The 66,766-nt window shown below is 62.3% G+C and overlaps 4 protein-coding genes across 7 annotated transcripts in view; 2 read left to right on the top strand and 2 right to left on the bottom strand.

Moving 5' to 3' along the window:
* The window catches only part of RAPGEF3 (Rap guanine nucleotide exchange factor 3), a 10,397-nt gene extending 5,012 nt beyond the window's left edge, over positions 1 to 5,385 (bottom strand). For both annotated transcript variants that reach the window (XM_082298951.1, XM_082298952.1), the window contains exons 1-9: positions 5,093 to 5,385; positions 1,742 to 1,795; positions 1,417 to 1,523; positions 1,216 to 1,337; positions 967 to 1,141; positions 691 to 775; positions 377 to 437; positions 201 to 277; positions 1 to 112 (exon numbers count right to left, since the gene is read on the bottom strand). The exon at positions 1 to 112 is cut by the window's left edge and continues 35 nt beyond it. In XM_082298951.1, the coding sequence (XP_082155077.1) occupies positions 1 to 112; positions 201 to 277; positions 377 to 437; positions 691 to 775; positions 967 to 1,141; positions 1,216 to 1,337; positions 1,417 to 1,523; positions 1,742 to 1,795; positions 5,093 to 5,344 (1,045 nt within the window). In that variant the 5' untranslated portion in view covers positions 5,345 to 5,385. The remainder of the gene's footprint in view (positions 113 to 200; positions 278 to 376; positions 438 to 690; positions 776 to 966; positions 1,142 to 1,215; positions 1,338 to 1,416; positions 1,524 to 1,741; positions 1,796 to 5,092) is intronic.
* Positions 5,386 to 12,840: 7,455 nt separating this feature from the next.
* SLC48A1 (solute carrier family 48 member 1) lies at positions 12,841 to 19,579 on the top strand. The gene is made up of 3 exons (XM_082299205.1): positions 12,841 to 12,997; positions 16,933 to 17,100; positions 18,552 to 19,579. Exons 1-3 carry the CDS (start codon positions 12,859 to 12,861, stop codon positions 18,686 to 18,688), a joined length of 444 nt encoding a protein of 147 aa, XP_082155331.1. The 5' UTR covers positions 12,841 to 12,858; the 3' UTR covers positions 18,689 to 19,579.
* A 6,693-nt stretch (positions 19,580 to 26,272) lies between these two features.
* Positions 26,273 to 31,247, top strand: LOC309583497 (twist-related protein 2-like; the record flags this gene model as incomplete). The annotated part of the gene is made up of 2 exons (XM_082299200.1): positions 26,273 to 26,751; positions 30,679 to 31,247. One exon carries the CDS (start codon positions 26,273 to 26,275, stop codon positions 26,744 to 26,746), a length of 474 nt encoding a protein of 157 aa, XP_082155326.1. The 3' UTR covers positions 26,747 to 26,751; positions 30,679 to 31,247.
* Positions 31,248 to 32,303: 1,056 nt separating this feature from the next.
* Positions 32,304 to 65,574, bottom strand: HDAC7 (histone deacetylase 7). Of its 3 annotated transcripts, none has more exons than XM_082299108.1 (25): positions 65,159 to 65,574; positions 44,245 to 44,435; positions 42,994 to 43,084; positions 42,057 to 42,168; positions 41,852 to 41,967; positions 41,621 to 41,743; positions 41,129 to 41,238; positions 40,726 to 40,869; positions 40,368 to 40,566; positions 40,074 to 40,282; positions 39,639 to 39,848; positions 39,048 to 39,267; positions 38,502 to 38,635; positions 37,814 to 37,934; positions 37,616 to 37,665; positions 36,046 to 36,153; positions 35,882 to 35,937; positions 35,632 to 35,719; positions 35,291 to 35,410; positions 34,844 to 34,941; positions 34,642 to 34,760; positions 34,372 to 34,505; positions 34,201 to 34,285; positions 33,773 to 33,911; positions 32,304 to 33,469 (listed from the first exon to the last, which is right to left on the bottom strand). In XM_082299108.1, exons 1-25 carry the CDS (start codon positions 65,259 to 65,261, stop codon positions 33,424 to 33,426), a joined length of 3,126 nt encoding a protein of 1,041 aa, XP_082155234.1. In that variant the 5' UTR covers positions 65,262 to 65,574; the 3' UTR covers positions 32,304 to 33,423. The 3 variants fall into 3 exon arrangements, with proteins under 3 accessions (XP_082155234.1, XP_082155235.1, XP_082155236.1); XM_082299109.1 differs by having other exon boundaries at positions 40,726 to 40,842; XM_082299110.1 differs by lacking the exon at positions 40,726 to 40,869.
* Between the last annotated feature and the right edge of the window lie 1,192 nt (positions 65,575 to 66,766).

The following is a 66,766-nucleotide window of genomic DNA, read 5'->3' as shown; positions in this document are numbered from 1 at the left end:
GCAGGAAGTGACAATTGTCCTCGCGCAGGAGGATGGTGGCCGCCCGCGGGGCATCGTTCACCAGCGCCAGCTGCCCGAAGTCGTCCCCCTCGTGCAGGGTGGCCACCAAGCCCTGCGGACAGCACAGGGGCGTCAGGGGTGGTGACACTGAGGTGTCCCCGAGGTGTCCCCCCCCCCCCCCCGCGCGGCGGCAAACCCACCTTGCCGTGGGTGACCACGTTGACCGAGCCCTTCCAGATGATGTACCAGGAGGTGCCTTTGTCACCTTGGCTGAACACTGCGACGGAGCCCGGGAAAGAGGGGGGGTAAAGCCGCAGTTTTGGGAACGGCTCTGGTGTCCCCAGGCTGGGGACCCCGAGTGCCCCCGGTGACTCACGGACAGTGCCCGCGCGCTGGTGCCCCTCGAACATCAGCACGGCCGCCAGCTCCCGCTTCACCTGCGCCAGGGGACAGCCCTGTCACCCCCAGCTGGGCCAGGAGGGGACACAGGGGATCGGGGAATGGGGGGGCGGGGGCACAGAGAGGATGGGGAGAGGATGCTCAGATGGGAAGGGAAGGGGTGCAGGAGGATTTGGGGACCAGGGGAGGATGCCTGGACAGCAGTTGATGGGGTTCAGGAGGATTTGGGGCCCAGCAGCAGCCCAGGGGACATCCCCACCCCGCAAGATTTGGGGACGCGGCCTCACTCACCGAGTTGGAGAGATGAGCCACAGCTTTGATGTGCAGCAGCTCCTCGAAGATCAGCTCCAGCTCGTCCTGCGTGCGCTGGGCAGGCCTGGGGGGGGTGGGGGTCAGCGGCTCCCTGAGCGCCCCCCCCCCCCAGGGCACAGCCCCCCCTCTCCAGCCCCCTTCCATCCCCGGGTGATGTTCTCGGGTCAGCAGCCCCTTGGGTGCTCCAACCCCCCCCCCCCAAGCAGGGTCAAACAGAGTCCAGAAGGTCCAAAGGAGCCCCCCCGGGGCACTCACGGCTTGCGCAGGGCCATGGAGAGCAGCGCGTCGGGGCCCAGCTGCGCCAGGAACCCCAAAGCCTCCAGCAGCTCCTCGGGGTCCCGCGGCCCCGCGCCGGGCTCGGGGCTCAGCTCCAGCTCGGCAAAGCGGTAAAACTGCGTGTCCTTGTCCTGGAAGTGCCACTCCTGCCTCACTGCGGGGGCACAGCGGCCGTCAGCTCCACTCTGCACCCCGCCCGAGCCCCCCGGAGCCCCCCGGAGCCCTCACCGTGCGTCAGAACCCCTCCGTCCACCAGCACCTGCCCGATGCCCACGGCCTGGCTGCGCGTCTGGACGGCGACGCCGGCGCTCAGCAGCCAATCCACCAAGTCCTTCCCCGAGCAGCACTGCCTGGGGGGGACAGGGCATGAGAACCCCCCGGGACAGCACTCCCAGAGCCCCCTGTGAGCCCCCTGAGCCCCCGTCCCACCGGTGGTGCCGCAGGTGGTGTTTGTGGTCGCGGATGAGGCCGGGCCGGGAGCTGCTGAGGTGGGCGAAGAGGAGCTTCCCGGCCCTCCAGATCTTCTCCGTGGATGCCTGAGGGTGGGAGGGGGACAAGGGAGGTGGTGGGTGGGGGGCTGTGCTGTCACCGGTCCCCCCAGTGCCCTGGGATCGCCATCGCCCACCTCGGGAATGGCCAAGCCCAAGGACTGACCACCCCAGAGCCGATGGCCCCGGATGTGGGGGTGCTCCGGACCCCCACCCCCCCAGCCTCCCCAAATTCACGTTCCCGAGGGCTTCCCCGGCCCCCCCACCTGGGTGATGCTGTGTCCATAGTCCAGGCTGGATTCCGAGTCCAGGAGTGGGGTCTGGAAAACCAAAGGGGAGTTGGTGGCTGTGGGGGCTCTGCTGTGCCCCCCTCACCCCACACAGCCTGGGGAGGGGCTGGACACCCCCAGAGCAGCCCCAGCTCTTCCAGGTGAGGGGGCAGCTCCCCAGCACCCAGATCCTGAATCCAGAACCCAGATCCTGCACTCAGCACCGATTTCCTGAACCCAGCACCCAGAACCTGAATCCAGAACCCATTTCCTGCACCCAGATCCGGACCCCAGTCCCCCTCTCGAGCTCATTTTTCTCCCAGCTGTCCCCTCGGGGATGCTCCAGGTAAAAACAAACCCGCGGAGGGGCGAGCCCCGTCCTCCCCAGCCCCGCCCGGATCCCGGGGCAAAGGTGGCCGAGCTCCGGTGCAGGCGCTGCCCGCGGGGACCGAGGCACCCGGGCTCCGTCCTGGCCACGGCCCTGGATAAACAACCTCGGCCTCACCCGTCAGACCAGTTCCCGGCACCGGGAACGCGCCGGGAGCGTTCACCCGGCACGGGGGCACGGCCACCCCTCCGAGAGACATCCACCCACAGCGGGGGCACCCCCAGGGGGATTTGGGGGTCCCCTCCGGGTATTCCCGGCTGTGGAGGCTCCGCAGCTCCCCGGACGGGCACTCAAAAAGCGGCGTCTCCAGGGATCCTGCCAGGATCTGCGGGCTCCGGGCAGGGAAGGTTGGAGCAATCCCAGCCCAGGGGGACGGTCCGGATGGAAGGCACAATTAAGGGAGCCGATGGCAGGAGTTAATTAGTGCAGGATCCTCCAGGCTGAGCCTCCACCTGCTCCCAGCACTTTGCAACGGCTCGGGAGGAATTCGAGCGGCTCTTGAAACGCTGCAGGTGCCGGGGGACCTGTGCCACCTGTGCCACCTGTGCCACGGTGCCACCGAGGCTGCGACACTGCTCCTGACCCTGCGGTGCTGTCACCAAGGCTGGGACACAGTTCCTGGCACAGCCACAGTGTCACCAGTGCTGGGACACCGCTCCTGACCCGGCCACACTGTCCCCAAGGCAGGGACACGGTGACTCAGGCACTCCGCAAACTCTGCCGAGCCCCGTGACGGCCGCGGGGAGCAGGAACCGCTCCGAGCAAATGTTTGAGAATGGGAGCCGGGAGGCGGCTGCTCCGGGGGGACACGGAGGTGTCACCCCATGGGAGCCAGAGGTCCCTGTCACCCGTGGAAGCGGGAGATCTGTGTCACCCCATGGGAGCCAGAGGTCCCTGTCACCCGTGGAAGCGGGAGATCTGTGTCACCCCATGGGTGCAGGAGGTCCCTGTCACTCGTGGGTGCAGCAGGTCCGTGTCACCCCATGCGTCCAGGCGAGCGCTGCCCCGGTCCCCAAACGGCCTCTGCTGTCCCCCGGCAGTGAGCTCTGTCCTTGGGGCACAGAGCCAGGCTGTGCCCCGGGCCAGCTCCGGCCACGCTCCAAGGACACCGAAAGAAACACAAAAATCCCGCTCAAGGATCAGATTCCTCCTTTCCCGGGGGTTCCTCACTGCCAGAGCGGCTCTGGAACCACCCAAACCCTCCCGTTGTCCCCAAACCTCCTCCCTGGAGCATCCAGCCGCGGGTCGGGACCTGCAGGACGCTCCCCAACCCCCTCTCATTGTCACGGCGTCGCTCCAAGCGGCTTCCTAAGGAGTTGCCTTTTCCATCTTCCTGCCCACGGGACACGCCGGGATCCTGCCTTTCTCCAGGATTCCGGCAGCGCCAGGCGCCCGGCCAAGGCCGCCAGCGGCCGTTCCGCGCTCGCGGCCGCTTTTGTTTGGGATCCCGAGGAAAACAACCGGGGCTATTTCGGGCTTTACGGCTCCGGAGAAAGTCCTCGCCCATCCGCAGCCTCCGCAGGCGCGGCCGGCGACCGGGGCTCGGCATCTCCCGGGACACGGCTTGGCATCCCCCGGGACGGGGCTCCGGCACCCGCTCCGGCGCCGCTGTCCTCGCCAGGGACGCGGTGGGGGCTGGCAAGGTGGCACTTGTCGCTGGCACGGTGGCACTCGTCCCCTGGGAAGGACGGAGGACGGAGCCGCTTGGGGACACCGACGTCCTTTGGAGCCGGGAGGGATTTGCTGGCACTGGGATCAGGTCCCAGGAGGGATGAGACGGAGCCAGGACGCTGGGAGGAGTTTCCAGGAGCTTCCAGTGACGGGGACAAGGGACAATAGTGGTGCTCCAAGGCACAGCCAGGCGCTTCCCTGCCGCTCACCTGCCCCAGGAATGGCTGTGCTGGGACAAAAATTCCCCTTTCCCTGCTCAGATCGGCTCCGCTCCTCTCGGTCCCTGGGTGTCCCCCGGGGAGGGGACGCTCCTGCCGCGCCGCAGGTGCCACCGCTGCCAGGTCTGGTGGGATTTATCCCAGTTTATCCCAGAAACGCTCCAGGCCCGCTGCTGGCCCGGCTTCCCAGGCTGAGTGCCCCTCAAAAGCCCTCCCCAAAGTCCGTTCCTAAAAGTTCCAGAGGGAAAAAAATCGGGAAGGAAGGGGAAGGAGAGGAAAACTCCCATCTGGGAGGGAGCCCCCGTGCTGCGTGGAAATGCCCAAAGGGGGGGTTGTTCCCCTAAAATAATCCCACTTTTCCCCTTGAAAAGTCTCCCAGGTCAAGCAGTGAGGGAAGGGGAAGGACGCAAAGCCCCGGAAGCTCTGCCAGGGCTCCAGGGTCACCTCCCCGCCAGAGGGGACAACGAGGGGCCGAGAGCAGGGCCCGGGACCCCCAGGAGCCCCCCAGCTCCCGGGGCCAGGCGGGGAGGACGCGATGCCAAGGAACAAATCCCCGCTGCGGGAACGGGCGGGGGAGCGTCGGGAATGTCCTTCCCGCTGGCGGCCGGGCCGGGATGCGCTGCCGGGCACCTGGCACCGGGCTCGCTTCACGCCTGGCCGCGCGTTCCGCTCCGCTCCGCCCGGAGACGGGCCCGGGGCAGGCGGCTGGGGAAGCGTGCAGCCTGCACAGCTCACCTGCAGCCTCACCTGGCTCCTCGTGCCCTCACCTGGCTCCCTGCAGCCTCACCTGGCTCCCTGCACGCCTGGCTTCACTCCCTGTAGCCTCACCTGGCTCCTCGTACCCTCACCTGCACGCCTGGCTTCACTCCCCGCTCCTTCACCTGGCTCCCTGCATGCCTGGCTTCACTCCCTGTGCCCTCACCTGGCTCCTTCCATCCTCGCCTGGCTCCCTGCGCTCCTGGACTCCCTCCCCTCCTCTCATTCTGGGTTCCCGGTGCTGGGGAGACCCCCGGCCCCAATCCCCCAGCGGATTCCCTGGATTCGGGACGCGCGCCCCACGGCCCCACTCACCCAGCGGATTCCCTGGATGCGGGGCAGGCTCCCCCCGGCTCCCTCCAGCCGCACCTCGTAGCTGGAGCTCCGGAACAAGTGCATCCTCCTGAGCAGCCCCGAGAGCCGCGCTCCGTCCGCGCCGGGACCCCCGGGGGGCTGCGAGGGGGCGGCGCCGGCGCCGCTCCCCGGCTCCAGCCCCGCTCGCCCCGGCCCCGCGCCCCTCCGCGCCCCCCCGGCCGCTCCCCCCGGCCCGGCCCCGCGCACCTTCATGCGGCGGCGGCGGCGGGGGGGAGCGAGGCCATCGCGGCCACGGCCCGGGGCTGCTCCGCGGCTCCTCGGGACGGGGCCGGGCTCGGGAGCGGCTCCGCCGCCGCCGCCGCCGCCGCCGCCGCCGCCGCCGCCGCCGCGCCGGGCCCGCCCCGGGCACGGGAGCTCCGCCCGCGGCCCCTCCCCGGCTCCCACGGCCCCGCACCGGGACCCCGCGGCTGGAGGGGGCCCCTCGGGGATGGAGGGGTCCCCAGCGCCCCTCGCTCAGCCATGGAGGGGGAGGCACAGCCCCGACCCCACCCGCGGGAGCCCCCAGCCCCCCGGGACCCCCTGGGACCCCCGGGCCTGGATTTTGGGGGGGTCTCCCGGAGTCCCGGAGCACCTCAACGAGACCCTGGGGTTTGGGGGATCGCGGGGGACCCCTCTGCCCTGCCCAGCCCGGTGGGGGGAGAACAGGACCCAGAGGGGCTGAGAGGAGGGAGGGGGTTTGTACTGGGAATGGTTTATACTGGGGGATGGTTTGTACTGGGAATGGTTTATACTGGGGGATGGTTTGTACTGGGAAGCTGGTGTGTACTGGGGAGGTGGCCCCCAGTCCCCGGCTGGAGCAGCAAAGCTGGAGCAAGGCCCAGCGGTCCCGGGAGAGCTTTTGCTGCGGCTTTTGGCGAAAAAGGAAAGGGGGTTCTGCCAAAAGGAGCCTTTCCTCTTGAAATAAATCCCAATTTTTAAATTCAAATCTGCCTTTAAATCGGCCCCCACCCCAGCTAGAGCAGGGATGGGAAACATCAGCTGGATTCAAGGAATTTGGTGAAAGAGCCTTGAGCCTCCCCTGCTCCCCCTCCTGCCCAGGCACCCGAGGGGCTCTGGGGGTCACATCGGGGTCCCCAAATCTGTCCCTCCGAGACGGGGCCTCCCAGCATGGCCTTGGGCACATCCTTAAGCAGCGGGACACGATCCTGATCCTTCCTGCCCCCGATCCCTCCTCCCCCTCGCTGCCTCTGCGAGCGCCTGGAGGCCGAGGACGCTTTTCCCGGGATTCCTGGAGGCTCCGGGCGCTGCCGCAGCCGCTCCGGGATCACAACAACCTCCCCCGTGCTGGAGTCCCCCCACCCAGGAGCTGCCCCCAGGATTCCCTGGGACGGACCCCGGGTCCCCGGCACGGGCGGGGGATGCCGGCCGTGCACAGACACGTCCCCCCATGCAAATCAGAGCTCGTTAGGAGAAGGAGGAAGAGGCCTGAGGAAGGCAGCAGCTCTTGGAGCCCGAGCAGCCCCACCCCGGCAGCCGAGGGAGAGACACCTGCCCTGGGCCCCGCCGGGGACCGCGGGCGGTTCCTCTTTTGGCTGAGGCTTCCACCGCCTCATCCCATCCCATCCCAATCCCACCGCAGTCCAGACCCAGGAATGAGGGTCCCCCCAGCCCTTTCCCGAAGCTCCCTCCCTGCCCCTTTGTCTCCTCGCTTCCTCCCACCCCGCATTCCTGGGAACGGCTCCCAGTCCCGCTGGAGCTGAGAGCCCTTCCCGAGCCTGTGGGGGATGGCCTGGAGCAGCTCCGGGACGCGGGATGGGGTGTGCGAGGGCCGGGGGTCACCGACCCCGCTGCCCCTGGGGGCTGTGGGAGGTGTGGGGATCCCAATCCCTCGGGAAATCAGGCGGAGCATCCCAGTGCGGACCAGTGGCTCTGTCCAGCCCAGTGTCCCGGTGTTACCGGACCAGTGAAGTGCTTTCGGGGGGGCTTGAGGCCATCACACAGCAGTGATGGTGGCCCTGAGGTGTCCCTGGGGGTGTTCCTGAGCCCGGGGTGGTCCCTCATCCCATCCCTGGGCGATCCGGCTCCAGGCACGGAGAATCCCAACACCCCCAGTGCCCCCCGCACTTCCCCGCTGGCCTTCCCAGGCTCGGGAACGCCGGGGAATCGTGGCCGTGCCCCAGCCGGGTGCGGGGTCACCCATCCCGGCCGCTTCCAGAGACTGCTCCGGCCGCCCGGCTCTGGATCGCTGGGAGCAGCAGCTCCTGCCCCGCCACGGGCGGCAGCTCTGCCTTATCAAACTCTTATCGCCCGTTTAACTCCGCACTTGAGCAATCATTAATCTCCCGGCCCCTGCCGAGCTCCGGGTGGCTTTGGGGGAGTTCTGGCCTCACCACCCTCCCGGGGATGGATCTCTTCCCAATATCCCGAGTCCTAAACAGGACACGCGGATCCACAGGGCAGCAAACGCTGTCCCTGCTCCCCGTCCTTCGCACCCCAAAGGCAGAATGGAGTGAAATCGGAGTTAAATCCCAATATTTCTGTTCCATCCTTTTTTTTGGCTCCATTTCCTGGAAACGAGTGGTTGGGTCTCATCCCCTGGCATGGGGGAAATTCCAGGAGAAACCTGGGACCTCTCAGTGCCCCCCAAGAGGCTTTGGCTGGCAGGTGGGGGGGAGGAAATCTTCCATATTTATCATCTCCCCGGTTCGCCGGGACGTGGCCACAAATCAGCCCCGAAAATCCAATCCTGGGGAAAACGGCTGGGAATTTACTGCGCTCCAAACGCCGTGGGTTTATCCTTTAATGCTGCTGCTTTATGTATTTCTCTCCCTCCAACCCTATTTATTTCCTGTTTATTGGCCCAGCCTCCCCTAATTTATGTTTTCATTACTTTGATTAACGCTCCTGCTCCCCTGACATCGTTATTCCGGCGCAGTTTTCTGAGTGTCTTCCCGAAACCCTCGGTGTTAAATAATCCTCGGATTTAGCCGGGATGATTTGTAATTTAATAAGCGGCTCCACCGCTGTGTTTTATCTCCTAATTGGCCCGGAATTAGCAGCAATTCCGGAATTAACACAAATTATGTGATACCCCTTGTTATTACCCAGGGCTTTATTGGGTTGGAACAAGAGCTTTAGGAATTGTCTGAGCTGCGTTCCCCAATTCTGGGTGTGATCCATTTCTGGATCATCCACGGGTGATCGCTCAGGCAGGAATTGCTGCCGTGGAGGGGATGCAGCTCTTGGGGAAGGAAGGAAGGAAGGAAGGAAGGAGGGTTTTGGTCTCGCAGGCAGTTTCATTTCATTCCCTCATTATCATCTGGGGAACGTGATGTGTCTTGTTCTCCCGGTCTTTCCGTGCCCACTCGGCTTCTTCCTGAAACAATTCCCAGATTTGCGTCTCCGAGGAGCTGCAAGCACCTCAGATCTGAGTCCAGCAAGAGCTGATCATCTAGAAAACCGTGGAAAAGTGGAATTGTTCAGGTTGGAAAGGCCCTCTAAGGTCATCGAGTCCCACCAGTAACCCGGAGAGAGGAGAAGGAAAACCAATGTTTTTCCCAAAGGTGGGATTTGCAGCCATTCCTTGCACCAGGAAGAGCTGGGACCTCCCCATTTCCTCAACCTGTCCTTCTTCTTTTTGCATTTGGGTCTTTAACATTCCTGGGGTCTAAATCCCAGTTATTCCCATCGGTGAAATGTTTCTTTAAAAGAGGGAAAACACAAAGGCCTCAAGGACAAACTCTCAGGATAAAACTCCAGGCTGTTCCCAGCTCTCGGGAAACAAACAGGGCTGCTCCATCCCGGATGATTTTCCTCCTTTTGTTCCCAGATCCAGCCCCCACGGAGCTGTCCCCGCTCCGGGGCGGAGGGAGGAGGAGGAAGGATCCCTCATCCGGTAAATCCGGCTGTTTCCCAGCTGTTCCCGGGGCTCTCCGGGCAGGAGCAATAACCAGGAAAACGACTCCGCTCTGGGCAACCTGGGCACCAGGTGCTGGGGAACAGGGCCAAGGTCCACAGCTCTGGAAAATCCAGGTGTTACCCTGAGCTGCTCCCTGGGGTGGGCGGCTCTGAGGGGCTGGGAAGCCAATTTTGGGTCAAAAGGTGAAAATCCCTCAGCAGGGTGGGAGCTGCGGGTGGGCAGGGCTGGGGTGGGGGAATGGGAACGTCGCTGTTCCCACCTGGAGCGGTTCCTCCTCTCTCCATCCTCATTTCCATCCCATCCACCTTCGCCTGCTGGGGGTTCCCTCAGAGCAGGGCCACCCACGGCCGATCAGGCTGAGGGTTTGGGATGGAATTCCACCCCCGTGAGGGTGGTGAGGGCCTGGAATGGAATTCCCAGGGAAGCTGTGGCTGCCCCATCCCTGGAAGGGTCTCAGGCCAGGCTGGACGGGCCTCGGAGCACCCTGGGATCGCAGAAGGTGTCCCTGGGGTGGCACGGGATGGGCTTTAAGGTCCCTCCAGCCAAACCAGTCTGGAGTTCTGGGATGTCCCGGGGTGGGATATCCCACACTGGCACTGCCTTTCCTGCTGGCAATCCCCATTTGCAGCACAAACTGATCAAAAAGCCGATTCCTGCCTCAGAGCCGGCTCCAGGCGCCGGTGCCTCCCCTGGCCTCCCGGGGCTGGTGGAATTCCAGCTGCAGTCACCTCTTGGGTGAGATTCTCCTGAGCTGGCAGAGCTCTTCCCCTGGGGCGAGGTGACCCAGGCCCTGAAGTGCCACCGGCCGGGACACGCCAGGTGATGTCACCTCAGATGCCACCTCAGCCGCCCGGGCGATGTCACCTCAGCCGGTGACATCGGCATCGCCCTCCTGTCCCTCACTTTGGGCTCAGGGTAGGAACAGCTCCCGGTGTGGGTTCTGTCCCCGGGACCCATCCGAGCCCCCAGACAGAGCCAACCCCAGCCCTCTCCCCTTATTTTATCTCCCCAAAATCCTGCTGGATGAATTTCTGCTGATCTTCCCTAAATTTGAACTTTGATCGAACAAAAAACCAAACCAAACCAAAACAAAAAAAAACCCCAAAACCCCAACCCCAAGACTTTGCTTCTCCTCAGCTCGGAGCCGTTTTCCACCCGTAAGAAAATCATCCCACAGCATTTCCGTGGCCCTGGCAGAGTCAGCAGAGCCGGGATGACACAAATCGGCTCCAAATCCCCGCGGGGGAATTGGGCGTGAGGGGAATCGGGGCGAGGAGGAGCCGATTTCACCTGTCTGGGCTCCGCGGAGCTGCCGGGCGCCTGCTGACGCCGCTCGTTCCGCTCCAGGGACGTGCCCAGGGAGCCGAATTCCTGCAGGAACAACAGGAAATGAGATTTTGTTTTGCTGCTCTCGAGGTTTTTACGCTTAAAAACCCACGGCGGTCACGCCCCTCCCCGGGCAGGCAGGACCTGCAGGTCCTTGCAGGGCCCTTCCAAGGACACGCGGAGTTTTAGGGATGTCGCCGGGGTTTTAGGGATGTCGCTGGGGTTTTGGGGATGTCGCCGGGGTTTTAGGGATGTCACCGAGGCTTTGGGGACCGGGATGAGCTCCGGGATGAGTCAGGCTGCGATTCAGCGTCGCTGACCCCGAAGGAACCACAGGATAGAGGCAGAGCTCAGCGTGAGGTGTGAGGGGCAGAACAGCTCCAGGGAAGCTCCCCCGGGGATTTTTTGCGGTCTCCAGCCAGGAATGTGAGGAGGCTCTAGGGTCGGCGGTGCTGCACGAACCTTTCCCCGTGAGCTGCTCCCGACCCGGCGGAGCCGAGGCCTCGTCCCTCAATCCCAGCGGCTCAGTCCCGGCGTGTCCTCCAAAACCAGGGATCCTCCGCGTCCTCCCAGGGTTTGTCGCTCGTCCCCACCCCACAGCCGGGATCTGTGCCGGGTTTGGGGACACCAGGGAGGGCGAGACTTGGGATCAAGGAATGGTTTGGGTTGGAGGGGACCTTAAAGCCCGTCCCGTGCCAAGGGCAGGGACATTTCCACCATCCCAGGGTGCTCCAAGCCCCGTCCAGCTCCTCCAAAGGCCTGAATTCCATGGGGGGACAGCAAGGAGGGGTGGAGGGATGGATGAAGAGCAGGGAAAGGGAGATGGATGAGGAGGAGGAGGGATGGGGAGGTGGATGAAGAGCAGGGAATGTGGTGTCAGGGAAAGGGAAGGAGGCTGCTGCCATCTAGAGCAGGCGTCCGACAGCCCAGCGGAGCTTCCCCACTCCGGGGAAGATCTTCTGGGAAGAGACGGAGCCCGGGAAATTCAGGAAAAGCCATTGTGGGCTGGGATAGACCAGGGAGCGCGTTCCCTGAGGCTCTGGGAGTGCCTCTGTCCCCACGTCACTCGCAGGACAATTAATTAATTAACGATGAGAAATAAGGTGGGAAACCCCCATTCTCATCCCAATCCCCACTGGAAGCTTCTGTCCCCGTGGATGAAGCAGAGCCACATCCAGCCAAGGGCTTGGAAAGGGGAAAAGTGTTAAAAAAAAGATTAAATAAAAAAGGGGAAGGGAAAAAAGGGAACAGCAAAGCCCCAAAAAGTCTTCGAGGGCTTTGATGAGGTGTCCCCAGACCGCAATCCCACAGGATGGGCCGGGGGGAAGGAAAACTCCCCCGGGAGGAAGCGAAAGCCACTCGGAGATGTCCCCAACGCCACGCGCTCCCCACGTCCCGGTGTCCCCGGGTGCCGCCCCTGTCCCCCACCTGAGCCCTGTGTCCCGCGGGATCGCGGTGACCCCACGCCCCCCGTGCTCTCCGTGTCCCCTCCGTGTCCCCTCCGTGTCCCCCCCGCGGTGTCCCGGTCCCTCCGTGCCCCCTCCTCAGTCCGCCCGTCCGCCAGGGGGCGCGCTGGGGCAGGGCGGGGCCGGGGGCGTGTCCCAGTATTGATGGGCGTGTCCCGGTATCGATGGGCGTGTCCCGGTGTCTGTGGGCGTGTCCCGGTATCTGTGGGCGTGTCCCGGTATCGATGGGCGTGTCCCGGTGTCTGTGGGCGTGTCCCGGTGTCTGTGGGCGTGTCCCGGTGCCGTGTCGCGGTCCCGGTGTGCGTGTCCCGGTGGCCGGGAGCGTGCCCGAGGGCGTGTCCCGGTGGCTGAGGGGGAGTGTCCCGGTCCCGGGGCCAGTCCCGGTGCCGTGGGCGTATCCCTGTCCCGGGGCGTGTCCCGCTGCCGTGGGCGTGTCCCTGTCCCGTTCCCGGGGCGTGTCCCGGTGCCGTGGGCAGGTCCCAGTGCCAGTCCCGGGGCGTGTCCCTGTCCCGTTCCCTTGGGCGTGTCCCTGTCCCGTTCCCGTGGGCGTGTCCCGGTGCCGGTCCCGGGGCGTGTCCCGGTTCCTGGGGCGTGTCCCTGTCCCGCTCCCGGGGCGTGTCCCGTTCCCGGGGCGTGTCCCTGTCCCGGGGCGGGTCCCGGTGCCGAGGGCGTGTCCCGCTCCCGTTCCCGGGGCGAGTCCCGGTGCCGGGGGCGGGTCCCTGTCCCTGTCCCGGGGCGTGTCCCCGGGCGTGTCCCTGTCCCGGTCCCGGGGCGGGTCCCGTTCCCGGGGCGTGTCCCTGTCCCGTGGGCGTGTCCCTGTCCCGTGGGCGGGTCCTGTCCCGTTCCCGGGGCGTGTCCCGGGGCGTGTCCCGGTCCCGGGGCGTGTCCCTGTCCCGTGGGCGTGTCCCTGTCCCGTGGGCGGGTCCTGTCCCGTTCCCGGGGCGTGTCCCGGGGCGTGTCCCTGTCCCGTGGGCGTGTCCCTGTCCCGTGGGCGTGTCCCTGTCCCGGTCCCGGGGCGTGTCCCGGTGCCGGGGGCGGGCCGCGCCGAGGCCGCCATGGCGCTGCGCGGGGCCCTGGCGCTCCGTGTCGCCTACGCGTCCTTCGGCGCCCTGAGCGGCCTCTCGGCCTTCTGCGCCTGGAGCGCCGTGCCCGCGCTGCGCCAGCCCGGCACGGCCGCGGCCGGGGGGCTCTCGGGTACGGGGCCGGGGGGCGAGGGGGCGCCGGGCCGGGGCTGTGAGGGCTGAGGGGGCTCAGGGTGAGGGAGGGCATCGGGGCCGGCGGCGTGAGGGGGCTGAGCCTGAGGGAGCGGGTGGGGGCAGCGATGGGGCCGAGGAGCCCCTTCCTGAGCCCTGAGGGAGCTGGGGGGGCGTGAGGGCTGAGGGGGGAGTGAGGAGCCCCTTCCCCGGAGCTGAGGGGGCTGTGAGGGGTGTGAGCGGGTCCAGGGCGATGGTGGGGCCGAGGAGCCCCTTCCCCAGGGCTGAGGGGAGGTTTGAGGGGGGATCTCAGGGCTGAGGGGGGTTTGGGAGGGGTGTCAGGGCAGCAATGGGGCCGAGGAGCCCCTTCCCCAGGGCTGAGGGGAGGTTTGAGGTGGGGTTGAGAGGGGTGTCAGAGCTATGGGGGTGTCAGGCAGCAATGGGGCCGAGGAGCCCCTTCCCCAGGGCTGAGGGGAGGTTTGAGGGGGGATCTCAGGGCTGAGGGGGGTTTGGGAGGGGTGTCAGGGCTTTGGGGGTGTCAGGACAGAAATGGGGCCGAGGAGCCCCTTCCCCAGGGCTGAGGGGAGGTTTGAGGGGGGTGTCAGGGCTGTGGGGGTGTCAGGACAGAAATGGAACTGAGGAGCCCCTTTCCTGGGACTGAGGTTTTTAGGGAAGCAAAGAAATCCTCCTGATTTCCCCAAATGCTGGAAGCAGCTGTGCCAGACCGCTCTGGAAGAGGGATTTGGATCACAGGGGTAAAACTGTACCTTAATGTGCCCAGAAATCTGGGAGATTCGGGTGTCTGTGGCTCTGGGTTAATGATTGGGTCGGAGCAGGACAGAGTCCTGCAGCTCCAGGGCTTCCTTGGCTGAACTCCTGGAGGAAGAGTAGAAAGAAAAGTTAAAATTTAGAAAGCATCCAGGGATGAGGTGCAGGACTGGGCTCATCTCTGCTTCCTCTCCCTCCAAAAAAAAGCTTTTAATTCCAGCTGGAACTGGGATTCAGCAGTGAATTCCCACACTTTGCTGGGTGGCACAAAGCTGGGGGGTCTTGAACCAGAAACGCAGGAGAAAGAGCACATGAAGGGTTTCTCTGCTGTGTTTTGTGTTCAGGGAGGAATTCTGACAGTGGAATTTTGACAGCGAAATTTGCAGATCCTCGTTAAGGTGCCCTGATTAAGCCAAGCTCTGCCTGTTGGTCCATGTTTATCTCATTTTTAATGCCTCCGCTGTGCCTTTGGATCTGTGTTTGGGGATGTTTATCCACACACTTCCTGGCTGGAAGAATTCCTCCTGATCCCGAGGAATCTCCAGCTTTGTCTCTGCAATCAGTTTGTTGATCCTTCCCTTATCTCCCAGAGAACCTTTCCTGCTTGGGAATCAGCCGTCCAGTGCTGCCTGCGCTAAATTTCACTCATTCCCTGTTATTTACAGTCAAAACTTTATTAAACCCAAGTCTAATGTTAAAGTTCCACGGAGGGAAACCGAGGCTGGGACTGGAGCCTTCAGTTCCCTGTAATTATGGAATTCCAGGTGCTGAGCAGCCCTTCCAGTCCTTCCAGTCGGCTTTGGGAGTGAGAATCCCCCACTGCTGCCTGGAAAGAGCAGCTCCCTAATCCCCAGGATCTCCGCGGTGCAGACCTGGGACTTTTGGGATCATCCCAAATCCCAGCCCGGCCCCGTGGCCCTGTTGGAGGCAGAAACTCCCGGCGGGGGCTGTAGCTCCATCCCAGACCCCAGAAAGTCCTTCCCTGGCTCTCCCCAGGGGTTTCGTTCCATTTCCACCCAGTCGTGGGGGCTTTGGAGACTCTTGGAATTTTAAGAACACCTGAGAAACGGAAGGAGTGGAAGCTGAACTCGGGGTCAGCTGCAACACCAGAATATTCCAAAGGTTCCTCTCGTTCCGGAGCTGTTTCCCTAAAATATTTCAGTGTGGATCCCCAGCAGTTTTGGCAGGAAAACCCCCCCGTTTCTGACCTATTCCAAACCCAGCTGAGGCTCCTGGGATCCCCCAGGAGAGGCAAAGTTTGGAAAACATGGAAATGGCAACATTTCAGTTGGCAAAGCTCCGGCTCCTGTTGGAGTGGGGATTTCAGCTCATTCCAGCTGATGCTGCAGCTGGAGTGGATAAAAGGGACTTGTTTAGCTGGAAAAGGACTGAAGGCTTTGTAAACACACGGGGAAAAAAATGTCTTGGAATTGATCACCATTTTCTGGGACTTTGCAGGGAGTTTTTAATGTCATTTTTCATTTTTACCCTCATTTCCTTTGCCATCACCACCCGTTTGGAGCTGGAATCAGGATGCTCCTTGCAGGAGTGCTGGAATCAGGGGGCTCCTTGTGGAATAACTCCGTGGTTTTTTGTGTTTGTTTGGGGATTTTTTTTTGGCCTCTGCTGCAGATTTGTTGTTTTTCCCCGGGATCTCCGTGTGGGACATGGGGCCCTGCCGTGAGCACGTGGAGCTGAGCTCGTTCCCAGCAAATATCCCTGCTTTCCCTGGGATTGAAGGATCTCCTCGGGGAGGAGCAGGCGACTCACAAAACCTGGTGTTTGTCCCAGTTTTTGTTTGGATGTTTGCAGAGAGGGAAAGTTTGTTTCCCTTGAGCTCAAACAACCCAGATATTATCCAAATATTTGGGTCTGCTTGTTGGGGGGGGGGGGAATTGTGCCCCGGCTTCCAGGCCTGCTTTGAACTTCTGGGATTTATTCCAGCTCCTCCCAGGGGCACTGGGAGGGTTTTGTGTTTTAACCAGGAATTGATCTAGTCCCGATACCTGCGAGCTCCTCTCTCCTTGCCTCAGCCGGGGCTCTTTGGGGTCGTTTCCTTTTCCTGGGGCTTTGTGTCCCTGGGATAATTGGGGTTGGATTCAGAGGGAGCTTCCCTGTGGGAAATCCTTGTGGATTGTGTCTGATGGAGGAGCTCCTGCTCCAGGGCCACTGCAGCCCTCGGGTGTGGGGTGAATCCACAGGGATTTTTTTGTGTTTTTATGGAGGCGTTTGGGTGTTGTTTTAACCCAGGGTGGGACTGGAGCTGTCCAGGCTCTGCTGCTGCTCCGGGGTTTTGTCCCGTGGCTCAGGGTTTAGGGACAAAGTGCTTTAGGGAAGGAGGAGGGGATCTGGGGGGAATCCCTGAGGTGCAAACCTGCAGCTCCTGCAGTCAGTCACCCCAAGCTTTCAATAAGTTACAACTTTTATTTCATTTCCCTGGAAAAGTCGTTTGAAACCCTCAGTTTTTGAGGAGGTGTTTTGGCCCAGAGCTGCCCCTGGGGAGCTGGGCCGGGGCTTGGATCGGGGTCAGGGGAACTCGAGGGGCTCAGGTGCTGCCCTCCCCACCCAGAGCTCGGGGTGGCAGCGGCGATTTTGGGGTGGGAACACCAAACCTTGACTCAGCATTTGGGTCCATTCTGCTGAGTCATCGGGGCTGGCTCAGCAGGGAGCAGCTTTTTGCTGACTCAAAACCCCAAGTTCCCTATTTCTGTCGGAAATGTGGGTTGGAAGCGCTGGAGCCCGGGGCATGAGGAAGTGGGGGAGGTGGATTTTGGGGAAGCTGAGGGCTCAGCTCTGTCACCAGACCCTGGGACAGCGTTTGGGGAGCGATGACTCTGCAGTTGTGGCCGTGGCATCTGCCCTGCTCCCAAATCCCAGCACGGGGGGATTGGTCATGGAGGGTCTGGTGGGGGTCCCAGGGTGGGAATCCGGCCTGTCCTGAGCAAGGAATGTGGCCACGGGGGGCTGAGGGGCAGCAGGTCCTGGCAGCCACAGGGATGGGTTGGGCAGGAGGGGCTGAGGGGCCGTTCTGATGTCCCTGCTGTCACCTGGACAGGTGTCCTGCTGTTGCCAGGTGCTCCCTGGAGCTCCCAGGTGTTTTGAGGGGGTTGGGCTGTGTTTTACCTGTCCATGGGTGCCGTTCTGATGTCCCTGCTGTCACCTGGACAGGTGTGCTGGCGCTCTGGGCCCTAATCACGCATGTGATGTACCTGCAGGATTACTGGAGGACCTGGTTAAAAGGGCTGAGGTTCTTCCTCTGCGTCGGGATCCTCTTCTCCGCCCTCTCCGGGCTGGGCTTCTGCGCCTTCCTGGCTCTGGCCATCACCCAGCACCAGTGTGAGTACTGGGAGGGACTGGGAATACTGGGAGGGGATTCAGGGGACAGAGCAGGGCTGGGGGTGCTCCTGCCACCACCTCGTGTGGGGCCAGGCTGCAGGGATGTCACCGCATTTCCCTGCCCTGCTGAGATATTGCTGCCACAGAAGCCATCCCGAGGCCACCCTGCCATCCAAAAAACCTGGAATTGCCTCATTTTCATGACAAAGTCCCCAAAAAACCTGAGAATTTCCTCCTTTCCATGACTAAGGTCAAGTCCATCCCTCCTGGAGCAGCTCCAAGCCCGAGGCCTCGGCGCTGACTCAGCATTCCCTGCTCCAAACCCCTGAACGTTCCCTAAGGAACGGCTCCAAATCCCTCCCGCGATCTCCTTGGCCCCAGACCAAAGGGAGAACGTTTGGGGGTTGTTTTCTTGGAGGTTTTCTGTGTTTGTTGTTTGTTGAGAAGCCCCACGGGGTTGTCCTGGGGGGGGATGGAGAAGCTGTGTGGGGTCACAACCCCAAAAACACCCCTTGGCTCAGCCTAAAGAAACTCCCCGTGGAGTTTTCCTGGTGCAAAGGGATGAAAATCCATGTGTGAAAACCTTAAAAATACAGATATGAAAGGAAAACCAAATATTTGCCTTCCCCTCCTTTCTTGGAGACGGGAGGAAAAACTGTTTGGGGAGAAAATTGGGGTTTTTTAGGGAAGGTCCTAATCTGGGGCAAGGTAGAACCCCTGCATGAGGGAATGATTTTAGGGCTAGGACATGGAATGACTGGAATTTACCAGGAAAATGCTGCTTTGTGCGTTCCTCAAACCAATCCTCTTCATTTTTGGTGACCTTCCCCCAGGCAGCTCAAGCTGGGATTGTTTTCCCCACCTGGTTCTGGAAGCGTCCCTCAAATTTGGTGACAAAACAACCCCAACGTTGACAGGGGATGTGGCACCGCTGAGGTGCCCTCAAAAAGCAGAGCCAGCCCCCCCTGGCTTCAAAGGAAGAGGCAGCTTTAGGATAAACAAAGAGGAAATGGGCAGATTTCTCCCAAAAGAGGCTGTTCCTGGCGTTCCCCGAGGGGGGCTGGTCCCACCTGCACAAGGGATCAGTGAATATTTATGGAAGTTAAATATTGATCCCACCAAGCAAGAAAAGCATCTCTAGAAGGAGGAATTGGTTTTTTCCCTCTTTTTTCCCTGCGATGTGAAGTTTTGGAAGAGGAGGGAGAGAGGGGTGCGAACCGAGCTGCAGCTCGGGGTGGTTTCCTTGAGCCAAATCCAAGAATTCCCGCAAATCCCATCCCTGAACCGGGCGAGTTTAGGGGGGGTGGCAGAGTGGCAGAGCTGAGGAAATCACCCCATGCCAGTGGAATTCCAGGGAATACGGCGCCGTGCTGCCCAGGGGGGCTGTGCAGAGCTCCCAGGGGCTGGAATTTTCACCGAATCCCTGGTTTTTTGGGTTTTTTTTTTCCCAGCCCTGACTGACCCCAAGAGCTACTACCTGTCGTGCGTGTGGAGCTTCATGGCTCTCAAGTGGGCGCTGCTGCTGAGCCTCTACTCGCACCGGTACCGCGCCGAGTTCGCCGACATCAGCATCCTCAGCGACTTCTGAGCTCCCGGGAGAGGCGCGGAGCAGGGAGGAGAGGCAGACACGGAGCAGGAGCCCCGGTCCCGGCGCCGCGGGGGTGTCCGTCCGTCCGTCTGTCTTGTCTGTCTGTCCGCACAGGGGCTTTTTCCTGCTGGCTTTTCCTCACCCATCGCTGCTCGTTCCGGGGGGGAGGGAGGGAAGGGAAGGACTCGGTGCCCGGAGCTCGGAGCTCTCCGTGCCGCCCCAGGGCAGCTCCCAGGGGTGGCAGTCCCCGCCTGTGTCACCGCCCTGCTGCTTTGTCACCTCTGTGCTCCTGCCGGGAGCTCCCAGCCGGGCCCTGCCTCTCCGTGGTTTTGGGGTTTGGGCTTCCCCGAGGTCTGGGGGAGGAGCACAGCTCATCCTAAAGCTCGCAGGGCTGGGAATGCTGCTCCCGGCTGCTCTCCGGGGTCGTTTGAAAAAGGAATGGGATCCCATGTTTAACCATAAATGCCGTATTTAACGCTTGAAGTTGCAGCAGCGGGTGCGTGGGGAGAGGGGTGGTTGGGGGAAAGGGGTGCAGGGCCAAGGCCTGGCCTGCCCGAGCCTCAGGGAGAGGGTTCCCGGGGAAAAATAGGGAAAAGTTTTAGTGGAAGCAGGAGGAGAGGGGAGGGGACAGGGGCTCCTCAGGTGACCCCATGGATCGAGGAGCACCTTTGGGGTGAGGCTGTGACCTGCTGGAGTCCCTAAACCCAGCCCCTGGGCCGTGTTCTAGCCCTGGAGTTTCCACTCCACATCTCGGCTTTTTAAAGGATCCTGTGTGTAAATATTCCCTCTATTTTTACATGGATTCCTCCTGGTTCGCTCCTCGGGGGTGCCGGGGTCGGTGCCACCCTCGCTGTCACCCTGTGCCACCACAAATACAGCGCTCCCTCACCAGCCTGGCTGCACTGGAATTCCCTGGGATCCCGGGACGCCGCGGGAGCTGGGAAGGACGGGTGGGAATGGCACCTTTGGCTTTTTGGGGTGATGGGGAGCGTTCAGCTGCTCACTTCCTCATCCACAGGGGGTTCTGAGGTGGCTTTCCCCCCTCACAAATCCCTTGGCATTCGGGGATCTCGGCCCAAAGGAATTTTTGGGGAAGCGGTGGTGTTTCCATCCCTTTTCCCTGGAAACGGGCGAGGGGCAGAGGGGGCTTCAGGGGGGCTTTGGGGTCAGCCCTGAGTGAGTTCCCATTCCCAGCCCCATCCCAATCCCATCACTGACCGTGAGATGGGATCCAGGGGAGGGGACGCAGCGGGGACCCCGGCACCCCTCGGGTGCAGGACCCGCAGGAGCCGCCAGAGGGCGGCAGTGGCACAGCCCGGGCCGGGGCGCGAGCGAGACCCCAAAACCACCTGGGACACCCCAAAAACGGGGACGTCTCCAAAACAGGGACATCCCTGTGCCCAGGGGCCACCGAGGAGCTCAGCGTGGCCCTGCAGGGGGGACCCGAGTCCCCACAGTGACCCAGCCCTGGGGTGAGGTCTCGCACCGAGGGAAGGAATTCTCGGCTGGAATTCCCTGCCCGTTCCCTGGCACTGGGGCAGGAGGGGACAGAAGTTCTAGTGGCTCCAAAGACTTCCCAGGAGTCTCAAATCTGTCCCCTCGCCCTGACCCCTTCTCTCCCCACAGGCCCCACAGGTTCCCAGCCACCCTGCCCCGTTCTCCAGCTGCACCAGCCTTTCCCAGCCCCATTTTTCATGGAATTGCCCAGTTTTCCCTTTGCAGCGTTCCTTACTCCCTGGCGCTGGACAGTGTGAGGAATCTTCAGGAACTGAGGAGCCTCTGCTGGATTTTAGGGGGTATTTGGGCTCGTGGAGAGCCCTCGTGGCTCCCACTGTCACCAGCACCTCACTGGGACCCACTGGGGGGGTCTCGTCACCTCCCGAGGGTCCGGCGGTGGCCCCGATCCCCCTTTTCCTGCCCGGGGAGGGATTCAAAGGCACCCGAAGGAAAACAACAGATTTTTTGCATTTTCCCAATCTGCTCTCAAGATGTGGCGAGGGCGGAAGCGGCGCCTCAAAGGCTCCGGATGAGCCTCGTGGGGCTGGGGGGACCCTCCAGGAGGCTCTGGGGGAGGGAGGTGCTGGGGACACCGTCCTCGTGTGCAGGGACACAAATCCCGGCTGGGTGTCCCCAGCGTGGCTCTGGGGGTGTCCCTCAGCTCCGGGAGCTGCAGCAGAGGGGTCCTGGGGCTTCCAGAGGGGCCCAGGGGTGCTGCTGGCCTTGGGGACAGGCTGAGCTTGGGGACGGGCCTGGAGGGACCTGCAGGAGGGTCACGGGTCCCTGTTCCCAGGGGAATCCTGATGGAGCCACAGCGGGTCCCATCCTTCCTCTGGAAGTCTGCGCCGTTCCCTGGGAACGGGGGCTGGAAGCAGGAATGTGCCAGGCACAGCCAGGGACAGGGAGTGTGCCCCAAGCCTTCCAGGACACGGCGATGCCACCATGGTGTCCCTGCTCCCTGGATCCGCCTGGACACAGCGCTGGCTCAGCCTGGATTTGCCCTTTGTTCCCTGGCTGGGAAAAAGCAGAAAATCCCCCAAATTCCACCTCACTCACGGCATCCCGAGGGTCTGGAAGGGAGACAGAGGATGGGACAAGGGAGACGGTGAGGAAGAGTCCCTGAGGAAGAGCTTGGGGCTGGAGCCAGGAATCCCAGCGGAGTCTCCTGGCTCCCAGGGGCTGTGGCCAGCTGGGAGGGCACCGGACACACGGACACGAGCCCAGTCCTGCCGCCGTTCCCGAGGGAATCCGTGCTCCAGCCAGGGGGTTGGGTAGGAAGTGGCAGCGGGATTAAAGGTCCCCAACAGAGCAGTTTTGGTGTCGGGATGAACTCACCGGAGCTGGGGGAGCTGGGACGGAGCCAGGGCTGGGAGAGGGGGGCGAACATCACACACAGAACTGGGAATGGTTATTTTTAGGACAATTCTCAGCTTGGAGAGCAACCAAGGGAATAAAACGGTTCAATATGGGCCCGGTGCTTAACGAGGAGGCTGAAAATCCCTGGGCTAGGATATCTGGGAAGAGCCTTCGGGATGGGGTTTGTGGAGAGCCTGAGGGGGCCAAGGCACAGCTCGGCTGAGGGGTCATCGGGGGGTCCCTCTGCTCCTTCGCAGCCTGGAGCTGGGCTGGAGCCACTTCCCATGGAAGGGTCAATGCTCCTCTTCCTCCTCAACTGGGAACGGGAGAGATGGGGGGAAAGAGCTGGAAAGCCGGGAATGGGCTGGAATAACGACCAGAGGGAAATAGCAGCCCCCTCCTCCCGCCTTTCCTTTGTGGTGGCTCTGCCTCACTTTTAAGTGGCTTTTACCCCTTTTTTAGGCCAATAACCCCCAACCAAATCCATCCCCTCCAGCCCTCAGGAAATCCCAAATCCCATGAGACCCCCGGGATCCCCCTGAGGACCCCAAACTCCCACGACACCAGGACGTTTCCCTTCTCCAGCCTGGAAAAAACCCTTTTATTCTTAACGATGGAGAAGATGTGGAGCTGGAGGGTTCCCCTTCCCTGATGGAGAGGGATCAACCTTTTGGAAAACCGGGAGAGGGGGGACCCCGGGGTGTTCGTGGCTCCGTCCCTTCCTCCTCCACCTTTTCATAAACCCCAAAATTCAACTCCACATTTTGCAGCCCCAAAATCCTGGGAGCTTTGAGCTGATCCATGAGCCCCATAAAGCCCAACAATCGGAGAGAAACCCAACCCCACCCCGCCCCCCCCCCCCCGCCTGCTCCGTGGAGATCAAACGCCTTTTAATCGGAATAGAATTTCCTGGGATGAAATGAGGAAAATCTGTCGCTAGCATCCGCCCGGCAGCCGCTCCCCAGCCCCGGGCTCGTCCTCAAGGAGTTTTCCCTCCCCGTCCCTTTGCCCCTCAGCCCCCCCAACCCACGGAGCATCGCGGGAGCCCCGTGGGGAGCCCGGAGCCCACTCGGGCCACGGCCACCCCGGGAATCTGCCCCGGAATCCCTCTGGAAAGGCAGCGCAGGGAATGGGCCCCGGCAGCCCCGCTCCGAAGCACCGGGAACTCGTTCCAGCCGCCGAGGGAGAGTTTTCCTTTCATCTCCGGCCAGGAGTTGAGCCGGGCCTTTCGTCTCTCCCCAGACACGGCTTTGAAGGCTCCGGGGGTGTCCCAGATGTGCTGCGGGGCTGGGAGGGGGTGGGGCAGCTCCGGGATCGGGGGAGCTCTGGGAGAGAGGGGTCCTTCCCTCCGGGGCAGCTGAGGGGCTCCTGCCAGACACCCCCACCCTGGATGGTCTGAGGGGCTGGGGACACCCAGGCCTTGGGGACATCCGGGGGTGGTGGCTCCAGGTGTGGTTTGCAGCTCCAGGGGCTTTTCTGAGTTTGGCCCAGGAGAGAGGCAGGAACCTGAGTCAGCTCCGAGGGATCCCAGAGCTGCTCCCACAAAAATAACTCAGCATTCCCTGGGATGTGGTTCCAGCCGTCCGTCCGTCCATCCATCCATCCATCTGTCCATCCCTCCATCCGTCCATCCATCCATCCATCCATCCATCCATCCATCCATCCCTCCATCCGTCCATCCATCCATCCATCCATCCATCCATCCATCCATCCATCCATCCATCCATCCCTCCATCCGTCCATCCATCCATCCATCCATCCGTCTGTCCATCCCTCCATCCGTCCATCCCTCCATCCATCCATCCATCCATCCATCCATCCATCCATCCATCCATCCATCCATCCATCCCAGAGCTGCTCCCACAAAAATAACTCAACATTCCCTGGGACGTGGTTCCAGCCATCCGTCCGTCCATCCATCCGTCTGTCCATCCCTCCATCTGTCCATCCATCCGTCCATCCATCCATCCATCCATCCATCCATCCATCCATCCATCCCAGAGCTGCTCCCACAAAAATAACTCAACATTCCCTGGGATGTGGTTCCAGCTATCTGTCCGTCCATCCATCCGTCCGTCCATCCCTCCATCCATCCATCCATCCATCCCTCCATCCATCTGTCCATCCGGGGCTGATCCCGACATTCCCAACATTCCCAGCTCCATGCTGGGAGAACTCAGGACAGCTCCTGGCAGTGAGACCCCGCTCCTGGTGCTTCACCCCTTTGATGGCCAGATGGGAGCAGATGGGGAAGAAAAAGGGGAATTTTCCGTGTTGGAATTAAGTGGAACAGGATGGGCCCGGCCTGGGAGGGGCAGCACCCGTGGGCTCCCTCCCTCGCCTCATCCCGCAGCTCATCCCGACCCCATCCTTGGGGAAAACACCGGGATCGCTCCCAGTCCCCCAGGGACCCCCTGCACCCCCTCAGCCCCCCTGACCCCGCAGGGGCAGCGCGGAGCGGCCGCGTTTCGCCGACATCTCTGAGTTCTGACGGATCCCGGCGCGTTCCGGGAGCGTGAGGTCACTGGGCTGGGAAAAAGGATCCTGGGGCCATCCATCAGCCCGGGATCAAAGCACCCCGCGGGTTCCCGTTCCCAGCCCGATCCCCGCGCCCCAAATTCCCCGCGGTTGCCACGGCAACCACACGCGGCGCGGATGCTCCGTTTTTGGCCGCCCCGCAGCTGTTTCCACTCGAGGCCGCCGTAACTGGAAAAACCTGCGGGTCCCAAGGCGCTTCCCGGCCTCCAGGGGCAGCGGCTATTCCCGGCTCCCTTTCATGTTCCCCATTTATCAGCGTTATCCTCATTTTTTTTTTGGTTTTATTTTCACGCGGGATGAAACGGGGATTATTTTTGTCCTCTGGAACAAAGAAAAGGAGCTTGGAGGAAAAAAAAAACCCAAACAAAGCAAAACCAAACCAAACCCGCTGAGGGCACCAAACACTTCCCTGGCACTGCCAAGGCCACCCCGAGCATGTCCCCAAGTGCCACCTCCACTTTTAAATCCCCCCAGGGATGGGGACTCCTCCCCTGCCCTGGGCTGGACAGCCTTTCCCAGGAGGAATTTTCCCCATATCCAACCTAAACCTTTGGTGGCACCACTCGGGGCTGTTTCCTGCTGTCCTGTCCCTTGTCCCCTGGGAGGAGATCCCCCTGAAGACCCCCCCAAAAGCTTCCTGAGGGGTGATGGATGTGAGGGGCTGGGGGAAAACCAGGAGGGGACGTGTCCAGAGGGGCCGGGAATTGGTGGGAATTGGGAATTCAAATCTCCCATCTGGTGACTTCTCCCTGAGTCAAGTGAGCTGGCCTTGGCTGAGTTGGTTTTTTTCCTTTAAGGCCTGAAATTTTCCCTGATGTGTCAAAAGCAGCACCAGAAAAACCCCCAGCGAGCTGGAGGAGTTATTGAAACCACTTTGGTGCCTCGTGACCTTTCCATGAGAAGTTTGGATGAACATCCTCCCGAAAAAACACTCACTGAAAGAACAAATTGAAATGTTTGAGGGAGAAGCTGCAAACCCTCCAAATGTGGGGACAAAAGCCTCTTGGGGTGTGGGGCTGCTCCTTCCTGCACTTCAAAGCTCATTGTGTTCCTCCCTTTGCTCCGGGATCCCAGCCCCGATCCCAAACCTCCCCTCCCCCGACCAGAACCGCTCTCCCGGCGAAATTCAATACAATTTTATTTTCTTTTAAAAGGAAAACAATAAAAAAAGAATTAATTAAGGAATAAAGGCCAGGCACAGCCTGAGCCTCAGCTGGAGCTGGTGGCAGCTCCCCAGCCCTCGGCAGCACTGCTGGAGCCCCAGATCCGGCCCCAATCCCACCCTCCCAGGGGATTCTCAGCCCCAGAGAGCAGAGAGGGTCCTGCCCTTCCCCTTCCTCTTCCCCTTCCCCGTCCCCTTCCCCTTCCATCCAGGAGCTGCTGGATTTATTTGACAGGGATTTGGTGATGGGTGAGGGTGATGAGGGTGATGTGGGATGTTGGGAATGGAGGCAGGGGAGGGAGGGAGGGATGGATGGATAGATGGATGAAGGGATGGACAGATGGATGGATGGATGGACGGATGGATGGATGGATGAAGGGATGGCCTGGTGGATGGACAAATGGACACAAACTCAAGCTCATTTTGGCTGAAGCCGCTCCTCAAGAGCCCTACGGATGCCGATCTCCCTTTGGTTGCTTCTTCCTTTGGATTTTGGGAGTTCCTGAATCGCTCATTGCAGGCCCTGTGGCTCCACATCCCTCACAGGTGAAAGTCTCCTCCTCCACCCCAGACAAGGGGATATTTCTTTGTGGGGTCAACTGGGTTGAAAAATAATCTAAAAAAAGGCCCAAACCCCCCCCAAAAGGCACCGCTGAGCTCCATGGCTGGGGCTCCCTTGGCACCGGGAACGTCTCCCGACATCCGGGCGGCAGCCGGAGCATCTGTGCCTGAGGGCTCGGGGTGGCGGTGGGGAGGGAGAGAGGAAATCTGGAACCCATAAGCTCCAGAGCCGCTGGCGTTCCCCTGCATTGGTCTGCGCCTGGTCCGCCCCCGCCCCGCTCGCCCTATCAGCAGGAGCCATTCCCGAAGTCATCCCAGCGCCCTCCTCTCCTGGCCCAAAGGAAAAGCCAAGGAGCTCCTTGGAAGGGCTCTGCGGGGCTTGGGGCGCCCGGGGAGCCCCGAGGGCGAATGCTCCGGGCCGTGCCTCGGGAGCCACCGCCGGCTCCTCCGCAGCCCAGGGAGCCGAGGAGATGAAGGAGGAAAACCTTTCCCCGGAGTCCCCCGAGGGCAGCGCGGCCACCAGCGAGGACGAGGCCGAGCGGCTGCCCAAGAAGAGCGGCCGCAAGCGCGGGCAGGGCCCCGGCGGAGCCCCCTCGCCGCAGGGCAAGCGCAGCCGGCGCAGCCCGGCCCCGCAGCCCCCCGAGGACGCCCACGCCCAGCGCGTCATCGCCAACGTGCGCGAGCGCCAGCGCACCCAGTCCCTCAACGACGCCTTCGCCGAGCTGCGCAAGATCATCCCCACGCTGCCCTCGGACAAGCTCAGCAAGATCCAGACGCTCAAGTTGGCCGCCCGCTACATCGACTTCCTGTGCCAGGTGCTGCAGAGCGACGAGCTGGACCACAAGGTCGCCACCAGCTGCAACTTCCTGGCCCACGAGCGGCTCAGCTACGCCTTCTCCGTGTGGAGGATGGAGGGCGCCTGGTCCATGTCGGCGTCCCACTGAGCCGGGTACGTATGGCCGGGACAGCGCCGTGTCCCCGCGGCTCGATCGCCGCCCGGTGCTCCAGGGATGAGGGATTTGTCCTACCGGACCCCGGAGCGGGAGGAGGTGGTGGTTTCCGAGCTGATCCCACTCAGCAGGGTCTGCTCCAGAGCAGCGGCAGGAAGGGTTTAAAAGGGGGTTTTAAAAATCTGATTTATTCCCAAACTCCGTCCTGGCCGTGCTGGGGCTGCTGAGGAGTCAAACCCACCCTGCCCTGGGGTGGCCTCATGTCCTCCAGCCTGCCCGGCTGCCCCCTGTTCCTCTCCTGGAGCGCTGCAGACAGGATGGGATCCGTGATCGTGTTGGATCCGCGGGAATTCTGCACTGCATGAGGAAGTCTGATGGACTCAGCTCCATCCAGCCACCCCCCGAGTGTCCTTCAGGACGCTGAGAGGGGAATAATCCAAATTTCAGGGGTTTAGGGCCGGGAGGAGTCAGGAACAGGAGGAGAGGAGTCGGCGACGCGCTGGCACTTCCCGCAGAGCAGGAGCAGAAAATTCCAGAGGACATTCCCAAGCTGGGAGCTCCAGGGACACCTCATGGGAGCCCAGCTCCCGAGAGGCCCCGCTGTCCCCCAGACAGCACCAGGGCTCCTCCTGGCTCTCCTCGAGCACTGAACTGCCCCGAATTCGAGGCCGTGGAGGTGCCAGAGCTGGCTCAGGGGTTGAGCATCTCCCAGGGGATTTCGTTTGAGGATGGGCCACCTTGAAACTCCCTTTCCCAGCCCGATCCCTCCTAACCAGCAGGAAATCTGGCACTTTGCTAAATTCGTGTATAGATCTCAATATTTGGGGGCTGTTTCAGACATTTAATCCTGTCCTTGCCGGGAGCTGCCCTGCGCTGGCTGACACCAGGGTCACCTCCCCTTGGGGCCGGCCAGAGGAGGAGCGTGTGGCCCCTTGTCCTCGCTTTGGGATGCCCAAAATCCTCCAGGACCAGTGGAGATGCTGAGCTCCCCGTGACTCCCTGGACCCCTCACCCTCTTCTGGGCACCCCCTTTTGGGTTTGGCAGTTTGGGGCTGGATTCTCCAGTTTTGGGGGTGTTCTGGAGGTGCTCCCAAAGGAGAGGGAAGCTGCTTGGCATGGCTTCATCCCGAATTTTGCAAAGCCTGACTGAAATCCCTTTGCCCTGGGGAGGTGGGGGAGGCTGAGCCCCCTCCCCGGCACCCCCAGACCCATTTTTGCTCCCTCTGCGTGCAGAACCCGACGCGGCTCCGCGGCCGTCACTGACTCCCAGAGCTGTTTATTTAAGCCGAGTTCTTGGCAGGAGCTGTGCTCCCGAGATAAACAGAGGGATTAAAGACCCTTCAGTCACTCTGGAGAGCTCCCGTGAGCGCAGCGGGATCATCATTCCCGTTAAAATTGATCCCGAGTGGCTCCGTGCTTCCATCCTCCAGCTGGGGAGGGAATTCCCCTCCCTGGGCCAACCTGCAGCGTTTTCGGGTCCCGGTGAACAATCGCAGCTGGGCCGGGAGGGGAAGGGACGGGGATTCTCCCAGCAAAGCCCCAAAACCAGGGAAGGGCCGTGGGGGAAGCGGTGCCGGGCTGGGAAGGCTCCCGGGAGGGAACGAACCCGGCGCTCGCAACGGGGCTGGGATTTCCTAATGGAAAGCAGCCCCTGGATAGTGGAACTCGGCCTCTTAAATATCAAAGGGGGCTGGAATAGCTGGATGTGGATGTGCCCTCGTTAACCGGGAGACATCAGCCGGGGAAAGAGGGATGGAGCCCTCAGGCAACAGAAATCACGTTTGAAGTCCCCCCCAGCTCAGCTTTTCTCGGCAGAGTCTTGAGCACATTAAAATGGTTTCTTTCCCCGCTGGAGGAGAAAATGAGGCTGGAAGCTGGAACTGCCGGGGGGAGCGGCTGGCGGAGCCGCGAGGGCTGATGTTCCTTGCCCTTCATTTGTCTCCCTGGATTTATCGCCTCTCTCGAGTTGCCCTCACTTAATTGTCTCTCCTGAAAGACCTTGGATAAATCTTCCCTTTGGGGACTGTTGCTCTCGCCTGGAATCGGCTTTGTCTGGCGGCTGCTTCATTTGCTTTTATTTATAAACACCCCTCGCTGCTCCGGGGCACTGGGGGAGCTCGGGAACAGCTCCCATCCCTGTTCCCTGTTCCCTACTCCCTGTTCCCTATTTCCCAGCTCAGGAAATCCATCTCGAGCTGCTTTAAAAGCTGCTCCCAGATCCCTCTGCAGCCGGCAGGAAAGCAGGGATCCCTTCCCGCCCCGGATCAGTCCCTTAGAACTGGATCCAGCCCCTGGTTAAACTGGCCAGGGTGGTCCGGGACCCCCACTTTGGGGCTGAGTTCCCAGGAGAGGTGAGGAGCTGCCCAAATCCCAGTAAATCTGTTCCCAGGTGAGTCGGTGCTCCTGGGATTGGCTCCTGGCACGGAGCAGGTTTGGAGGCCAGAGGGTTCCCCCAAAGCTGCTCTTCCCAGAGCTGCCGTTTCCACTCGGGATGGACGAGGAGATGTTGGAGGGGCAGGAGGAGCCGCCCTGAGTGAGGGATGTGGGACATTCCCAAAATCCCGGGCTGCTCGCAGGGAATTGTCAAAGGCACAACCGGAGCTGCTGGATTCATTTTTCCAGCAAAAACCTCCATGTTTTCATTAAAAAGAGAAAAAACCACCCAGGGAGAGCGAGCTGCTCTCCACGGTAGGGTCCCTGCACTGCTCAGGATTAGTTAAAATTAACCCAGACATAAAATCACGGATCTGGCCCTTGGGAACGTGGAAATGTCTCCGGGTTTATGGCCCCTGCAAGGAGCCGGAGCTCGCTGGAGCTGCCTCGGCCCCGGGAATGCCTCTGGAACGAGCCCGTTTTTCATCCCGGCTGTCAGGGAAGGCACCCGGGAGCTGAGGGGGAGCGGGAGCTGCGGGAATGCTCGGGAGCGCCCGTGCCCGGCATCAATTCCCGTTCCTGGGGACAGAGGTGGGGATGCTGCAGGGAGGGGGAGGATGGGCTCGGGGAGCTCCGTAGGCTTCTCCATCCCAAATCCTGCAGGGCTGGGCTCCTCCGGAGGCTCCCGTAGCCCTCGGGCAGCCCTGAAATCCCCCCCTGAGGGTTTTTTGGTGTTAAATCTTGTCCAACCCTCCGGAGGCTCCCGCAGCCCTCGGCAGCCGCTGAAATCCCGCCGGGAGTGCGTTTTTTGGGATCAGACCTCGCTGGGCGAGGGGAGCGAGGGGAGCTGATCCATTTTTCCATGGGCTGGGCTGAGATGGTGCTGCCTGGCCATTTTGGCTGCCCCTGGATGTGCCCATCGTCGATCCCACGGGCTCAGCCTTGGGACACATCAGCCTTTGGGGCATTTTCCCCTCTGTCCCCCATCCCCGGCATTGCCTCAGCCCTTCCCGGGGGTGAATTCCTGGAGAGTTCGATTTATCCCTCTCCAGAGGGAAAGGTCTCGGCGACTGCGCGAGGAAATGGCCGGGGACAAAGCGGGAGGGGATGGGATGAGCCCGGAGCGCCGGGGGCGCCGGGAGCACCAAGGCTGGGAAGGCGAGGCCGTTGTCCCGCAGGGATCGATCCCCTCGTGCCCCCTGGGCTGCTGGAGCCGTTCCTGAGCTCTCCCAGGAGCCGATTCCCTGCTCCATCCTCCAGCCTGGCTCCCGATCCGCCATCCCTGCACGGCCCCGGCTCCGGGAGGGCTCTCAAGGGGCTCCCAGAGATCAGATCTGCAGGAAAAACTGGGATTTTGGGTTTTTTAATTCCTGGGCTCAGGTGTGGGGGTGTTTCCCGGCACATCCCTTGCGGCTCCAGGGAAATCCGGGAAGGCGAAGCTCTGGAGGCAGTGGCCGAGGGCGGCTCTTCCCCGCTGGCTCCACAGGGGATGGGTTTGCAGGATTTTGGGAAGCTGGGCTGAGCCCAACCTGACCCTGCTGTCTCCCCCCCAGGTCTCCGCCTCGGTGGAAGCGGCTCCGGCACCCGAAAAACCCCAGGAGCCTCCCCGGAGAGAGGAGGGAACGACCCCCAAAGCCCCTGACAGCCCTTGAACGTTGGGAATGGGCCCGAGGGAGCCGCAGCAGGAGCTGGTTTGGGTTGGGAGGAGCTGGTTCGGAGCTGCCGGAGGAACTCTGGGGGCTGTAATTTATTGTGGGCTCACAGGTAAGGAATGATCCCGGTTTCCTCCTCTGGGACTGCCGGGAAGCCGAGTCCTTCCCGGAGCCTCCTGGAGCTGCCTCTGGCTGGGACCGGGCAGGACAATTCCTCCGGGACGAGGGAAGGGCTGGAGCCCCCCGCGCTGGCTCCAAGGACCTCGGGGGTCCCTGTGCTTTTATCCCGCTCCGAAGGGTCTGCGCCGGGACGTTCCCATGGATTGTGTTCCCATGGAGGAGCATGGCAAGGATTTGGGGGCATCTGGGGGCTCATGACCCCCCTGAGGCACCCCCCAGCCACTCCTGCCCCACGGATGGGCCTCGAAAACGCCCTGGTGGAACCACGCAATTCCTCTGAATTTATCAGAAGTGGAGGCTGGACACGGACCCGGCGGGAAATGGGGGATTTTGGGGCCGTCTTGGGAACTCTGAGGGGGTTTGGACTGTTTTGGGAGCACGGAGAGGGCAGGGAGGGGACAATGGAGGTGCCCAAAACAACCCCAATAAAGCTCGGGGGACTTTTCCAGGGTTCAATCCTTGTGTTTCCTACGGAAATGGCGCTGCCGGGTCCCCCCTGCACCTCCCTCGGCTGCGCCGCTTTTATTGGAATCAGGCAAAAGAAAATCAGGGTTTGGGGGATTTTTTGCCTGTTATGGCAGAAAAAGGGGGAAAAATCCCTCTCAGGGAGGCTGCAATGGGCCTGAGCCCCCAAATACTCCATGGGAGAGGAGTTCAGTTGTGATCAGAGAATCCACGGAGCCACAGGAAGGCCCAGAGTGACTCTTTTCAGCCAATTCCCAATTTTTACATGCAGTAGGAGTGGATTCCCTGCTCCGGGCAGTTGACCGCAGCCTTCCAGAAAATCTGGAGGTGCTTAAAAAAATCAGAAACTCCGTTAAAAACGGGGCTGTGGCGGCTTCGTTCAGCGCCTCACGGGAGGGATTTTACAGCTGAGAAATGAAATCACCTTCAGAACTTAAAATCTTCTTTCAAAAAATAATAATTAAAGGGCAAAGACCCATCTGTGGAGTGAGACTCCGGTTTCAAACCAAAAACAATTTTTTAAAAAGGTAAAATATATTAAAAAAATATTTTCAAATATTTTGCTGCATCTTGGTTTTTTTTTTTTTTAAGTCCCTGTATTGACTTAAAATGGGCAAAAAACCCTTAAAATGAGCGAAACATCCTAACAACTCTTCTGACCCCCTTTTTTGGGGAGGAAAAAGCCCCCAGAAAGTCCGTGCGTGGTGGATTCCTCTTGCTAAAATCCAGCAGGTGGGAGTTCGGGGGGTCCCTCCATCCCCTGCCCCATCCCTTGCCAGGACCCCCACCCCGGGACCCCCCATGGGACCCCCGGCCCGGGACACACAAAGGCTTTGATTCCTCCGGAGGCTTTTTTTCTTTTTCAATTTCTCGTTTTTGTTTTTGTTTTGTTTTGTTTTTTTTACAAAATCTCCTCCCGCTGCCGCAGCCGGAGCTGTCCCCACCCCCAGCTCAGCCAGGCCCGTGTCCCCTCCGTCCCCAGAGCCCAGCCCAGCCCCGGGACACCCCGGCAGGGCCCGCTCCTTGTGGGAACACCCTCGGGAAGCAGGGAAGGCTCTCGGGGCGGGGCCCTGGGGCTGCGGGAAACAGGGAAAGGCGAATGGGGATGGAGCCCTCGGTTCGGAGGCTCTGGCTCTGCCCCTGTCACCCCAGGACAGGGACGGGGACGGGACCGAGGGGCTTCGGGCATCCCTGGGGGAGCCAGCAGAGCCCAGCGGGGACTGTGGAACCTCGGCTGGGGAGGGGGCTCAGGGGGCGACAGGAACGCGGAGGGGCTGGGACTGCAGGGACCGACACCCAGGCAGCGCCTCAGGGCGCTGGAAAGGGCTCAAGGCAAGGGGGGATTGTTCCCGGAATTCCCCCGGGAAGAGGAGTCGCGTTCACATTAGCGCTGCCAGGGTCCATAGTGCAAATGAGAGCCCCGGGCCCGGGGGCCGCGCTGGGGGCAGTGGGCAGGGAGGGCCGGAGGGGCCCCCCCGGGCACTGCCCGCGCTCCGGCCGCGCTCTTCCTTCGCCGGGGATGCTCCCAACTTTCCTCGGGATGCTCCGAACCCTCCCGTGCCCAACGAGCCCCCGGCCCCTGTGGCTGCCGCTCCGTCCCTGGGCCCCAGCAGGGCAAGGGGAGCCAGGGGCACGGAGATCCCAAACCCCCGAGCAAACCCCGGGATGCTCCTCCCAGGCATGGGGGGGGGGCTCTGGGAGCCATCCCATGAGTGGTCCGAGCGTCCATCCCAATGTCCATCCCTTCCTGGGAGCAGGGGGTCTGTGCCGCAGGGCTGGGGGATTTCACCCCCTCCCCCAAGGGGTTCCGGGTCCCAAAATTGGGTGGGGGGGCTGTGGGCACGGTCCGGGCTCGGGGCTCTCCATGGTCCCGCACCGCTGGATGCAGGAATGTCCCTTCCAGGAGTCCAGGCCCGTCCAGGGCCGCGCCTCGGGAGCGAGGGGGACAAACGGGAACCGGGATCCTCGCGGGGCTCCGGCCACGCCCGGGGACCGTCCCTGTCACTGGTTCATGGGCTCCTCCTGCTCCATCGGCTCCTCCTGTGCCCTGCGACGGGAACGGGACCCGTGAGAGGCCCGTAGGACACATCCCACTCCTGAGGGGACCCAGGGACGGTGACAGAAGGGAGAGGACAGGAGGGGACCCTGCTGGCAGGAGCTGACACCCCCCCAGCCCCCAGGCAGGAGGATTTGGTCTGGTTTTCATTTGGGAAGAGCCCAGCACGGGTTTCCCAGGAGCCCATCCAGGACCTGAGCTCCAGAACCTCACCCAGGGCAGGGGGACACTGCCCTGCCCTGCTGCCAGCCCCCAACAGCGACCCCCGGCACGGGAGAACCCCGGGAATGTCACCTCTTCTCCACCATCACGGCCACCGAGAGGGACGCCAGGGCCGTGACCGTCTCCACCTCGTCGGCCTCGTGGTGCTGAGCCTCGAGGAAGGAGCAGCTCAGCTTGGAGGCGAAGCGCTGCACGGCCACCCAGTATTTACCTGCGGGAGGGACATCGGGGGCTGCGGGACACCAGGATGGGGGTGGCCCAGGACAGGAATGGCCCAGGACAGGAATGGCCCAGGACAGGAATGGCCCAGGACAGGGATGGCCCAGGACAGGGATGGCCCAGGTTTCTGGGCTCCCCTTGCAGTGAATGCACACCTGGGCCCCCCTTGCTGTGAGGAGGAGGATGATGGGGACCCGTCCCCCCCAGGACCTTTGATGCCCAGTGAGGACGTTTAAGGTCCCTTTCAATGCGCCCCCAGCCCCCGTTCCCAGGACACTCACTCTGGACCTGGATCACGGCTTCCAGGGAGCGCACGGCGTTGGCGTTGGGCTTCTGCCTCATGCTCTCCTCCGGGAGTGGCTCCGGCTGTGGGGGACAGGGGGGTCATGGGGGGCTGTGCCTGGGCTGCGGTGGTGGCACCGGGTCAGTGCCAGTCCAGCCCCGGCTCTCACCTCGTGGCCCAGCAGGGCGGACACGCAGGCCTCGGACGCATCACAAATGGCCGTGAGGTCGTGGCCCCCCTCCAGCGCCAGCACCACGGCCCCCCCCGCCAGGCTCATCAGCTGCTTGGTCATGTAGCCAAAACCTGCGGGACAACCCCAGCAACGTCACCTCCCCCTGCCCAAATCCAGCCCCCAAAATCTCCTGTGGTTCCCCCTGGAGTGGCCACCCACGAGGGTCGTCCCCAACGGGGGACATCCCACCCCGAGCCACCTCCTTACACTTGGCAGAGACTTTGTAGCCACCCAGGGGGGGCGGGTGGCCCTCGGCCGCGTCGAACCCGGCCGACACCAGCACCACGTCAGGGCAGAACTCGTGGGCGATTGGCATCACCACGGTCCTGAGGGGGAAAAGGGGGATTAGGAGTGGGGTCAGCCCCACCTGGAGCACAGGATACGGGCAGGGGGGATGTGGGGACAATACCTGAAGGCAGCCAGGTACTCGGGGTCCCCCATGGGGGGGTCGAGCCCTCCAGCCCAGGCCACGTTGACATTGAAGCCCTCGCCGGGGCCAGCGCCCACCTGTGAGGGAGCAAGGACAGGGGTGAGGCCGGGATGTGTCCACAGGGATGGAGGGAAGGGCCTGGCTCCGGCATTGCCAGGCCTGGGGGAGGCAGGTGGGGGTGCCAGCCCCTGTCCCATGCCACGGGAAGCAGGCTGGGGGTCCTGGCCCCCTGCCCAGTGCCCAGCAGTGCCAGAACCAGTGGAATTTCCCTGCCATTTCCATCAGTCTCCATCCCTGTGCTGGGATCCGCAGCCGGAGCCGGGTGGCCCAGGCAGGGTGAGGGATGAGAAGCGAGCCCCCAGGGCGCTGCCCCTGCTCAGCCCCCCGTGTCCTGCTGTCCCCTTGGTCCCCAGAGCCCCTTCTCACCTCGTCGGCGGCTCCGCTGCCCGGGAAGAAATTCCCGTCGTCGTGGCGGTGCAGGGAGATGTAGAGAACCTCGGGGTCCCTGTAGAAAATCTGCTGGGTCCCATTGCCGTGGTGGACGTCCTGCAGGGAGGGCGTTGGGACAGGATTTTGGCAGCTGCAGGGTGGCCCCAGAGCCTCACGTGGCCAAAACCAGGCGGGTCTGGGTCCCCCAGCCCAGGATCTGCTCCTGCTCCCCCAGCCCCACAAGGGCTGCCACGTTCCCACAAGGAGCAGGAGCAGGCACAGCTCCTGGGGATGTCCTGGGGAGGGCAGGGATGTGCTGGGGACGGGACAGGACTCACCCAGTCCACGATGAGGATCTTGCTGAGTTTCCCCTTCTGCTGCAGCTGCCTGGCAGCGATGGCCACCGAGTTGAAGAAGCAGAATCCCCTGGGAAGAGGGGTGGGAGTCACCTCCAGGGCCCTTCCCGAGCCCCCTTCCCTTCCCCCGGGGCCTGGGCAGGGATGGCTCTCGGGGGGGTTATTTGGGGGCTGGTTTTGAGCCAAGGAGCTGCTTTTGGGGCTGCCCAGGTGCCTCGGGGAGGGGCCTTACATGGCTGTGGAAGGATCGGCGTGGTGTCCGGGCGGCCGCACCACGGCGAAGCCGTTCTGGGGACAGAGCAAAGGTCAGGGGTCAGAGCTGCCACCGCCAGGGTCACACACGCACCGCATCCCCAGCGGCACTCAGCCCTGGGACCCCCCCAAGCCACCACCTACCTTCAGCTCCCTGGTGGCCACCTTGAAGGCCAGCTCAGTGACACTGCCAGCGGCCCAGCGGGCAGCGTTGGACGAGTGCAGCTCGTTCCAGATGGTGTCACTGTCCACCTGGAAGGGAGGACACTGCTCAGCTGGGGCCACAGCACCAGGGGACATCTCAGTCGCAGCCTCACCCGTCAGGGGTTGGTGTCCTGTGCCATTGGGTGCCACTGGGCCACCCCACATCCTCCTCCTGCCACAGCCCCAGCCCAGCCCCCTCCTTTACCTTCTTTATCTTATTTTAGTGTTTAACCAAACATCTTGGTTTGATCAGCACCACGTCAGAGCCGGAAAACTCAAAGTCTCTTCTGATCGGGGCCATGTGTGAGCTCCCCGTGCCCAGAGGGGGCAGCTCCAGCCCCGGGAATGGGCGGGGGCAGAGCAGGGAAGGGGAGGCAGAGCAGGGAAAGCAGAGCTGGTGCCCAGCACGGGGGGCAAGGAGAGGAGCAGAACCAGAAGAGGCAGCAGGAAGGCACCGAGGGAGCCCCTTCCTGAAAGAGAGAGAGAGAGAGAGGACAGGGACAGGGAGAGGAAGAGAGGAGAAGGCAGTGAATGCAGAGAAACCAGGAGGGAAAGCTGGGAATGGAGAGGCCTCGGAAGCGCTGGGGAGAAGGGAAGAGCTCCTGTCCCCACATCACCGCTGCCCTCCCTCAGTGGGGACCCCCGTCCTGCCAGCCCCTCCTGATGCCCTGGGAACGGTGCAGGGAGCTCTGGACCAAGGATCCCCTTCCAGAGTGGGATGCTCAGACCTTCCAAGCACCGGGAGCAGCTCTGATCCAACACCTCCATCAACCCCCCCACCTGGGCAGCCTGGAGGCTTCGGGAGCTGCTCTGAGACCCCCCGAGGGGCCAAAAAGGAACAGCCCTGCCCCAAAACCCAGAGCAGGGATGGAGCCCTGACCCCCACCCTTCCCAAAACCCGGGGCAGGGATGGAGCCCTGACCCCCACCCTTCCCAAAACCCACGGCAGGGATGGAGCCCTGACCCCCACCCTTCCCAAAACCCACGGCAGGGATGGAGCCCTGACCCCCACCCTTCCCAAAACCCACGGCAGGGATGGAGCCCTGACCTCCACCCCTCCCAAAACCCAGAGCAGGGATGGAGCCCTGACCCTCACCCCTCCCAAAACCCGGGGCAGGGATGGAGCCCTGACCCCCACCCCTCCCAAAACCCGGGGCAGGGATGGAGCCCTGACCCTCACCCCTCCCAAAACCCGGGGCAGGGATGGAGCCCTGACCCCCACCCCTCCCAAAACCCACGGCAGGGATGGAGCCCTGACCCCCACCCCTCCCAAAACCCGGGGCAGGGATGGAGCCCTGACCCTCACCCCTCCCAAAACCCGGGGCAGGGATGGAGCCCTGACCCCCACCCCTCCCAAAACCCACGGCAGGGATGGAGCCCTGACCCTCACCCCTCCCAAAACCCGGGGCAGGGATGAAGCCCTGACCCCGACCCCTCCCAAAACCCATGGCAGGGATGGAGCCCTGACCCTCACCCCTCCCAAAACCCGGGGCAGGGATGGAGCACTCACCCCCACCCCTCCGCAGGGCAGCATCACGAATGTCCTCTGGGACAAGATCCCTGCAGAGAGAGGGGACAGTGGGGACCTCAGGGCTGGGAAAATGGGGCTGGGGATGCCAGGCTGGGCCCAGCGTCCAGAGGAGCTGCTGGGAGCCGTTCCCAGGGCTGGGGGTGAGCAGGGCCAGGGGACGGCGGGATGGGGACCCACCTGCCAGCTTCCCGTTGTCCAGTTTGAGGCGGTTGAGGGGGTTGGTGCCGTAGAGGAGCACGTGGCGCTCGCTGTGGACGCACTGCAGCTCCTCCAAGGTGGCCTTGCGGCCCCGCAGGCACTGTGGGACACGGCTGTGACCGGGGGGGACACGCAGGGGCTTCCCCCCGGTGTGTGCCAGTCCCCGGGGGTGAGGGTGGCCCGTCCTGCTGTCCCCGTGCAGCCGCAGCTCGTGTGGGGGGCAGCTGCAAAGGGTCAGGACCCCTCGGATTGGAAGTTGAGCACCCCCAAATTATGGTCAGGGACCAGGAAGGAGCTGCCAGCGCCCCCTCCCCGCAGCCAGCCAGCCCAGTCGGACCAGGGCAGGGTTTTACCAGACTGGAACTGGCACTGAGCTGGCAAAAGGCCCTGGTTTGGGGGGGATCAGCCTCTGCCTGCACCCAGCTTCCAGCAGGGCCGGCACTGCTGCCGTCCCAGGTGGAGATGGTGAGACCAGGACGCTCCAACCAGGCACGGGAATCACCAAGGAAATGGTGAAAAACGGGGAGAGGAGAGGTGGGGGCAGCAGGGATGGGGTGGGGTCGGGAGCGATGAGGGGTGGGGTCGGGAGCGATGAGGGGTGGGGTCGGGAGCGATGAGGGGTGGGGTCGGGAGCGATGCAGGCGGGGCCAGCCCCCTCCCAGCTCACCTCGCAGCGGCTGCGCAGGCCCCGCTCCTGCAGCCGGGACCAGATGCTCTGGATCCTCCCGGCGTGCTCGGGGTGGTTGCTGTTGTCCCCGCAGGAGCATTGGTGCTTCAGCATCACCGAGTCGTAAACCAGCCCTGCCAGGCACCGCCAGAGCTGCAGAGCTGCTCCCTCAGCTCCTCGGCAGGGGCTCCAAGACCCCAAACACCCCCAAATATTGACTGAAACCTCCCTCAAACCATGGGAGGTTCTGCCCCAGACCTGGGAGATTCTGCCCTAAATCCCTGTGGCCTCTCTCCCCAAGCTGCTGCAAGCACATCCTGCCTTGCATTCCCAGGAGAGGTGGCCCAGGGATGCAGCCACGGGGCCAGGCGGGCAAACCCTGCCTGGAAAAGCCACCCGAGGTCAGGAGAAGGGGCCCCCCTGGCTCTCTCCTGGTGCTCCCAAGAGTCCGGGAATGACCAGAATCGATGTGGAGCTGCCTTGGGACATTCCCACGACCCCTCCTGTCCCCAGCCCAGCTGTGACAGCCCCCAGGCCCGGCTGTACCTGTGGTGAAGTGTGGCTTGGGCGGCTGCTCCTGCACGGGCAGGGACAGCGCCTTGGTGTCCTGGGCAGGGAGGGACACGGTGGCCGTGGCCGGGGACGACTGGGCCCTGGAGAGCGGCCGGTGCCCGGTGTGGCCGGGAGGGACCACGGGGGGGTCGGCCAAGGTCTGGCGCTTGAGGAGCTGCTGCTGCACCCGCTGGAAGGAGTCCCACAGAAAGGCCTGGGGACACAGGACACCGTGAGGGGCCGGGACAGGGGACAGGGGACAGAGCCCTGCTCGGCGTGTCCAGAGCTGGATCCAGCGGCTGCTCGGAGCTGGGCAGGGCAGGGCAGGGCAGGGCAGGGCAGGACTGTCCCAGCATCTGCTGCTCCCTGCCGGCTCAGCCCTGCAGTGACAGCAGCGATGTCAGGGACAAAGTCCGGGAATTTGGGGACAATGTTCAGCAGTGTGGGGACAATGCCCAGCTGTGCTGACACCAGGGGTGGCCGCAGCTCTGCCCCTGTCCCCGTGAGCTGCCCCGGGCTCCAGGCAGGCTCAGATTCGGTCCCCGAGTCCCCACCCCTCCCCAGGGCTCCCCATCCCTCCTGTACCTGCTGCAGGACCAGCTCCTCCTGGGGCTGCCCCATCTTCTGCGTCCTCTCGGGCTCCTTCCCGCTGCTGCTGGGCCGGGGGGGCTCCACGCGTGTCCTGGTGGGGTCCCCACCCTCGGCTGCGGCCTCCGGGAGCGTCCCCTCAGCCTCCATGTCCTCCGAGGACGGGATCTGTCGCAGCCGGGGCTTCTCGCTGGACTTGGCCATGCGCTGCAGCCAAGGGGACAAATGAGCAGGGGGCAGGGGACAGGCCAGGCCGGGGTGGGGGACAGGACATCTCGGGCAGGAGCAGGAGCAGGAGGGAGCCGGGAACCTGAGCTCTGCCCTCTGTGAGTCTGTGCCACCTCCCCCGGGACACCCGGCAGTCGCTGTCCAGCGGTGGCAATGCCACCCCGCACCCCCCAGTGCCACCCCCACGCCCAGGCCGGGCCTCACCTTGCCCAGGTGCGTCTGCTGCTTGAGCCGCTCGAGGAAGTGTGCGTGGTGCTGCTGGAACACCAGGTGCTGCTGGATGGCCTTGGGGCTCTGCGGCAGCGGCTCCGAGCGGGTCCTGCCCAGCGGTTTGTGGTGGCCGGGCAGGGACAGGCGCTCCGCAGAGATGAGGGAGGGCGTGAAGGAGAAGGGGACCGTCCCCAGGCCCGGCACTGGAGGGGAGAGCAGGGACAGGTAAGGGGTGGCAGAGGTGATGCCCAGCGCAGCTGTCCCCACGTCCCCGAGCCGGACACTCACCCGCCACCAGCGGAGCGTGGGTGACCGAGGGCTCGAGGATGATGACGGGCTGCAGCCGAGGGGACAGGGGGCTGCTGGCCTCGTGCTGCTCCAGGCCGGCCGGGATGAAGACGGGCGAATGTGTGCCCTGCAGCACCGGCCCGTTGAGCACCGGCACCCGGTGAGCCAGGCTGGGCAGGGCCCGGCGCTCGGCCTCGCCCTGCGGGGACGGGGACGGGGTCAGGCACAGGGACACGGCACCGGGAGGCCACAGGATTGTCCCCACCGTGCCCACGGGCAGCGCCAGGAAGCCCAAACCCAAAGGAAAGCCCCTCAGGGTCCCTCTGCCCGGTGCTGGGGGTACAACCCGGCCACCTACCCTGGCACTGGTGGTGGCCGGCAGGCCCAGGGTGATGGCCGGCAGGGAGGCTGCGCTCTGCAGGGCAAACTGGGCCAGGGAGCTCTCCTGCATCATCAGCCGCTGGGCCAGGGGCGTCTGCACCAAACACGAGCCATCGGTGCCCTGCTCCCAGACAGGGACCAGGGCAGGGGACATCAGGGACAGCCCTGGGGACACCCGTGGGGACAGGACACCAGTGGGAGAGGGGAAATGCACCCTGGTGGGTGCCGGAGCAGCGCCGGGCCGGGAAGAGCATCCAGGGGCAGAGAATCGAGGGGCATCCCAGGTGCAGGGAGAGCAGGGAAGGGGGTTCAGGGCCGGGGTCGTGTCCTCCCCCTGAGCCCAGAGGGGACACCGGGCCCCCAAAGCCACCGGAGCTCACCTCGTGGGCCACACCGGGGGCCGTGGGCAGAGCTCCGTGCTCGGCGGGCAGGCTGTCGTTGGGAGAGCTGCAGCCGGACACGGGGGTGCTGCTGCTGCTGGGGGACGAGTCTAGGAGGGGACAGACACGGGGTGAGGGCACAGCCCCCGCCCAGCCCCTCACTGCTGTCCAGCCGCTGCCCCCCACCCTCCTGGGGCCGAATCCCCCTTGGAGCCGCAGCGTGGGAGTCACCACTCCATGGTGGGAACCCTGAGCAGCCACCTCCACACTGGGCCTGGGGCACTTCCAGCCCTGTAGGGCCACCCTGGGGCCCAAAAGCAGCGGGAGCAGCTGCACCAACACCTCCTGGCTCACCCATCCCACACTCCATGGCCCCGTCCGCGGGGGAGGACACATCAAACCCCGGGGACACGGTCCCCAAGCAGAGGTGCCACAGGAGCCCGGGCAGGCTGGAGCTGCCCCAGCCCGGCCCCATCCAGGCAGAGCCCTCACCGATGGCCTCGGGCGGGCGCCTCTTCAGCGAGGGGGGAGCGCTCTCCTTGCGTGTCAGGGGGTTCTTGCGCCGGTCCAGGCACTTCCTGGGCTTGCAGCGAACCTTCAGGTTGGGCTCAGACGCTGCCGGGGACAGGGGGTGAGTCCTGGCCCTGCCTGGACAGGCTCCGTGGGGCCAGTCCTCAGCTCCGGCCAGGGACCAGGGACGTGGGGACATTCCCGAGGCCTTACCTGTTTTCCGCAGCGGAAAATGCTCGGGAGGGTCGAGAGAAGTGCTGGGCACGGGGGGCAGGAAGGTGCTGAGCATGGGAGGGGAGGGGCCCTCGGGGTCCAGAGGCTCCAGAGACCTGCGGGGAGAAGCCAGAGCCCCTTCCCAGCTGTCCCTGAGCCTCGGGGGTCCCACGTCCTGCTCAGGGACAGAGGGACAGTGCTTTACCTGTAGGGCAGGGCTGCAGGGGGGGCGTTGCTGGTCCTCTCCAGAGCCGCCTGTTGCTTCTTCAGGATGACCTCGGCCAACTTCTGCTTCACCACCGTGCTGGCCACGGCACCTGCACAGTGACCACAGTGACCACAGTGACCCCACGGGGCTCAGAGCCGCTCCGAAGGGTCCCTGCGGGCACGATCCCCACCCCAGGGCTCCAGGAGTGACACCAGGATGGCTGGAGACCCCCTGAGGGCACAGCTGGGCCCATTCCCATCCCACTCCCGATCTGTCTGTTGCAGCAGGGATGCTCTGTGGTTACAGCGGGGATGCTCCACGGATCTGTGCCAGCATCCGAGCACAGTTAATTAATTAATGAATCATTAATTAAGTGCGATGTGGAGCCCCGCGCATCCCAAAATGGGGAGCGAGACCCCGGCAGCTCCTCCAGCGCCGGCACCAGAGGGCGCCGGGAGACCGCGGCTGGGCGGGGGCCGCACCCAGGCCGGGGGTCCCAGCGGGGTCTGACGGATGGGTGGGGTCTAAAAGCCCAGCCCGGGGGGCTGCAAACGCATCCCGGGGGTCCCAGCGGGGTCTGACGGATGGGTGGGGTCTAAAAACCCAGCCCGGGGGGCTGCAAACGCATCCCGGGGGTCCCAGCGGGGTCTGTCACCTCAGTGGGGTCCGTAACCCATCCCGGGGGTCCCGGCGGGGTCTGTCACCTCAATGGGGTCCGTAACCCATCCCGGGGGTCCCGGCGGGGTCTGTCACCTCAATGGGGTCCACAACCCAGCCCGGGGGTCCCAGCGGGGTCTGCAGCCCAGCTCTGTGGATGCTCTCCCACCCCTTTCCCCCATGGGAAGACAGAGCTTGGTCTGGGTAAGGGCAGAACCCCCCGAGCCCCCTCCCCAAAGCCCCTCTGCCCCCCACCCCGGGCGCAGGGAGCCCTTACTCCGCTTGCTCTTGTCCTTGTTGAGGATCTGCCGCAGCTCCTGCTCCTGCTGCCCCGGCTCAGCCTCGCGGTGCGGGGACTCCATGGCCACCTGCGGGGGACAAGGACATGGGCACGGGACCCCCCAGCCCCGGCCGGAGCCCTCTGAGCCCTCCCCGCCCAAGGCAAGGGGACACGGTGACAGAGCACGTCTGGGACAGTCCCCTGTGTCACCCTGGCTGACGGGAAGGTGTGAAGTTGTTCCATCACAACAAACCGGATGCGTTTTGGTCCCCAGGGACGCTTTGTTCTCCCCGGGGACACGGTAAAACTCAAAACCTGTCTGTTCCCACTCGCTGCCTCCTCTCAGGGTGTTTGGACACGGCTGTAGCTGGGCCATGTTGCAACGCAGCAAAAAAATAAAAACCTTTGTTGAGTACAAAAAGCGGGGGAAAAAAATCTATGATAGCAGGGAAATCCCAGCTGATCCATGGAACTGACCCCTGCCCTGAGCCCGGAGCGGCCCTGGGGACGGGCAGGGGGATCTCGGTGCCTGAAGATGGTCACTGGGCACGGTCACAACTCCCTGGGCACCGTCACAACTCCCTGGGCGTGTCCTCCCACCTTCCTCCCTCCGAAGCCTCCCGGAGGAGCCGTCCCCGCTAAATCCCGCTGCGTGGTTTTTTGTTTTTTTTTTTGTGACAGCGAAATCCGGCAGCGAATTCCTGCGCGGGGCAGGAGCTGCGGGTGGCACCGGAGCTCGGTGACACCTCCCAGACAAGCCGAGTGCCCGTGGTTCGGCCGCGCCCCCGGGGCAGAGCAGCAGCGGCGGCCCAGGAGGGGCAGCTCCCGGCCCGCAGGGTCCCGTGCAGCCGCTCTGGAGCGCGGTTGGACACCCGGGAGGCTCCAGCCCTCCCGCGGGCCTTGGCAGGACCGGGATTTGGCCCGGAATTCAGACACAACCCCCCCCCCCCCACCACCACCTGCCTCCCTAAGCAGCTTCGTTGCGTCAGAGAGGTCTCCGGGCTGGCTGGAAACCCCTCCAGATGTTCCAGCTCAGGGAAAAGCAGGAATTCACCTGGGAATGCTATCTTGGCATTGGGATTTCCAGCCTCTTCCTCTGAATCCCTGCCCAGAGACAGGAACTCAAAGCCAGCCCTAACTCTGGCACCGCTGTGCGCTCTGGGGGCAAAATTCACTCTCCAAAGTGCCCAGTCCTGCCCCAAACTGTGCCAAAAGTGGGGTGTGGGCCCCCCCTGCCCTGTCCCATACCCTGACGTGCTGGTGGGCGAGCTGCTCCACTTGCTGCTGGTGCAGGCTGGCCAGGAAGAGCTGGTGCTGCAGCTGCTGCTGCTTCAGGGCCAGCAGGGCCGTGTCCTGGGGCTTGACCACGCGCTGCCCGATCCGCAGGTCCATGGGGACGGCCTGGGGCACCCGCGGGGAGGTGCACGGGGTCACAGCAGCTGTGGGGACACAAAGGGACACGGCTCAGTCACTGGGCTGGCAGGGACAGCACTGGGCAGGGCCAGGTCCCTGCTACCGAGGGGGATTTGCCACCAAATATCCTCGGCCTGCAGAGCCTCCCCCATCGGCCGGGAAAAGATTCCTGTAAATTCCACACCTCTGGAGAGACTCTGAGGTGCTGCAGGCGCCTCTCCCTGACACCCGGAGAAGGGGTCCAGAGTGAAGACATTCCCTGCACAACTTCCCACCCTGAGGGGTGAAACCCCAGCCCCCAGGGGACACTGAAAACAGCACCAGTTACACGCCTGAAATCATCCATCACACCCCCAAAACAGCACCAGTTACACGCCTGAAATTGTGCATTACACCCCCAAACCAGCACCAGTTACACGCCTGAAATTGTGCATTACACCCAAAAACCAACACCAGTTACACGCCTGAAATCATCCATCACACCCCCAAAACAGCACCAGTTACACACCTGAAATTGTGTTACACCCCAAAACCAGCACCAGTTGCACACCTGAAATTGTGCATTACACCCCCAAACCAGCACCAGTTACACGCCTGAAATTGTGCATTACACCCAAAAACCAACACCAGTTACATGCCTGAAATCATCCATCACACCCCCAAAACAGCACCAGTTACATGCCTGAAATCATCCATCACACCCCCAAACCAGCACCAGTTACACACCTGAAATTGTGCATTACACCCAAAAACCAACACCAGTTACATGCCTGAAATCATCCATCACACCCCCAAACCAGCACCAGTTACACGCCTGAAATCATCCATCACACCCCCAAACCAGCACCAGTTACACACCTGAAATCGTGCATTACACCCCCAAACCAGCACCAGTTACACGCCTGAAATTGTGCATTACACCCCCAAACCAGCACCAGTTACACACCTGAAATTGTGCATTACACCCAAAAACCAACACCAGTTACATGCCTGAAATCATCCATCACACCCCCAAAACAGCACCAGTTACATGCCTGAAATCATCCATCACACCCCCAAACCAGCACCAGTTACACACCTGAAATTGTGCATTACACCCAAAAACCAACACCAGTTACATGCCTGAAATCATCCATCACACCCCCAAACCAGCACCAGTTACACGCCTGAAATCATCCATCACACCCCCAAACCAGCACCAGTTACACACCTGAAATCGTGCATTACACCCCCAAAAACGCCCCGTTTTCACCGATCACGGAGCACCCACTGCCACAGAGGATTTTCCCCCAGCAGCTCCCAAAGCTCTGCTGAATTTACAGAAACACCCCCGACCTCAGGCCGTGACAGGAAACCCCAGCACAGGGTTCACACCACTCTCCACCTCCTGATAACTTAATTTGCCCCTGGCTAATTGGCTCTAATTGCTGCACCCCGGCACAGGGAGGCTGATGGAGATCAACAATCCCCGCTTTGGGAAGCTGCCCCTGCCTCTGCTCCGGAGCCTCAGCGCTCCCCGAAGGCTTCAGGCCTTGCTGAACATCCTCGATTTTGAAGGACGCAGTGGCGAGTGGGGCTGTCCCCTCCTGCTCGTCCCCTCCTGCTCTTCCCGTCCCCCGAGGAGGAGGACGGTGCCGGCGGGACGGGGATGCGGGAGCAGGGCTGGCAGAGGCGGTGGCAGCACGGGCTGTTGGCAGCCGGACAAGGACAGGCTGTAACCAGCACATCTCGGGATGGGAATCGGGCACTTCTGACAGCTCCAGCCCGGCCAAATCCCGCCCCGTGACGCCGCCGGTCTGCGGGAACTCGGCCGGCCCCGTGTCCCCTGCAGCCGAATGTCACCGTCCTGCTGCACACACGAGGGGCAGGAGCTGGGGACGCTGCCGGGGCTTGTCTTTGGGGTCATCACTCCAGTGGGAACGGGGGGTACGAGGGAGAAGAACCGGCCCACCCGGGCACAGCCTCGCGGGTGACAGCACCCGAAGAGTTGTCCCAGCCTTTCTCTGCCCCCTAAAAATGCCCCACGGGAAGCTCCGAGGCTTGGTCTGAGCTCTCCATGGCAGCATCCTCGGGCTCAGCACTGCCCGATGCTGCCCCTTCCTAGAAAAAAAGGGGTGGGAAGGGCTTGGGGCAGCCCAGGTGAAGGAGGGGCTGCTCCAGACAGCGGCGGGAGGGAGCGGGGCCCGCAGCCCGCGGCGCAGAGCCGAGGGGGAAGCACTGGCGGGGGCTCTGGGAATCTCTCTCTACATCATTCGTTTCAGTCTCTATAAAAACAAACTGCGAGGCGGCGGAAGCGGAGAGGGGAGGGATGGGGGGTGCTGGGGGAGAGGGAGGCCGAGCAGCAGCCAGAAAAACAACTCCTCACCACTCACCCGGAGCCAGGAAAAAGCTGTCGAGCATCCCCAGGGCCAAGAGGCTCCGGAGCCAGGGAAGAAGAGGCTGCGTGGACCCTGCCCCTGCCACGGCCCCCAGCTCTGCCCACCCCACGCCGGGGATGTCTGAGCGGATTTTCAGGAGCAGGGAAAAAGGGAGGGTGGGATGAGAAAAGGCACCCTGGGAGCAGAGCCTGGCCTGACGTGCCCTGAGGTGACATCGCTGTCGCAGCCCCGACGCTCCCGCTCCCGGCCACCAAACTCAGGGCGGCTTTCCAGAGCTTGGAAACACAAAATGTCCCATGCCGAGTGCCAGGGTGGCACGGGACGAGGGCTGGTGGCACTGGGAGAGGAACCCGGGCTCTGGGCAGGAACCGCTGTCCCCATGTGGGGGGACCCTTGGGCGTGAGGCCCCTGCACGTGGCAGCTCCTCGGGGATGCTTCACATCCCTCCTGCTGCAGCAGCTCCGGACCCCCTCCCAAAGCCCCTCCTGACCCGGGAGCTGTTTGTGACCTCCCTCTGCAGCTTGAATTCATTTGGGGTTTGCTGCCGGGCCCTGGGCCAGGAGTTACAGTAAACAACCCCCTCCCGCAGCCCAGGGCTCCCACATGATCCAGGGGCTGGTGGCCAAGCCGGCGGCTCCTCCCCTTCCCCCCGCCCCAAAAAACCCAAAAGCAAAGCCCCACCACGGCTCTTGGGGGTCTGTCCCTGTCTCCAACCCAGCCAGGGCCCTGCCGGCACCCAGCGGACCCTCAGAAGCCACCAGCACCAGGATGCGTGGCTGGGACTGGGATGCACAGTTTGGGACTGGGATGCCTGGGCTGGGATTGGGATCAGTTTGGGACCTGACAGAGCCGCGGGGCCAGGAGCCCATGGCACAAATCATCCCTGGGCCGGTGGCTGCAGATCCAGCCCGTGGATCCTCCATGGAAAGGAGAGATTGTGACACGGAGTCTCCCCGGAGTGCCCTGGGAAAGCTGCGGCCGGGGATGAATGAGGGCTCTGTGCTCAGGCCCCGGCACGGGTTACCAGCATTTTCCAGGCTGCCGGCACGGAACGGAGCAGGGAACGCAGCCGAGGGGCCACGGGCTCAGCCACGAGGTGGGACAGACACGGAGGGAGGGCTGGGACAGCCCCGGGCAGGGTGCGGAGCCCCACTTTGCACTGCAGCACCTCCCAGACTCCTGCGGAGCTTTGGGACAGGCTGAAACCCGGTGGCAGCGAGTTCTCCAGGCTGGGGGTGGCAGTGCTGGGCTGGCGTCACTCGGGACACCACTGGTCACGCTGCTCCCAGCCAGCCATCCCGGAAAAGAAAAAAAATCCAGCACAGAAATCTTTGCTTTGGCATTTCCTGATTGTTTTTGAAGAGGCGAATCAGCCGTCAGCAGAGCTGGGCTTTATATAAGAGGGAAATAAAGCAAGAGGCAAACAAAGCAGGGCAGGAAGATTATTGAGGAGCAAACCAGTGGCATCCCAGCTCTGCTGCTCTGTGCATCCCTGCGTGCATCCCTGCCTGCAACCCTGCCCTCATCCCTGCCCTCATCCCTGCCCTCATCCCTGCCCTCATCCCTGCCTGCAACCCTGTTTATCCCTGCCCTCATCCCTGCCCCATCCCTGCCCCATCCCTGCCCTCATCCCTGCCCCATCCCTGCCCCGATCCCTGCCCTCATCCCTGCCCCATCCCTGCCCCATCCCTGCCCCATCCCTGCCCTCATCCCTGCCTGCAGCCCCGTTTATCCCTGCCTGCCACAGAGGTGCTGCCCACAGCTCGCTCCGAGGTGGAGCGGCAGTTAAAGCCAGGCTGGGTTTTTTCAATAAACCATCTCTTTTATAAAAACGTTTCCCATCTTCTGCTGATTTGCTGTGAAAGGTTCAGAGTTCAGGCGGGTTGAAGAATGCGGGTGATTAAAAACATTCCTCTCCAATAAAAGGGAAAAGGTCTTCTCCGGAGCTGCGCGCGAGGAACGGGAATGAGCTGGAGGGAGCTCGTTCAAATTAAAAACACTTAAATGAGAAACCACACCAAAAGGACGATGTTGAAAGAACACGAAGATCACAAATGGGGAACTCGAGAAATAGGAAATCCCGGAGCTGGGGTACCTCGTTTAACCCCGCCGGGCTGGGTTTAATTAGGGACCGGAACGATGAGAGAAAAATCACCAAACCCACCCAGAGTCTGCCCAGCCCCAGCTTTTGGGGGGACAGCGGGGACCCCTCACTGGTGCCCACGCATCCCTTTGTCCCCTACCTCCATCTGCTCGTGTGTTCCCGAGGAGTTTCCTCGCAGGATCCCACAAAATCCCAGCGTTTGGGGCATTTTCTGCCTTCCTTGCCTCAGCACAGAGCTCTGGGGATGGAAGCTCCAGGGAAAGCAGCTCCAGGGAAAGCAGCTCCCAGGAAAGCAGCTCCAGAGAAAGCAGCTCCAGGGAAAGCAGCTCCAGAGAAAGCAGCTCCAGAGAAAGCAGCTCCAGAGAAAGCCCTGCGCCGCCTCAGCTGTCCCCGCACGGAGAGAGCGCCGGCCGCGTCCCGCAGGAGCCATAAGAGAGCAGATGATGCTCAGGGAAGATGTAATATTTGGAGCAGCCGTGTGCCAAGTTCTGATAACTCTTTCTGGAGCTCATGGACTGGGAGTTTCAGGGGCTTTACGCCTCAGCCAGATGTGGGTGGATCCCTCCCCTCCCCACCAGACACCAAATTCCTGCTCCACAACGAGATGAGGCTGATGCTGCTCCAAGAAAAGCCCCCCGAGAGTTTTTCCACCAGGGTAAACCCAAATTTTTCTGCTCTGATTCTTGCAAACTTCCTTCTGCAGAAAGTTTCCACAAAAAAAAAAAAAAAAACAAAACCAAAACAAACCGAGACAGACGATGATTAAAGTTTGGCGAAGTCACCGGAGCAGCACAAAACCCTTCCCACAACCAAAGGCACGAACCAGGATTCAGCCACTCACCCAACTCCGCCAAGCACCTGTGAGCAGAGCAGTTCTTTAGGCGTTCCAAGCACAAAAATGGGAATATTCCCTGTTGGAGCCTGGAAACGAGCTCCACATCAGGCCCGGGGAGGCAGATCAGGGCGAGATGCTTCCCCTGATTGCTCTCTCTGGCTGTTTGCAGCTCGTGATCTTTGAGTCAGACACTTAATAGCCCTCCCCGGAATTTTCTCCCCACAAATGTGCACATTTCGTTTTGAAACTCATGGCTCCGGGACCCAAAAACCTCAGGACCAGCCCGGACTCCAGGGACAAGGAGGAAACACCTTTGGGCCTGGCTTTGCTGCTGGTTTTAACGCTCCCTGTTCCAGCCCAAATCCCAGTTCCGCTGTTCTCATCCAGGCCCATCCGAGGGGACCACGCTGCTCCCACAGCATCCGCAGAGAGGAGTGGGCAGGGCTCCACTGCCGAAGGGAGAGGCACAGGGAGCTCTTCAGGACTAAATCAGACACTCCTGGAGGTGGCCCAGGCCTGTGTTTCAAGACAGGTTTTCCACTTGCTCTCAAATCCATGTTTAGATTGGCGCTGGAAGTGTTTTGCCTCCAGGGCGAGGGTGGTCCAGAGGATCCCAAGGTAACCCCACATCCCACTGAGTTACCCCAAAGCCCCAAACCTTAACAGTGGGACACAAACTTCACCTCAGGCACTGCCCAAACCACCAAACAACTTCCTTCCTGTTCCTTCCTGCTCCCAGAGGAGCCAGAGCGACCCGCAGGAGCTCCCTGGATGCTGCCCCTCTGCCAGGGATGAGCTTTGAAAGCCTTCAGAGCACCCAGCCATGAATGTGCCGAGGCAAAACCCCACAGCAAAACCCGGCAACGACTTTTGGGCCTAAATTTGAGATCCCAGGGACACCCAGGTACTAAACCACAGGAAATTCTGGGCACGGGCAGGACAGAGCTGCCCCACGGGTCCCACAAAACGTGGTTGGAGCGTGGGCAGCACCAGGGACAAGGGGGGATCAAAGGGCTCATCTCCCACAGCCGCAGCCGGGCCGTGGGAGCGGAGGGACAGCGGAGTGGCTCCATCCCCACCACAGCCCTGGCACGGCTGGAAATCTCTGGCAGTCATTTCCTGCAGCCTCCCACCCCCACGGGTCACCAGGCCCATCCCAAACAGCAGCGCAGCCCCCGCGGGAGAGGCCGTGCGGAGGAGGGAGAGGTATCCCCAGGAAACCTCGCAACAACCGCCGCTTCCTGAGAAACACCGGGAAAGTCGTGACCACAGGGCTCTGCTGAAGGAGAGCCAAGGCGGCCTGGCAGCGCCTCGTGCTCCCCAGGGCAGCCTCAAATCACAGCAGCTCACAAGATTTGGGGAAAGTCCTCCCTGCCCAGAAGGGAAACAGCGCATCCCGCCCCGCCGGATCCCTCCCGTCACCTGCTCACGAACACCGGCCCGGATCCTCCCCGCTCGGGGCCAGCGGGAGCCCCAAACATCGCCCTGTCCCGGTGGAGAGGCAAATCTGCCCCTCCTGATCCTCCCTGCAGCAAACACCCCGCGGGGAGCTGCGGCTGCCCCGCACCGCCCAGCTCCTCTCCTTGAGGGGTTCGTGGGTGAAAAAAGCCCGAACGCCGCCCAGAGCCGCAGGCAGGGACGGATGGGGACACAGGCAGCACCTCCAGGCAGGCAAATCCCGCGGCTCTGACCGAGCTGGAGCACCCCTGTGCCCTCCAGCAGCCTCACCTCCCTCTCCAGGCTCCTGGCAAGAGGCACCAGCCCAGCCCAAAGCTCGGCATCTCCTCCTGCCCGCGGCCGGCGAGGATCTGCTTTGGAGAGAGGCTCTGGCCCCGCTCCCGGCGGGCCGAGCCCTCGGTTCTCCCGGCAGGACGGTGCGAGCGGAGGCCGAGCAGCCCCGGGACGCAGCCAAGCGCTCCCGGGAAGCCGTGGAAGCGCCGCTGGGCGCGGGGCCGTTCCCGCAGCGGCTCCGATTACATCAGCACGGGAGGATGCGGCCGCCGCGCCAAGGGAAGCAGAGGAGAGATCAAACGATTGCAGAACCTCTCCTCGGTTACCCAAGCGCAGGAGAACGCTCCCAACCGGTTTGGACGGAGGGCTCGGCAGCTCCTCCCGCCCCGCAGCGCGGCCGGGGGGTCCCCGCTGCCCTCAGCCCTCCCCGGAGCATCCACCGGGAGCTGCTCCGGCACCCGGCGGGGCCGGACCCCGGAGCCGCCGGCACCAGCACCGATTTATTCTTTTAATTGCTGCGTGCAAGAGCCCAGCTTGAGTCACAACCCCCCGGGGAAGGCTCAGCGCTGCGCGAAGCGGCTTCGTGCTTGATCTGGAAGCGCTGAGACAAAAAAGCTGGAATCACACAATACCCACTCCCGGCAAGTGGCTACTCGAGGCGACCTGCCCGTTAATTAAGAGCCTGGAGTAGGAAATCCCTTTGGCAAACGCTGGTCAAGGTCCAGCGCTTGGCTGGAGGGCAGAAAAGAAACCTTAAGAAAGAAACCCGAAGCTGGGGACAAGCAGAAGGAGCTGGGAGAAGCACGGGCAGCCCCGGCTCTACCAAGGGAAAGAGGCACAGACTCAATTCCCTGCGCAGTCCTTGGGCTGCTCAGCCACCACCGGCCAGGGCCCAACCGGGCTCACCCCAAACCTGCCCCGCGCTGACCCTCGGGCATCTGAGAAGGAGCCACCGAGGAGCTCCCCAGGGTAGACCTGGGGCTCAGGGTGAGAGTTATTTCTGTCACAGGGAGGAAGCCGCAACATTTTCAGTTTCCTGCACAAACACACTCCGGGTGCCCTTCCCCACGGGCCCGGCGGGCGCTGCCTCCCCTCCCTGGGCGCTCGGGGAGGAGCTGGGAAAGCTCCGAGTTGGCATCAGTGAAGCTGGGAAAGGTGCAGGTGTCAAACCCTCGATGCAGAGGAGGACGAAACCTGCCTGGATGTGCGGAGCCACACCCGGGGACAGCAGGGACAGCCACCCTGGGACAAACCTGGGCTGCTGCTGGTGCTTGCAGGCAGCCGGGGGGAGACGCTGGGAAGAGCCCCAGGGTGCCGGAGTCGGAGAATTCCATCCGGGATGGAGAAGCTACAGGAAAGGCACCAAGCGCTGGGGGTGAAGAAGTGCCAGGAGAGCCTGGAGTCCCAAAGAGCTGGGAGAGGCCCTGGAGGAGGCCGAGGCTGTGGCAGAACGCAGGGACCGAGGGCGCAGTGGGCGTGTGGGTGCTCCATGCTCATGGAGCAACACTACCCTGGGGTTTTAACCCAGAAAGAGGAGCTGATCCTGCTGCTGAGCCGCTCAGAAACGGGGGAAGAGGAAAAGGAATCGGCAGAGAAGCTCCCGGTGAGCCCAGCGCAGCAGCAATAACTTGGACAGCGAGGAATCAGCGCTCGTGCCGGGGACTGAGCCCTCAGAACCTCTCAGGATCAGAGCTGGTGTCAGCTCAGCAGAATCCCAGACACATCCAGGCCCTTAAAGCTCACTTGGCACCCAAACAACCGGAGGCACACACCCGGACCCAGCCCACGGACCCTGCTCCAGACGGGAGATGCTCCAGGTGCCCCTCACACAAACCCTCTGTTCCAGGCCCCTGTGCCTGCAGGGACGCTCCCCACCCGCCTGGGACACTCACCCATGGATGGCATCACGTCCCTCCGGCTCGTCGGGGTCCCCGTGCCCACCGAGGCCGTGGGAAGAGCAGCCCCACGGCTCCAGGAGCTCTCGGATCCCCGATCCCAGGCGCGGCCGCCACCACACCCTTGCAGTTCTCACGGGCAAGTTGGAGCCTTGGCAAAGCCCTCGCTGGCAGTTGGCCCCATCAGGCTCATTAAGTGCAATTAAGGCAGAGCGGGCATCCCTCCCCCTGCCCCTCTGGGGGATATTTTGCTTTTAGACAAAATAAACAGGGAGGTTTTGCGTGGGCTCGGGCAGGTGCTGGCACCGGGCAGCAGCAGGTGGAAACACCGAGGTCTCTCGGGGAAAGCCACAGTGAATCAGCGCCCAGCCACAATTCCAGCCCTCCTCCTGCTCCCAGGGGTGCCCATTCCAGCCCCCTCATCCTGGAGGAGAGCACCAGACCCTCTCCCCTTTGCAAAACAGGAACAGGGAATGGGATAAAACCGTAAGGAAGCTGCCCCCCACTCCTGCTCTGATTTTCAAAACGCGGGGAAAAGCTTCCACCCCAACCTAAAGTGGAATTTTATTGCAGCAGCTCCTCCAGCATCACTTCGAAGCCGCTTATTGAACTGCTGCTCCTCTGCCTTCTCCATGCCCACAGCCCCAAACCTGGGAGAAGGGAGAGCGCAGCAGAACTGCCCGATCCCCTCCCCATTCCATCCCATCCCTCCTCCCTCAGGGAGCCCAGGCAGGGCCAAGCCCCACCCACAGCGGGACACACATCGGGAAGGTTTAAACCACGCAGGGCCTGTGGGCAGGACATCACCCCAAACCCCGGCGGCCAACGGGGCCGGCACGAGGCCGCAGCTCATCCGCGATTTTCCCTCGCACGAAGAACCGGCGCTGACGGCCGCCAAGGCATTGCTCCATCGGCCTGGCACTGCCAGACAGCTCCTGTCAGCAGCGAAATCTGTGAGCTCCCGGTATTCCTGGCAGGTTACAGGGGCTGGCCCTCACCCTGGGATCTGTCAGAAAGCTCCGGAGCAGGGTAGGGAGGGAGTCCCGGGAGCGTGACGGGGACCAGGCACGGCCGGTGCTGCTCGAGGAGGATAAAACAGCCACACTCCATCCCCGTCCACTCTGGGACAAAGGAAAAAGCCAAAGAGGATCCTTAAAGCTTTCTGCTCCCCTATGGAAAAATCAGCTGGAGCTGTCCCAGGACAGACTCGATGCCAGCACATGTGAGAGCTGGATTTGGACTCTTGTGGCTGTCCCAGGATGATCCCGGCTCAGCTGGGATCCAGGTCAGTGAGAGATGGGCATTTCCCAGTCTGGCTCCTAGCAGGAAGCACCAACCCCCCCGGTAAAACTGGGAAAGCTCTGCCACTCAGCCGAAGCCCCAGAGATGTGTCACGGCCACCTCTGAGCCATGGGAGGGGTGTGGCCGAGCCCCCACCGAGAGCTTTGCTTCAGATCTTTGGGGTTTACTGGTGCTAAAGGGATTTAGCCAGAACAAATTAAAATTATTTCCCGTCTTAATTAATTCTACTTTCACTTCCTGGCATGTGGGAGCTCGGCCTCCTCCGGCGCAGTGAGGAGCCTCAACTCTGCCCAGCCACAGCAGCAGGAGCTGTGCAAAAACACAGGAGGGACTTTGCAGCATTCCTTTGTCACCACCCGAGCCCTGTCCACACTAAAAACATCCCCAAAAGCCAGAACCCCCTTTCCTGGCCATATTTCTCCATCACAAAGCAAGAGGAGACCTTCGCCTTCCCTCCTCCCACCGCACACGTCCATGCTCCGAGGAGCAGCGATTGTGCCTCTTGCACAACAAATCCCCTCCTCTCCCAGCCCGCCCCACATCCCTTTGAGGCAAAAAGGAAGAAGGCTGGAAACATCCTTCCTGTGCCGCGGACAATGCGATGGAAATAGCCCGGGAGGAGCGGGAGCGGCCGCGGGAGCCGCACGCGGTCCTGGCTTCCGGCCATTGTCCGGCCGGGACGAGCCCGGGCAGCTGCAGCCCCGGCCGGCAGAGCCAAAACCACCTCCTTGCCCCAGAGGAGCAGCCCCAAACCCGCTGCCCCATCCAGGGCACGGCTCCGCCTTCACCTGGGACCCCCGCAAGGGCCAGGTTCAATCCGAAATCCGCCGGCTGCCGTGGGCACGGCGCGGTCACCGCTCGGCCTCGGGAACCGGGGACGTGACCACCACCAAAGCCACCACCAAAGCCGAGACGGGCGGGATTTTCCACTGCAGAGGGAAAGCCAGGACACCCAGATGGCAGAAGATGCTTTCTCCAGACCCAGCCCTGAGGGTGAAACGAAGCCCCCAGGGAGCTGGTCCCGCCCTAAATCCCTATTTTCTCCTCCAGATGGGAGGTGCACGAGTTCAGCTGCTCCAGCTCACGTCAGCAGCTGGAAAACCCTGCAAGGACCCACGCAAGCCTGGCCTGCCGAGGACGCTGCTGACGGCAGCTAAGCAGGGCAGGGTGGCAGGAGCAGAACCACTCAAAGTCACGAATCAGTCCCCAAATTTGGGATTGCCACTCAAGTTGGTGCCAGTCTTGGCATTCACCTCCCATTTCTGAGGGCTTTGGGAGGGCAAGTTGTCACTTGCAGCCCTTCTGCGTGATCGAGGTGGTGACAGAAGCTGTTTTTCTTTAAAAACACCCCAAAGCCATACATATTTTAAAGGTCTGAGGTGCTTTTAGGGCCTGAGCTGGGATTTCAGGAGTGGCATCACCTGGATGAGCACCGCAACAGCCAGAGCCGCCCTTCTGGAGGGAGGGAAACGGGATGGATGATGGCACACGTCCCTGCTCCTGCCACCACCCCCGGAGCCCCCCGGAGCAGGGGGACCATCCCAGCACAGCCTGGCCCCTCTTCACCTGCCCCAAAATGGGGCCAGGCCCTCTCCGAGCCGCCGGGGGCTCCCAGGGCCTGACCGGGCTGGGGTTGCTCCACTGCCTGAACATTCCCAAGCGCATTTCTGCCCCGCTGACGGGTTAAAAATAGAAACCAGCAGCATTATTGTCCTGCAAGCAAAAATAGAAAGATCACATCCTCGCTGCTGAAAAACGGCACAGCAGGGACCTCTTCTAACACAGGCACAGGGGAGAGCTCTATTTCGGGAGCGGAGAACTTGGGAAGTTAGACCAGAATCCTGAAATTTGTGATGTTGACGCACTGCAGCATTCAGCATCCACGGAAAACTCGCCTTCCCTCTCCTCTCCCGGCTTCCCTGGGGTTTTGCTCAGACTTTCAGGCCACGAGGAGGGTGCTCAGGCTTGCACGGCACTCCCAGCGAGGAACGCACTGCCCCGTGCTGCCCTCGCAGATGGGAACAGCCCCGATCCAGTCTGGGAGTGGTCTTGTCACCACCATCGCCACTTAACGCTTCCCAGCTCCCAAGGCAGCGCTGCAGCAGGAAAACCCCATCCCTGCTCTGCTTCCCAAAGCTCCGAGCAGCTGCCACATTCCCGGCCCAAAAGCAGCTCGCAGGGTTCGCCCTGAAGGGAAGAGCCACCGGTGACCCCGGAGCAGGGGATGCCCTGAGACTCCCTGTCCCCCTCCCTGCTCCCGTCCCCCTCCCCTGCTGGCTCCGGAGGGAGGGGGGCCTCAGCCTGAACCTCGTTTTTGGAAAGGGAATATCCCTACGCAAGCCTGGCCTTTCCATGAGTGTTGGTGCGTTGGGGCCGCTCCCACCCAGCTGGGACCCGGCTCCAGATCCAACCTTTTTCCTCAGCAAATCCCCCGGGAGAGGAGAGGAATGTGGCAGGGTCACATCCAGCTGCGGGAATCCTGGCTGCTGCAAAGGAGGGGAAAATCCACAGGCGAGGGGATGTCTGTCCCTGCAGCAGCCTCCTGGGGACGGCTCTGACTTGGGGGTGCAGCACCAGGACCCCGGATCCCAAACCAGGCCCCGAACCCCAACACTGACCCTAACACTACCCCACAGCCCCCCAGAGACCGCTCCCCTCCCAAACCAAGCCTGCGGCTTCCAGCCCGGGGCAGGAGCAGCCCCGGGAGGCCTGGGAGGAGGCTGGCGTGGAGAGGTCACTCCACCACCCTGAACATCTCCCCCGTGTCCCCACCGAGGCCGTCAGCGCCCCGGAGCCAGCGCAGGAACGGGCAGAGCATAACTCACTGCACCCCGCCTCCCCTTCGCCCCAAAACCAAACACACACCCAGAAACGGGAGGGAACCGCTCAGGGGAAACCCGGCAGTAACTCCACAGCAATTCCAGGCAGTCCCGTTCCCCGGGGGAGGCTGCTCTGCCCTCTCCCGCATCCCCCCTCCACCAGAGCCCCTCGGAGATCCCGGGCCAGGTGCCCTGGGCCAGCCCCCGGGGCCATTCCCTCATTTCATTCCGTGCACATCCCAGCTGGCATTTCAGCCCCCAGCCAGTGCCAGATTTCTCTCTGCTGAGCCAATGCACTTGGAAATACATGACGACTTCAGCAGATTAATTGGAAACACAGCCCGGGTGTTGCAATCCCAGGAATGACTCCAATTTCAGGAACAAATGTTTTCATAGGATCACAGAATCATAGAATATTCTGAGTGGGAAGGGACCCACAAGGATCATCCAGTCCTGCACAGACACCCCAACGATCCCACCCTGTGCACCCCTGGCAGCGCTGTCCAAACGCCCCTTGAGAATTTGGCGTAACTTCACCAGTTTGCTGAACATTTCCAGCTAAACTGGGACAGACTCCACTCACACCTGGGATCATTTTTTTAATGTGGCGTGTTTCAATTAAAAACCTTCTCAAGAAGATTTAAGACGCACCACAGAGGAAGAGGCAAGAAGAACAATTTTAGTTTGCTCTGTAAATCTGCTCTTAAAACCTCGCTGGTTTTGAGCATCCCAGGGCTCCCCTCAGCCCTTCTGCAAAACCAGACCCAAACTCTTCCCCCAAGATCCCAAAAACCCACCAGGGCTGGGAGAAGGATGATGATGGAGGAGGGGTGGAGGAGGGTTCCCTGGATGGAAACCATTCCTGTGCTTCCATATTTCCCACCCCTCCACAGCAAAACCTCTCCCCTTCCAGGGGTTTCAGCCCTTCCTCTGCCCATCCCTGTTTGCTGCCAACCTCTGCAGCCGCTGCAACCCTTCAAAGGTTGGACCTGATGATCTTGGAGGTCTTTTCCAACCTTAACAATTCCACGGTTCCACGATTCTCCCCTTGCTGCCAAGAGCCCTTTCTTGGTCACAGCTGAGCTGCAGCTTCCCCACTGCCGAAGCTCCGGGAGATAAGGGAAGGAGAAAAGCTGGTCCGTCCACCCTCGGAGCCTGGCAGGGAGCTCCGCTCGGGCCTCCCGCTGCCAGGGCTCCCCCAACCCAACCAAAACCGTGTGGGATGTGGAAGGGGCCGCTGGAGGGAAAAAGGGGAGCCGGGAGCTCGCTCGGCTCCGAGAGCACCCGAGGGTCAGTGACCCAAAGAGGGGGGGCTCTGGAGGGAGGGACGGGCTCTGGAGGGGCTGTGGCCGCTTCTTCAGACCCCTGTGGCTGCTGCAGGCACGGGGCAGTGCCCGGGTGAATTCCTGCTTTGGCAGAGGTGGAGGAGCTCCCAGGGCGAGCGGAGGGGTCTGGAGCGAGGAGCCCCTGCCTCGCACGGCCCCCGGGGAGGCCACGATTCCAGCGAGATAAAACACATTTGAATCTTCCCAGAGAAATCAGCTCCCGCAGGCCTGGCTGAGGAGCTGCACCTCCTCTCCCAGCTGTTTGGCTGCCCCTCTCAGCCCAGCCCTGCCAGAGCTGGAGCCCAAGCCAGGAGCAGCACAGGCTGCACAAACCCTCCCCAGAGCCCCCCCCTGCCCCACTCTTCTGGGCTTAAATCCACCGACCCAGCCCCAAACCCAATTCCCTTCTTAGCCTTTGCCTCACGGAGCTCTTTCTTCCCTGCATGAAAGCCACAATTCCCAGCCAGACCTTTGGGGTGTGATTCCCCCTCCCTGCCATGAAGTCAACGTAAGTCAGAGTGTTTCTGCCGTTAATTTGGATAATCTGACAAAATAAAAACCACCAGGATTTGTAATGAGATGTCACTTTGGGAGCTTTGCTCATCCCAGAGATCTTTCTTCAGGGCGTCCCCATCCCTGTGACTGGGAGATCCATGGGCTGATGCTGAGCACATCCGAAAAGGGACCAGCACGGGAATGGGAACCTCTCCTCTGAGCTGGGCTGTCGGGGTCAGACTGGCTGGTCAGTGGGAGAGCTCCGGCCAAGCCTCATCGCTCATTCCCAGGGTCAGGAATGTGCAAGAGCTGCTGCGAGGGGATGACCACAGAAGCCACGTGGACAGGGAATGTGGCGGGGTTTTGCAAGGATCTGCTCCAGCCTCCCCCTCCAAGCCAGGAGATCCAGGAGGAGTGGGGAGGACACATGGATTTGTGCAGATCCAGCACACGCCCCAGCTCCAACCAGGCTGAGCCCACAAATCCTTCTGCAAGTTTCTCTGTCCCACCCCCAGATGTGCCAGCACCCCGTCCTACACCCTGCGCCCCTCCCAGGCACACCCTGCACCCTCTCGGCTCTCCTGGCACCGCGTCCCAGACACGTCCGTGTGGGGCTGGGCTGGTTTGGGCTGCGGTGGAGCCGACGTGCCCCCCATGCCAGCACCCAGCTCCCCCCAGCCAAGCCCCAGCCCTCATCCCCAGCACCGGCGCTGATCCAGCCCAGCCCCAGCTGGGACAGAACCTCCACCCAGGCACAGTTCCCGTGACTAAGCCAGACAGACACCCCGAGAATCCAGCCCTGACAGCGAGGTCCCACCAAGGCAAAAACAATACAAACCCTCCCATTCCCTGCTCCTGACGGAGCTTTCAAGGGTTCGTCATCGGCACTGATACAAATCCACACCTCAGAGCACAAACAGGGAGGCAGCCAAGGAACCCGCAGGAACCGCAAACGAGACTTGCTGAGCCCTGGCCAGGGCCGGAGCCGACTCCAGATGTTTCTCCAGGGACTCCCTGGTGCTGTGATTTGACACGAGCCCTGATCAGATGTGGCGTCGCCGGGACCGTTCACACAGGATGGACGAGGCCAACGCGCAAACCACGAGTCAGCCCCTGCCTCCAGCGCGCCCTGCTCTGCTGCAGCCGCCAAAGGAGCCGAGGCCTCGAGTCTCCTCTGCCCAACCAACCAGCCTGGGCTTCACCATCACCTCTCCCTGCAAGGCAGGGCCTCCTTTATGCAGCTCCTTTGAGCCTTTTTCAGTCGCTGCCCTTTCTGAAGTGGGGAGTACAGTGCTGACACTGCATCGAGAGCATCAAAGAGTCACGAGTCCTTACTCCCACCTGATGTCCCATTTCCTTACTCCCACCCGATGCTTTTTTGGCACCACCCAAAAGCACAGCCTCAGTGGAGGTTCAGGCCTGCAGTGATTTTGGAGAGCTCCAGCACAGCCACTGCCTGGGCAGGAGCAGCATCACCTCTCTCCTGACAGGGAACGCTCCCCAGGGAGCACGAGGATGCTCTGAGCACCTCTGGGAGCTGCAGGCTCTGAGCGTTCCCTCTGCACTCCCTCCCTGAGCATCCCCAGATTCTGGGGCACCACAGAGCCCTGCAGGTGATTTTCTGACTCAAACCCAGGTCCAGCGAGTGCCAAAGGCCCTCCTGGCCCAGCTGTGCCCTGCAGGGGGGACGTGCATGGCCGCAGGCGCCCAGTGTCCCTACAGGGGCTCCATGTCCCTGTGAGGTGCCCGGTGTCCCTACGAGGTGCCCGGCGTCCCTACAGGTGCCCGAGGTGGGTGTTTGCCTTGCTGGGTGTTTACCCCCGGGCTGTGCCTGCACACAGCCTTATCTCCTCAGCGAGGGCCGTGTGGCTCCTGCACACACAGAGTTATCTCGAGAGACCTGGGCCTTCCTCTGAGGGCAGCGGGGTGGGGGGAGCTCACCCACGGCTCCGGTACCTGCAGGGGTGTCCCTGCTGTCCAGTTCAGAGGGAACAGGTCACTCAGCTCCTCCCAACGCCCATCTAATGAGGCCAGAAATCTCCCAACCCATCCACGCTGGACCCATCCTGCCCCGGAGCAGGTCCCTGCTGCAGGCCAAGGCCACCACCGCTCCTGGGAAGGGAATGAGCTGCTCTCACACCACCAGAGCACCTGGACATCTCCATCTTCCCAGCCTCCAGCCATCCCAGACATTGCTGAGGTTCCCCCACGTTCCCAACCACTCGGTGCCTCCCCAGAAGGAGCAGGGGGAAGGAGCCCCCAGCCTCCCCCTCAGGTCTCTGGGACAATCGCTTTTTTCCACAGCAGCAGGACACTGAGGCTGAGCCAGGCTGCCCCAGCCTGTCCCCACAGCCCCGGGGCAGCTCCTCCTGCCCAAACCAGCTCCAGCTCCCGCTTGCCCCTTGCCCGGGCTCAGCTCTGGACCTGCTGGGATGAGGGCACCGGGAACCTCCTCCCTTGGCAGAGCTCCCGGAAGCGCAGAGCTCGTGTGCTCGTGGCCTCGGGTCCAGCCCTCGACGCCCTCGAGCTCAGCTCTGTGGGAAACCTCGGCCTTGGAAAGGCTGCGCTCCCCGTGATGCAACTCGGGAGACTTTTGTCATCGCCAGCTGTTTCCAAGGGGATGAGGTGGATGAACCAGGCTGCTTTAGGAACTGACCCTCGATGCCGCAACCCCACCTCCCTTCCTCTCCCTCCCCCACGGCCCCGGGCCCTTTGCTCACACGGTTCCTGCAATTCCTGGCCCTCGGCTTCGAGGCTTCCGCCACCATCTGGGCTCCATTTAGGGGAGCTGATGTTTTTCACAGGGCTGTAATCTAAACTTTGGGATTGAGTTTACATCTCGCATACCAGCGTCTCACCGCCGGGCCTGGCCACGCACTGGGGGCTGGCGGCTGCCAGCCCTGTGCCGGCGGCTCCGGATACCTGGGAACGGTGCAGGGCCAGTGCAGGGATCCTGGATCAGGGATCCACCCTCAAACCACCTCTGGATCCAGCCAGACACTGCCCCTGCCAGTGGGTGCTAGCTGGGAGAGCCCAACAAGCTGGGAAGCAGCTCAGCTTTCCCCAGGAGGCTGCGATGGGAGACAAAGCCCAACATCAGCATTATCCATCTCCAGCAGCAGGAAATTCCCCAGCCCGGGCAGCTGGAGATGCGAGCACAGGGAGGAGAAGCAATCTGGGAGCAGGGATGCAGAGTGGCAGGTCCAGCCCTGCTTGTGCTCAAAGCCCGGGGTGACAGAGCCACCTCAGGGCCCAGCGAGGCTCCTGACCCAGCTCTGGGCAGGCAGGTGACAACCGGCACCCCCCAGACACCCCCTGCACCCCAAACCCCCGCCAGCCCCCCACCATCGTCGCCAGCCTTCCTCCACCCTCCTCGCCGGCTGCAAGGTGGGCAGAGCCGCAGGCAGTGTCCGGAGGCAGCCAAGGTGGCTCGTTCCCAGCAGTCCACGAGGCTCAGCCAAACCCAAAAAATAATGTTTTCATACTTAGACTTTTCAGGCAGGATTTAGTCATTTGTGGACACGAGGCCTTGGCAGGGCCGCGCTGCCTCCGCTCACCTACCCCAGCCTGTGGCTGTTTACGGCGGCAGAGCCTTGGAAGGAGAGGGAAGATTTGTGGTTTAATCCAGGTGAATTGTTCCTGCTCCCTTTATGGAGCCTGCAGCTGATGGGGAAGGGGGGATTCAGCGTCCCTGCACCGCCAGGGATGGACCCACCGCAGGAGATGAGGATTCAAAGCACAGCCCACCCCCACAGCTCCACAAACGCTGCCTGGACAAACCCAGCAGCACTTTTGCCCTGCCCACCTAATGGCTAAAAAATGAGTTAAGGGCACAAAAGCCAAGCCCTGGCCGGGCACACTCGTGGTAAAAGGCAGAGCGACTGAGAGCTGCTCTGCCATACGAGAAAAGCAGGTTCCACCCCAGCCTTGTGGGGTTGTGCAGGTCCCGTTTGCTCAGCCCAGCACGGGGCACTGGGAGCTGCCAGGGAGAAGGAAGGGGTGATGGATCCAGGGCCCTGGTATCCCTCAGGAACCCTCCATGCCCAGGATCCAACACGAGCTCCGGTCAACTCCTCACCTTAGTGTCAGATCCAAACTTCCCAGGCACGAGCCCAAGGCTTTATCTGCTGTCCCCTCCCTCCTCCCACATTTGTTATTAAACCAAATAAGGCCACTTATCTGCAAATCCTGCCTCTTAAACCAGCAAAGCCACACCACAGCTCCTGAGTGCCATGCTGTGTCCCTGGGGGATGCCAGGAGCTCAGCCCCACACACCCTGTCTGCCTTCAAAGCTCATCCACCATGAGGATCCCGCCACGACCAGGGTCCCACCATGACCAGGATCCCACCGTGATGATGATCCCACCACAGTGAGGATCCCACCACAATCAGGAGCCCACCACAACCATGATCCCACCATGATGATGATCCCACCACAACAAGGATCCCACCACCACCAGGATCCCACCAGGATGTGGCTCCCACCACGACACTTCTGCATTTTCACCCTGCAACCAAACCACCCGAAGCGTCGGCGAGGCTGAAGCAGCCAAGTGGAGCAAGTCTTTACGGAAAGGGAGCCATTCCAGAGTGGAGCTTCGTAATCAAGCTCGGAGACACAGGAAGGATTCGCTGAGGCAACGCTGGGATCAGCAGCACAAGCCCATTAGGGCTGGCCACTGGCAGGAGGAGCGTTCGGAGGAGCCTCCGTGCCCTCCAGGCACTCCAGCAGAAGTTGCACAGCTGTCCCGACTGGGAACGACAGATAAGGCTCAAATGATTCATTCAGTGTAAACCTTTATTTGTTCTTGCTTACCCAGAGGAGCCAGCAGCTGCTAATGCTAAACTGGGCCGGCTCCCAAGCGCAGACAAAGGCCTGCAAAAATGGGTTTAAGGAGGAACTGACTGTTCAAAAAGCAATCCTAGAAGAGGGAGTTAGAAAGAGGGAGTGCAGCGCGGCGCAGGAGGAAGAGGAAGCCAGAGAACACCTAAAAATAAGTTTTAAAAAAAGCAGCGAGGCACAGGACAAAGGCCTCGCGCGCACGTGACCGTTCCCCGCAGCGTAGGCAGGATGCGAGCTCGGAACACAACACTCCCTCCCCAGCAACCCCACGTACAGAGCCCCAGCCACCTCCCAGCTCAGCCAAAGCCATGGCCAGCACCTTTCCCACCCGGCATTGGCTTTTTCCCCCCGCACCATCAATCCCCCAGGTGCAGGATGCTGTCCGTGCCCCAAGCCGGGCACGCTGGGCATGACCCACTCCGGGGTGGAAATGCACCTAACCCAGCAAGGCTGGAGTCAGACAGAACAGCTTGAAAGTGTTGAAGGAATTGTGAGGAAGTCTGGAAAATGAGGTTCCTCCCAAGAAGCACCCTCAAAACCAGCCAAAGTCCTGTGGGAAGCACTGCCCAGGGGTTCCCCTGCATCCCCCCAGGCAGCGCCTTCACCAGATCAGAGCACAAGTGGTGGGCGACTCGTTAGTTCTCTCCGAAACAGCCGGAAAATACAGATGACAAAGGAGCCCGTCCTGTGTCTGCTGGTGCAGCTGGGACCGTCACTGTCGCTCCCCTCCCGTGGCTCCAAGGCTGCACAGCGACCCCGAGCTGGGACCCTCCTCCAGGACATCAACCCTCAGTGCCCTGAGCCTGCCCGGTGGTGGCCGTGGTGGCCCCGGTGGTGGCCCCGGTGGTGGCCGTGCCCACCGGTCCCAGGTGGGAGCTCCGGCCCAGGCGCAGCAGCGAACCCGGGGTTCCCTCTCCGTGCGCATCCTGAAGGACGTTCCCTGCACACCTTCCCCCAGCCCCGCCAGGGTTCACAGCCGTGCGGGGAGGGAGCAAATCCCCAGGGATGGGAGAGGCACTTACAGGACGGGCTGAACATCACCAGCGTGGTGGAGATCTCCAGCCCCGGCGCAGCGCCCTGAGAACATCCAGCGAGTTCCGCTCCCGGGAAGCCGCGGCTCCGCATCCCACATTCACTTCTGCTTCACCCCTGCCGCCCACCCGATCCTCGGCGCAGCAGGGAGAGCATCTGAGCCGTGCCGAGCTGGGTCAGGCGCAAGCGGGGCCACGGAGCAGCCTCTCAGAACTGACTCATCCCGTCCCGGAGCGGCTCTGGCTCCGCCGGGAACGCAGCGGCTCCGGCAGCGCTTATTTCATACCCACACCGCCGGGGTCCCTCAGAGCCCGCAGCTGCGCGGCTGCCGAGCCGGGCTGTGCCCACAGCGTCCCCTCGGAGCCAGCCCGGGCCCGCGGCAGGAGCCCTGCATAGCACTCGCTGCTGGTCCTCACGCCGCGGTCCCTGAGCTCATGACTGAGTAACGCCGGCGAGCCAAGAATAGAGACCTTGAAGTGAAACCTCCCGGGATTGGCAGCTATTTCGGGCGCGCTCAGCCGCCGGGGCTGCGTGACATAAGAGGATATAAAAGAGGAAACTCTGCACAACAACTCTCACCTCACCGAGAGAGGCTCGGCTCGCAGCAGGTAGGGCTGCTGTGAGCGCCTTTGGGGCGAAGCGAACGCTGTGACAGCCCCCGAGGCCACCCCCGTCCCCCCAACCCCAACCCACGGCGTGTGTGCAGCACCGGGACCCCGAGCGGGCTGTCCCCAGGCACAGCCCCAGCCCTAAAGCCCCTGAGCATCGCCAGGGCTGAGCCCACCGGGAAGTGCAGGGCTAGAGCCCAGCAGCCCAGTGTGGCCACGGCTTCTCCGCACTGGGACGCAGCCAAACCCCAGCACAACCCGCCTCCCGCGCTGCCCACACCGTGCAGCCCACGTCGAGCCGAGCCTGTTGCCACAGGTTCAGCCTGCCCAGGCACCTCCGTGGAGCAGGAATTGCAGAGATCCTGCTGTGGCCAAAGGAGACTCAAAGGGAGCCAACAGGACCGAGGCAACTGGAGCACCCCCAAACCCCAAACCCCAAATCCCATCTCTGCCCAAGCAGCCCCTCACAGCTCCAGACTCAGCTCACCCCTGGAAGGAAGGGCTGGGGTTGCACCCAGTCACCAGATGTGGGAGGAAAGATCTGGTCCTGGTTAAGAACCAGCATTAAGATTAATGCAGGGAAATTTAAATGGCAGTTCTGGGAGCGTGTTTGATTTGAACCCTTAGATACCGGGAAAACAAACACACAAAGCTGCAGTTTCTGGAGGTCAAACTCAGCACCTGAAACCAGGCCCTGCCAGTTTACAGCGTGTCCATCCCGTCAGCAGCTGCATTTGAATACTCGTGATGCCAGTGTGCTCTGCCAGCTCACTCAGATCCCAGAAATGTGCTTTCTCCTGGGTTTTTGGTCAGGAGTAAGTCACCAGCAGGGACTGACAGAGTCTACAGTGCTAATTAGGAAGAAATTCCTTCCTGTGAGGGTGGGGAGGCCCTGGTACAGGTTGCCCAGAGAAGCTGTGGCTGCCCCTGGCTCCCTGGAAGTGTCCAAGGCCAGTCTTGGAGCGGCCTGGGATAGAGGAAGGTGTCCCT

This window comes from Coloeus monedula (assembly GCF_965178545.1).
Source record: "Coloeus monedula genome assembly, chromosome: 30".
NCBI lineage: Eukaryota > Metazoa > Chordata > Aves > Passeriformes > Corvidae > Coloeus > Coloeus monedula.
The sequence above is the reverse complement of the archived record's forward strand: the minus strand, read 5'-3'. Positions and strand labels throughout refer to the sequence as shown.

Coding starts and splice junctions, on each gene's coding strand:
- SLC48A1 (XM_082299205.1), top strand. CDS start 12,859: ATGGCGCTGCGCGGGGCCCTGGCGCTCCGTGTCGCCTACGCGTCCTTC. Junction 12,998..16,932: donor CGCGGCCGGGGGGCTCTCGG/GTACGGGGCCGG, acceptor TCACCTGGACAG/GTGTGCTGGCGCTCTGGGCC. Junction 17,101..18,551: donor GGCCATCACCCAGCACCAGT/GTGAGTACTGGG, acceptor TTTTTTTCCCAG/CCCTGACTGACCCCAAGAGC.
- HDAC7 (XM_082299108.1), bottom strand. CDS start 65,261: ATGCGGAGCCGCGGCTTCCCGGGAGCGGAACTCGCTGGATGTTCTCAG. Junction 37,666..37,813: donor GGACAACGGGAAGCTGGCAG/GTGGGTCCCCAT, acceptor CTCTCTCTGCAG/GGATCTTGTCCCAGAGGACA. Junction 34,761..34,843: donor GAGTACCTGGCTGCCTTCAG/GTATTGTCCCCA, acceptor TTTCCCCCTCAG/GACCGTGGTGATGCCAATCG.